This window comes from Helianthus annuus, chromosome 10 (genome assembly GCF_002127325.2).
Source record: "Helianthus annuus cultivar XRQ/B chromosome 10, HanXRQr2.0-SUNRISE, whole genome shotgun sequence".
NCBI lineage: Eukaryota > Viridiplantae > Streptophyta > Magnoliopsida > Asterales > Asteraceae > Helianthus > Helianthus annuus.
In genome coordinates, this window is record NC_035442.2 from 75,757,066 (window position 1) to 75,829,154 (window position 72,089).

The window sequence follows — 72,089 nt, forward strand, 5'->3', positions numbered from 1 at the left end:
TCAGAATTTAAATCTCTATCCAGTAAGAATAGAAGTTTCCAGAGATTTCAATAGATATATACCAGACATAGAGGAACCTATAGAATTCAACGATGTACCTTTCGAAAAACCCACGCCTAAGAAAATAGAAATTGGGGAAAGCTCTAGGCAAATTGAGGGGTTACCATCTCAGGAAGAGTTAGATTTTATATTGATAGATTATAATACTATCAAGTCTGTTAATGAAACACAACTACCAATTAACGTAGAACTAGCTATTCCAAACCCTTCAATCCACTCGCGACCTCTCGAAATAGACGAATGGTTGACTAATGAAATACAGTTACAAAACAATCCCTATAAGCTTTTTCCTCAGTTCAATCTAGAACCTTTACCAAATCCACCAATGAGTAACAAGAATATAGCTAGACTCCGCCACTTTGACCAAGAACTAATGAATGTTGGGAATAGGATCCAAGAGATTGGGAAACAGATCTCCTGGAAATACGATCAGAGGGAACACCGTTACTAGAATATCATCTGACAAAAGGATAGGGGATTTATAAAATTATGGTTGTATAATAGTAATAGTAACATCAGTATGTGTAAAATAAATAATAAAACGATTGTACATAGAAGCATGATATAATAAAAATTTTAGAAATTTTGGTCTGTTTACGTAATTATGTGCAATTAAGGGTAACATTGGATTACTTCCAGTATACTAATTATTTATCTATAAATTAGTTATCCGATGGAAAACGCTAATAATGAACCAGTTAATGAGGTTAATCAATCTGAGCAACAATCAAGGGATCAATATATGACTAGACAGGATATAGAAAATATCGTTGCTCAAGGGATAGCCAACACTATTCCAACAATAATTGCTCAAGGGATAGCCAACGCTATTCCAGCAATCATTGTTGCTGTTAAAAATCCGGTAGAACCACATCAAATCATTCCTAGCAAACGTATTTCTGAAGATAACTTCAGTAATAGCGTAAACGAAGGCAATGATTATGTTAATCATGATGAGGAACCACGACAAGCTCCGCTCCCTAAGAAAAGGAAAGATGCAACGCTTGGTTGCATTTACAAGGAGTTCCTTGCCTGTAAACCTGTAGAGTTCGCAGGCAATGAAGGGGCAACTGCGGCACTGCGTTGGTTAGAGAAAACCGAAGCAGTGATCAGAATAAGTAAATGTGTTGAGGAAGATAAGGTTATGTACGCTTCGCACCTTTTCAAAGAAGAAGCGTTGGAATGGTGGAATACAGTATTACAAGCTAAAGGAAATGATATGGCCTATGCCATGAGTTGGGAAGAATTTAAGCAACTAATAGAAAGAAAATTCTGTCCCGAATATGAGAAAGAACAAATGCCAAATAAGTTTTTAAGTCACCGAATGATGGATGTAGATTGTCGAGGGTATACTTCAAAATTCTTTGAGTATGCCAGAATTGTACCTACTCTGGCTTCGCCGGAACCGGTACTTATCTCTCGCTATATCTGGGGGTTGATTAGTGAGATTCGTGACATTGTCAAAGCTGCGAGACCCCGCACAATTGACGATGCGGTAGAGTTAGCCAACACTCTAACTGACGGGCTGGTACGCACTCGAGAAGAAAATAGAAGGAAGGATTTAGCCTAGAAAATTTCCCAAGAATTCCATATGGGTAATAGTAGCAATTTCAGAAAAGGAGGAACCAGACGATTTTCCACTATCCCATTTTGCAATACCTGCAAGGGAAAGCATTTTGGAAAATGCAAAGGATGCTGCAATTATTGCAAAATTCCAGGACATCGAGAAGAGGATTGCAGGAAAAAGAAGGCAATAACCTGCTATAATTGTGGAGAAACCGGACATTTCAGAACAAACTGTCCGAACTTAGGCAACCCAGCAAACGAAAAGACGAAACCTGCAGAAGGGACTACTAAGAAAAACGCAAGAGCTTTTCAATTAACCACTCAGTAAGTTGAACTAATTCCTGACATCATAGTTGGTACGTTTTAGTTCACAAACGTTTATGCAAGTATTATTTGACTCTGGTGCAAACCAAAGTTTTATAAATACTTCATTCTGCCAAGCCCTTAAATTACCCTTAACCAACCTTAGGCAGACTTTTACGATTGAAACAGCAGATGGGAATTCCGTTAGAATAAATAAGATTTTGCGAGAAGCAAAGATAGAATTAGGATATAAATTTTCTGCAAAACTTGTTACTAATAAATTTAGCCGGATTCGATATTAGAAATAGATTGGTTGATAGCCAACCATGCTTGAATTCTCTATAATAAAAGTCCCATAAAAATCCATACAACCGCAAGAGAATTAGTAATAATAACAGGAAATAAACCACAAAAGTCACTAAAATTTAATTTTAGTAATGAAGTTGTCCAATTATTCAAGGAAACAAGGAATAGCATATATGGTATCGATAATTGTTGATACCAAAGAAAAGAAAATAGAAGACATTCCGATTGTATCGAAACATCCTGATATTTTCCCCAAGACCTACCAGAATTATCACCCAATAGAGAAATAAAATTTAGAATTCATCTAATTCCAGGAACTGTACCGATAGTTAAGACACCATATCGGTTAGCACTTACTGAAATGTTAGGATTAAAGAAACAATTAGAGGATTTATACGATCAAGTTCCTCCCCGTAAGGAGCTCTAGTATTGTTTTATAAAGAAGAAGGACGGATCAATAAAAATGTGTGTCGATTATAGGGAATTAAACAAAGTTACAACTAGGAATCGATACCCATTACCTAGGATTGATGATCTATTTGATCAACTTCAGGAAGCTAGGTATTTTCTAAGATAGATTTGCGCTCCGGGTATCATCAACTGAAGGTACCGGAAGAAGACATATCTAAAACTGCTTTCAGGACTAGGTATGGACATTACGAGTTTTAAAGACCCCCACTGCATTTATGGAAATGATGAATAGAATGTGTAAACTATATTTGGATAAATTCGTAATTGTTTCATCGACGATATACTTATTTATTCAAAATCAGGAGGACTATTGTAAGCATTTGCATGCACTCTTAACCTTAGGAAAGAAAAACTGCATGCCAAATTCTCAAAATGTAAATTTTGGCTTCAAGAAGTGCAATCCTTAGGACACATAGTGAATCATAAAGGTATTCACGTAGATTTCTCCAAAATTGAAGCAATCACCAAGTGGAAGGATCCGCAATCAGTAACCGAAGATTAGGAGTTATCTAGGGTTAGCTGGATATTATAGGTGTTTTGTTAAAGATTTTCTAAGATAGCCGTACCCTTAACTAAGCTAACATATAAAACAGTTAAGTTTAAGTAGGGACATAGACAAGAAAAAGCCTTTAGGATTTTAAAGCAGAAATTTACCAATGCTCTAATATTAGCACTTCCAGAAGGAACGGAAAATTTTGAAGTATACTGTGATGCTTCTAAGTAGGATTAAGATAAGTGCTAATGCAACACAAAAAGGTAATTGCATATGCCTTAAGGTAATTGAAAAAGCATAAGGAAAACTATACGACTCATGACTTAGAATTAGGAACAGTAATTTTTGCCCTTAAGATTTGAAGGCATTATTTGTATGGAAAATAAGTTTACAGCCTATACAGATCATAAAAGCTTAAAGTACATATTTGGACAAAAAGAGTTAAATATGAGGCAAAGGAGGTAGATAGGAATCCTAAGCAATTACGACTGTGATATTCAATATCACGAGAGAAAGGCAAATGTAGTTGCAGATGCCTTAAATCGTAAATATCATGAAAAAACAAAAGCGAAATTCGTACCCTTAGATTAAAATTTACAGTTAGATTTAATAGAACAATTAAAGAATGTTCAAACAACAGCAATCAAGAATGATGCTGAAGGAATGAAAGGACGAACAAAAGAATTGGAACAAGGAAGTGATGGAATTTGGAAATTCCACAAGAAAAGAAGTTGGGTACCAGGAATAAGATTTTAAAGGAAGCTCATAAATCTAGGTATACCCTACACCCTGAGAACAATAAGATATACCAAGATTTAAGAAACAATTCCTGATGGATAGGAATGAAAAAGGATGTAGTTGAATACATATCTAAGTATTTCACCTGTTCATAATTTAAGGCCAAACACCAGAAAACCTTTAGGATTACTAAAAAAAAATTAAAAGATCCCTGTATGGAAATGGGGACGCATAACAAATGGATTTTGTTACCAAGTTACCCAAAACCAGAAAAGCTAGGCAGACAATCTCCGCAAGCCATTAGAATTCCAAGTCGGAGATAAAGTACTTTCTGAAAGTTTCTCCTTGGAAAGGAGTAGTACGATTAGGTAAGAAAGGAAAACTGAGTCCAAGGTACATTGGGCCATTCCGATAATTCAACGTATAGGACCAGTAGCCTATCGTCTACAACTACCAGAAGAGCTAGCTGGAGTACATGATGTATTTCATGTATCCAATCTCAAGAAATGTTTATCCAACGAATCCCTAGTAGTACCTCTTCAAGACGTAGAGGTAAACGAAAAGTTGAAGTTTGTAGAAAAACCACTACAGATCAAAGATAGAAAAGTCAAGTTTCTTAAACACAAGCGACTAGTACTGATCAAAGTCAAATGGAATTCGAAGAGAGGACCAGAATATATCTGAGAACTGGAATAAAAAATGAAGCGAAAATACCTCATTTATTCCGGTAAATCTCGAGGACGAGATTTTTCTTAAGGTGGGGAGGATGTAACAACTCTCCTGAAAATTTATAATTAGGATAATAATTATCTATTAAGGAAACCCTAATTGAGACACCCAAGTAATTCTGCATTAACCCTAAAATTTTCAGAACAATCGGAATCAGGATCCGGGCCCCTAAAACTCAAGGGGGCAAACCCTAGTTGGACGTTTATCTAAATAAAACGTTGCTACAATCTGATTGGTCAAATTCATTGATTCAGCCAAGCTAGTCCCGAGCCTAGGCAGCCTATAATTAGACTGCTTAGCTTACGGACCGTAAGGGAAATAGCATACGGTCCGTAAGCGAGTCCAAAAAATCAGTATAAATAGCCGACCTTGGCACTTGAAATCTGTTGTTAAAACGACGCACAAAGCTTCTGTGTACGTCGAGTTATACTCAAAACAGTCCACAACACACACACACGATCACGAAGTGCTGCCACAATCAGGGTAATAACTCGATCGCTATTATGATTCAACGTCCGATCGATTATAACTATCCAACGATTGTCCGAGTGCTGCTCAAATGAGCTTCTACTTTGATTATTCGTCGTGATTTCGACTTGAATATTTGAGTGCTGTTCGAATTCGGACTATGCTCTGTTATTCGTTGTAAATCCGATTGAATTGTTAAGTATTGCACTTGTTAATCGTTGTGAGGGTTTAATCTCGTGAATTGACGTAACTCCTGTATTAAGTTACTAACCCGTTGTGTGTGCATTATTATCAAATTAGGTTTAATCAAGGCTAATCAGTAGGCTTATACCTTGCTCGATAAATCTGCAATGTGAGTCATTCTCTTTTTATCAACTGTTTTACAATACCTCAAATTATTTTCAAAATGTTATAATTACAGGGATTAAGTCATGGTTATCTTAACCGCTGGCTAGTGGGGTATTGTGCACATTACTAATTTCTCACAGTTAGGCAATAAGCCCTAACAGTGGTTAGGCTAATAAGACCTAACAGTGACAAAACGTCACTAATTGGGTGACTGGACCCAATAGTGGTATGACCATCGTCACACGGGTGGCAAGGCCAGATATTAATTAAGATACTGCCATAGTAATCGCTCTTATGCTGTAATTTATAACTAGGTGTCATTTTATCAAAATGAATGATTCACTCAGTATTTCCCCGCTGACAAAACCTTTTTACAACATGTTTCAGGTGACCTACTGAATTAAGTACACGTGCTACGGAGCACTATCAAGCTTGAAGTGGTGGCTCAAATAAATAACTAAACATGTTTGTAAAATAATGAAATTATGATATTTACGGGGTTTATCCCGAAATGTAAATAAATAATACTCGGGCATTTTTTTTTCAAATTTAAAACGATCTTGTTAAGACTTCCGCTGTAAACATGAATACCACGGGTTTTCTGTCCCGCGGCTCCTGGACCGGGTCAAACCGGGTACGGGGGCTGTGACATACATTTTTCCATTAAGGATCTTGGTGAAGTTGCCTACATTCTAGGAATAAAGATCTATAGGGATAGATCAAGGCGCTTGATAGGTTTAAACCAAAGTGCATACATTGACAAAGTCTTGAATAGGTTCCAAATGGAGAACTCAAAGAAAGGGTTTGTACCTATTCAAAAGGGGACAATATTGAATACATCTCAATGTCCAAGCTCAAAGGATGAGCAAGAGAAAATGAAAGGAATCCCATATGCGTCAGCTATAGGATCCATCATGTATGCAATGATATGCACCAGACCGGACGTGTCATACGCTTTGAGCATGACGAGTAGATACCAGCAAAATCCAGGTAACAGTCATTGGAAGGCTGTTAAGAGTATATTAAAATACCTTAGAAGGACTAAGGATATGTTTTTAATATATGGATCTGGCGAGGAGGAACTCATTGTAAAGGTTTACACGGACGCGAGTTTCCAAACCAATCGAAGTGATTCTCGATCGCAATCGGGGTATGTCTTCATTTTAAATGGAGGAGCAGTCTCTTGGAAGAGCTCAAAACAAGACGTGGTAGCATTGTCCACTACAGAATCAAAATACATCGCCGCTTCATTGGCAGCCTAAGAAGCTGCATGGTTGAAGAAATTCATAGCCGACCTAGGGGTGGTCCCTACCATTCAAGACCCCCTAGAGATCTTTTGTGACAACGAGGGTGCGATTGCTCAAATCAAGGAACCATGTGCACACCAAAAGACTAGACATATCGAGCGGAGATTCAACTACATAAGGGATGAAGTTGAAAAAGGAAAGATATGTATCCATCAAGTTCACAGCAATCAAAACATTGCGGATCCACTCACGAAGCTCCTTGACAGGGCAAAACATGAGGGTCATACGTGTGCCTTAGGACTTCGATATTCTAGTGATTGGATTTGATCTATTTTGTATTTGGATATTGAAACAATTGTTAATTTAACTCTTTTATGCTATTTTGAGTTACGTTTCATATTAGCATGTTTAAATCCATGAATAAGTTAATTATTCTAAATGTCCGTAGTCGATCATAATTGTGGGAACAAATATGAATGTAAGACTATTATGAACTTGGATTGGTGGATATTCATTTAGAATGAATGTAGAGCAAAGTGTTGCTGCCAAAGTTCATAAATATTTGTGGGATACAAATATTGGACTGACTCGCTCTCAAATATTACTGCATGGAATCATTTGTGATTGATCATAAGTAAATTTGAGTAAAGGCGAATATCATAGTATCCTCCGACCTGAGATACATATTGGGTCTTGATATTCACCAAATATTATACCTTGACCTAGTTCTTAGCTGTCTGTAATAAGACAGTACACAAGGCTAAACTCAGGTATGGTACAAGGTGATTGTGAGAGACGTATGTAGTCAAGAAGGGATTTGTTCCTCTTATTCGTTGAGAGTAAGATGTCTAAGGCCTGATAAAGTTAAATCAACAGAGAGTGATCACTCTGTGTCTCTGGATTTAACATGACATCTGTAACGAAAGGATAAATGATAGATTCACCTAAATCATGTTCAAGTAAGGGAGTTGAAGGAGATGATATTATTGAATGGGAAATATAGTCATACGTATTAGGGGTAGTAAACTATAGTTAGGTGGTCTTTACTACATGCGTCAATCTTCTATGTATCTTGTGCAAGTGGGAGATTGTTGGAGTCTGTATGCCCAAGACACATATTAGATTGATGTGGCTAGTACGTTATGATCCAAGTCGAGTCATACCCAAATACAAGCTAGACAAACACTTAAATATTTATTTGTGATATGATCAAACAAATAAATATTAACACTTACAATATTTAGAAATTGGTTTTCTAAATAATTACACTTGAGAAACTAATAAATTATATGGATAATTTATTTTGAGAGAGTATTTTATTTTGTTATTTAATGGGTTAAATAAAATTTTAAAAGGTTGTATAAAGTCTTGTAAATATGTAGCGTTATATTTATAAAAGTTATAAATATAAACCAAGACTTAAATTTTATAAAAGAAATCTGATTTTTTTATAAAAATAAAGAAGTGGGCCGCCCCCCTTTTGTCTTACCAAGATAAGATTTTGGTCCAATCACAATTCATGCTTTTGCATGTGTTAGAGAGGATTTGATTGGGTGGTCTTTCCAAGACCATTTTGGTCCAATGAACTCTCATGCACTTGCATGTGTTAGAGAGGATTTGATTGGGTGAAGAGGAGGTGCACATCTCTCATGGTTATATAAACATTTAGATGACAAAATTAAATGGGAAGATTTGGTGATCTTGCTCTCAAATTTTCGGTCATAAGGGGTGTTTTTCAAGTATTCGGTTTTTGATCTTTAGTGTTATAAATCCTAGCTAGTCTCGTGGTGTTTGTTGGAAGCTTGGGGTATACAAGCTTGAGGTCTTCTACTCTTGAAGGCAACCATTCAAGAAGTATCATCCGTTTCAAGTTCTTTACTCCAAGAAGGTAGTTTTCTAAACATCCTATGGTTGTGTTTGATAGTATGCATTTTCATATATGGATCCGGGTTTTGGGATTTTGCATATAAATGGTTTTATATCTTATAAAAGTAACATGTTTTAAACATTATTTCCGCTGCGTTTTTATTTCATATGGATGAAATTGCTTTGATAAACATGTTAAAATCCCATCAAGAAAGGGGTGTGACACATGATTCTGGCTCCACATTCAAAATTCAACCCCTCTCTTAAATCCAGAGCGCCTCCACATCCAATCTTCATCTCCACGAGCATCTTTGCATCTTCATCTCCAACCTTCTCCTCATCAATTCTACGAACCCTAACTTCTTCCTCACGCTTAACAACAAAATCGATTGTTCATCTGTAACGAAGATCCATTGTTCTTACTTCATAACGGCATATTGAATTTAAGTTTAGAGGTGAAATCTGAAATTGAGGATTTGATATTTTGATCGAAGTGTTTTTGGATAGTAGTATTGTGTGTAGGTTTTAGAAATGGAAAGCATAATGAACATGATACGGAATTTGGATGCGTATCCTAAAATCAATGACGATTTCTCCAGTAGAACCATCTCCGGTGGTGTTATCACTATCGTATCTTCCGTTTTCATGCTTCTGTTGTTCTTCGCTGAGCTCAGTGAGTTCTATTTCTGTTTTTGTTTGATTTGTGACTGATTGTTTTGTTCGTATGATTTGTTTCAATCGAAAAGTTAGGTTTAAGAAGTTTATGATTGTTTTGTTCGTATGTTCGTATGATAACTTAAATAACTTATGTTTCTAGTGTTTTAAACTTACGAATGGATGAACATCAATATTTTAGTCATATAGTTGTTTATTATAATCGAATGCAATGAAAACTGATCAAGTCACACGTATACGCTTCCGCAAAAGTTAGGGTCTGTCAAAATCAAGGGCCACTATTAGGAAGCTGGATGCCAATAAAATCACCACCCTCAACAACTTAATCGAACATACAAGACAAGGCTATAATCACCACGAGAAATAAAAATGGAGATATCGGGTCGCCTTGCCTTATACCCTTATGACACTGAAAATCAAACGTTGTGGCTCCATTAACCAAAACAGAGGTCCTAGCCGATGCCAAGATGCCATATATCCATCTACACCGAAGCTCTGGAAACCCCATTTAAGACAAAATAGAGATCACAAAATTCCAATTCACGTTATCATAAGTCTGTACAAAAACTAAAATAGTTGCAACAAGAAACGCATTTACAAATTACAAATCCCAATAACTTTTTTTTATAAACTAACAAGTATATTAGATACTTGACACTTAATTACTTGACAAATATTGGGGCAAGTACCTGACGTTGTTTTACAAAATTATCTGATGATATGGCCTGAAGGGATATGGTCCCAAATCTCGCACCAGGCTTGGGCACGGGTGACCATCACCCGACTCATTACCCCTACCGACAAGGACTCACCTACGTTCGTGCGGGCACGTGCGAACCCGGATTACTTTCCCACTCAAGGAAAGATGAGAAGGCTCACCTTGTGTATGAAAATGGGTTTTCGCCAACACAAGACATGCGGTAATCGTTGCGGTTACCACACATAGCGATGCGATCCAGAACCGCATCCTTTTGTCGAGACAGGTGAACTGACACTTTGACTTCAGTGACCAAATCAGCAAGTGGTCTGCGTGGGCACTGATAGCAGCGGTCAGCTGACCGCCCAATGCGCAGCTGCCTAGCCCACATGCATGAAAAACTGGTAGACAGACAGACAGACAGCACCAGCAGGACGTGGCATCACCCCCGAATGCGCCCAACTCTCCCGTGACATGCGCTCCTGACACACCTACAAAAGGCTATGCGTTGTCAGTCTGGTCCTATGTTCATCTAACACCCCTTTAGGCCCTTCTCCTTCACTCTTCAGCTATAAATACCCATCCCGAACTAGGTTTGAGGTAACACTAATCTGCTCTCTCACACATACTACTTAAATACTTATTTTTCTCAAAAGCAAATACTTATTCTCATGCCGGAGAGTGGTAACAAGGAGCAACCCCCACCTCATCCTCCTTGTTACGAGTCACGATGTGTTTCCTTGTGCAGGAGACGGATTAGAGGACGACCCTGCCATCAATCGAGGAAAGAAGGGATTAACTGATGTAGTGGTAATACGATAAACGAAGATCAAACACGTTGATTCTGTGAATGCCCGTGTTGTTCTTCCCCAACCCCAAAATTCAACCCAAAGGGCTCGGAATTTGAAGTGAAAAACTGTTTTTTCTCAAAATTCAATTCTGATCTTTCATTTCACTAGGGCAATACATAAATAGAAACGGAAATTCAAAACGGGCCTAAAAAAGACAACGGGCCAAACACAAGCCCAAAAACAAAAGGCCCAAAATACTTGAAAAAACATAAAAATGGAAAAAACTAATAGAAATAAGCGTTTTTTCGGCACGGACGATGACCCAAACCGCCAAAGGCCGTTTGCAGCAAGTTAGAGCTCGTTCTCCCGTTCGTTTTGACTGGTCACACGCCCCAAACGGACCTTCGTAGCCCAAGTTAGAGCCATTTCAGTGAAGCCCCTTTTGTGACGCGATCTTGGGCCTCCAAGTACCGGATGGCCCGCTCTTCTACGCTTGGGCCCGCATCATTAACCCTACTTGACGAAGCTCGACCCGTGGACTAATCCTCGGATTATCCACTGCTTCATCATGGCCATGTTTGGCTTAGCTTTTCAAAAAAACTTATGACTTCTTGGAAAAGTCAGTTAATAAGGTGTTGTTTGTTTTTTCAAAGAAGAGCTTCCTGACCTCTTTTGTCTGCGTGGCGCAGACCACGCGTAGACATTTGGGTCTGTAGTCTGTTTGTTTTCTCGAAGACCTTTCATTAAAAAAGGTCTATGCGTCCTCTTTTTGGTGCAGACTTGGGATGTTCTCTTCTCACCTCTTCTTATGTTTCACTTCATCCTGAACCCAAAAAAACACACAAACCCTAGCACACCTTCTCTTCCACCACCTCTCCTCCACCCCAGCCGCCACCTCCCTCCTCACCACCGGTGCCGCCACTCCTCCTCCCTACTTCCTTTTAGTCGCATCGATCAGCACTGAAAATGAGTACTTCGCTGAATCTAGAAATGCAATTATTCCAAATAGTAAATTTTGTTCATATATCAAAACTTTCAAAATAATAATTTCTTCTCAATTCTTAAATCAATCCAATGAGCCCCACAATTAGCATCAATCCTTGGTTGGATTTAAATTGTATAAACCAGTCGTTGGTTTTTTATTTAAATTTAGTTGGTTAATAGTTATATAAAAATCAAAATATATAAAATGGTTTGGTTTATAACTTATACTCTAAATTAATCAAACTGAACGGACCATAGGACTTTTATCTATTTAGTTTTTTTTTTTTTTTTTTTTTTTTTTTTTTTTTTTACATGAGCTTTTAGTATTTTTAAGTTGGATTAGGTGGATATTTGAGATTTGCTTAAGAATACATGGAATCGGCCTTTTAAGTTTTAATTGTCGAAACATAGTTGCTTCTTTGTTTCTATACACATAAACCGTGAAATTAACCCAAATCATTGGTAACGGTTTGGTTTTGATTTTATGAATGCTGGAAAACTCTTTTAAATTTAATAAATCAGTTTATTTATATTTCTGTTTAATTCAGCACCTTGCAGAAGTTAAAAACAAACAGTCTTCTTCTTGCAGAGGTTTGGTCCACCTCTTCTGCTACAGATATCTGCAGACAGGGGCAGACCTACCCTTTGGCCAGGGTGGGCGACCGCACCCCTTGAAAAAAAAATTTAGTGTATATTTTAGGCAAAAAAAAAATCGACCGCACCCCTTGTATATATGGTTAGACATCTCATCCGCACCCTCAAAAATAATTTATGGGTCCGCCACTGTCCGCAGATGTGGTCCGCAGACTGCAGATGTTTTACCTCTGAAAAAACAAACAACACTTTAATTACAATTCCGGTCAGATAATCATCTAATGCCAAACACATTTTAACTTTGAAAAAACGAATAAGCTAATAAAACTCGTAAAACTCGTTAATACAATACAAGAAGAAATAATAAAAGATAATAGTAATGGAGCAGACGAGACGAGTTTGATGGTGGACCGATTTTTGACTACTGTGATGCATACACGATCTGCCTGCTGCTGCTAAATCACCTCAGTTTTCGCTTTCTTCATCATGGAAGGTACCCAATTTCATCTCTACAACTCTTATATTTCTATTTTTCCTTCGAAATTGATCTACATTTGACTGCTTTTTCTTGACCTAATTTGCCATACGTGACGGTTTTATTGATGAATTGTTTAAGGTTAGGTGTTTGTTTATCAGAAATATGAACACACAGATCCATAATCTCGGGTGAGTAGAGGCAAATTGTTTCATAATTATCTGCAAAACACTAGAAGAAATTTTGACCTAAGTTAGTCTAGGGCATGAAGTTGATGTTGGAACCTGTTACCTGCCCTATTGAATAAGAATACTTGCTGAAATTAGATCTTGATGTTAGGGTGTGTTTGCTGGATACTGTGGTTAGAAATTTCGGGCGGATGAAACAGATGAAGTGAAAGCAATATTGCCTTTCTTTGGTGGAAATAGTCAAATTGCATTAGTTTGTTTCTTAGATGGAGAAAAATCACATCAGATTCTTATAGATGTTTACACATTTTTCATCGGTTAACAATTGAACGCATACCTAAGTTCTTGTAGCTCTTATGGCGGCTAGCGACTGCCATTTTTTTAAGTGTGTTAGGGTAGATAGAGTCGTCCTGGATTTCCCCGGCTCAATTTAGTTTTTCCCCGATTCGGGGGGACGGTGTTCCCATTTTCTGCGACTCCTTTTCCCCGATTGATTGTTTTTCATCTTTGCATTTCTCCCATATTAAAATTCCATGCTTTCAACCCCCATTTTCACCGATTTAGGAATCGGGGGAACGCACTCTGTGTGCCCTTATACCTTTATGGTCATTTTGGAACAATTTCACTCATACAAGCATGGGATACGCGAATCTTTGCTCGCTTATCTATTTTTACTGATGTATCACTATCACTATCAGCTTTTACGTTCGATAATAATACAAATAAAATACCAGAAATATATGCTAGACTAATCAAATTCAGGGTTTTTTTTGTACCTTTCCTAAAAAATGACTTTCCATATCCCATAATAAATGATATGCAAACCAGATCTGTGTATATACGTTTTTACTCACATAACTCATGGTTTATTTACAAGTTTCAGACTAAAAATGATACGTGAGTAAAGATAGAGATATGAGTATAAAGGTATGTGTAATATAACACACTCGGGAAAATTGGTTACTTTCGTGATTTGCTCTAATATTAGTACCTAATTTCGTAGACTTATATTAATAGAAACAAAAGCAATAGGTAGCTAATAATAATAAAAAGAAGACATAAATAAAATTCTACAAACTAGCCGCCTCAATAGTCAGTGCTCGGTTTGGAGAAAGCTCAACCGTGATTTTAAAGGATGTGGAAATATCTTGAAAGATATGGCGCTTAACATATAAAAGTTTAGAACAAGTCTAGATAAGGCTTGGCAGCTACAACTGATATGCATTTTCATTGAATTTCTTAGAAAGTCTGCAAGGACCAACACATACCTGTTTAAGTTACAACTTGCTCCAATTTAGAGACAGTCGTCTATTGTTAATTTAGCCAAAACATGATTTGTAACTCAGTAGTAACTCTTTGATGATGAAAAGTTGCACCCATTTTGTGCTTTATGTTGCTTATTCACCTGTTCCCTCCCTTGTTTGTTATTCAGCTTAACATGCTGCTAAGACTCGGCCCATTAATATGCTTTTAGGACTCAGTCCGGTAATATGTCAAGAATGGCATTAGGACTCGCCACAGGAACAAGGTCAAGTGCTCAACTGTGCCTTTTAGAAGTAATCTTCTATGAGTTGCTAGAAAACTCGAAGCATGGGGTTATACCCCTAGTGATTATTTTTTTTAAAATTTTTTTTTTGTGCTAAGCATCTTGGTTGATTACCTAAGTTACAATTCTATTGGGTTCTTGTGAAACAATACGCTACACTCTCTTCATAATTACAAGTAGGATTTAGAGATTGATGAAACTAAGTAATTAGGAGAGCTGAAGGTTGCCAAGGTTGAGAAAAGAAGTTGTAAACAGTGATATGCACAGGTGGAGTATACCTAAGCTGTGAGATAGGAGGGCATGGATGGGCACCACCCAGGGGTTCACCTTTTAAAGTTAGCTTTTGGTCCCTGAATTTTTTTTTTTTTTTTTTTTTTGTAAACTGATTTTTTTTTAGTTTGGAATATAAGGATTGTTACTGTCAAGGGATGCCATGTATGATTTTAGGCTAATGTTGGAAATATACTGTACTGATTTTAGGGTTACTTGTGAAGAGTTTTCTATCTTAGTTTATTAGATCTCTATTTACTCGTTGTATATTCTTATCCCATCTTTTTCAGTATTACATCTATTGCTTCATTTTGTTTATGGTATGTTGTAAAAAGACCCAAGATCTTATCATACAAAAGAAGTAACAATTATAAACTAAACCCTAGGTTTGCCTTTATAAAGGTGTCTCATTCATCATCACTGGTACTTGCCATTGAAATTGTTTGCATAGTGAAGATATGTTGCATGAATGAAGTTTTGCAAATAGACTTAAAAAGGGATGTTAAATCCAAAAATCTACATGTATCAAGAGGTTGCATATACCTTACCAAGTAATGCAGTTTTGGCGAATGCTGCTTTCCTGTGGGTCGGGTAGATTAGAAGGTAAAGAATTTCTATAATTGTGCTTAGTAAACGTGAGCCTAGAGCTTCTTGTGTGCTTTTATAGGTTATCTCAAGCATGAATGGGTTATTGGTGTTATAATCCTATTTTACTGAAGCACTTTATTTATGTGGATGTCACGGGAAGTCGGGCCTTACCTGTGAAAAAAAATTTAGTTCTTTCAATAGGAGGTATCGTTTTTGATCCATTTACTTATAAATGGGTTCATTTTATCAACAGGTAAAATTGAAAGAATCAGCTTACATCGAAACTTATCAAATTGGTCATATGTCGCGGTTAATTTTTTTTAAGCATAAGACCTCCTAAATCACAAATTTTATAAACAAGTTCAGAATTTCAGACAAAAAGTGATTCGGGTCAACCCAACCCAAAACAAAAACACCTGTTTTGAGTACTAGGGACGAGCATTTGGTACTACTGTACTATGTATATATGGTACCGGTACCCATTTTCCCCGTTTTTTCGGTACCAGTATTTACGGGTAAAACACCGGTACCGATACCGAACCGGTATATTCGGCACGGGTACCGGTACCAATTTTCCCCGTTTTTCGGTACCAGTACCGAAGCTGTCCCCCCCCCCCCCCCATTTTCCACATCTACTCTTAATCATTGTTTTTGTGAGTACTATGAATTTTGATGTCTAGTTCTCTGTAAAGTATACTGACATAAGAAAAGGCATTATGGCTACAGATAGTGTCATTGTTATTGGTTTTTGTAACCACAGTAATGTTGTTATAGTTCTTTTGGATGAGGAAGTTAGTTAGTGAATCGCGTTGATTATATTGCAATCAATGCATTTATAGATTCTTTATCTTTTGCCTTATAGAGGTTAGCTACAAGCAAAAAGTCAAAATGTGAAGATTGACCATGTCTATCATATGCAGGTGGGTCAACGGACCAGGAATCAGTAGTGTCAGGGACGAGAAAGTCAAGTATTTCTTCAGGTGGTAGGGTTCGGGAACAGTTTCTCCATAGATTCACCGACAGTCAGATCTTTATCGCAAATCTCGAAGACTGGTTTCAAACTTTATCAGAAAACTCATTCGACTTTGATGTTCCTTTCGATTTAATCAGTCTCCAAAAGTTCGATTACGCATTAGAAAGCGCTTCGTTTCAGCAACTAATTCGAATGCCCAGTGCTGCTTATGCATCCGCATCAAGCACCATGGAAGCTACTGCGTTTCTTGCATTAGAAGATTTCCTACATGCAAGCGTAAAAGGCTTATGGGATGCGTTTTGGGACCAAGACGAACCCTCGCCTTTAACCGTTGCATGTCTTTACGATGCGAATTTCAAATTCTATCAAGCCGAAAAAGCGATCGCTAACGGAAAACTTGGCGGTCTTTGTGCCACTGCTGTCATGGTCAACAACCCGAGACACCCGCATGGTAAATGGCACGATATTCTTGAAATAACACTTTTAAGGCCCGAGATCGGAAGCCTTACGAAGGAAGGTGAAATTACAGTTCCGTCCCTGTCGATTTTGGGTGAAGCTCTGTTTTACGGCTTACGAATCTTGTTATCGAGAAGTATCCGTAGATCAAGAAACCCTTCGGTTTTAGATTCGGTTTTTGTTATTCTAACCGATTGTCAGTACGGTGGCGTTGTGAAAATCGAAGGAGATTTGACCAAATTCGATTTTGATGTCAATAATGTTTATCAGTGTGCTGCTGAATGGATCATGAATTATTCACGGGTTTCCGTCACCCCTTTCGATAGAATCTGGAATAAGCTCGGGAACGCCAATTGGGGGGATATCGGTGCGTTACAGGTACTTTTTGCGACTTATCATTCAATGATGCAATACGTCGGAATGCCAAAAAATTCAATCGAGGATTTAGCCGCTGATCATAGTTCGCGTCTCCAAGCAAGAAGAATCGAAAGACGATTGGGAGAAATGGATATCGGAACAAACGGAAACGGTTTATTTAAACTCCAACAACGCAGCGTTTCACCAGAAATCGTTGAAGTACAAGAAGAACCCGTCAACATCGAGCCTCGAAAATCGGTTAAACTAGAAGTGGGGTCCGTTTTGTTTGTCGAAGATTCAAATCGGCAGAAAAGTTATCAGATTATTGAAGTTTTGAGCGACGGTGAAATGCCATATTACATTGTTTCGCTAACTGAAGAACTGGGAAAAAGTTTGTTTTTATACGTCGGTTCACACCCGTCTCAGCTTGAACCCGCATGGGAAGATATGAAACTATGGTATCAAGTACAGAGACAAACAAAAGTATTTTCAGTTATGAAACAAAATGGTTTATCCAGCAAGTATTTACCGCAGTTCGTCATGTCGGGTAAGATAATACACCCTGGACCATGTCGAAAACCGGGCCCGAGCGGGAACTGCGACAACCCGTGGTGCGGGACGCCGGTTCTGATCACGAGCCCGGTTGGCAAAACAGTAGCCGACATGATCAGGTTGGGTCAATTCGGGTCAGATGAAGCTATTAGATGTTGTCACGATTGCTTATCGGCTCTATCGACAGCTGGCACTGCTGGCATTAGACATGGCGACATTAGACCCGAAAACATAATCTGTGTAACGTCAAGTACAACGCAACAACCTTACTTTGTGTTAGTCGGGTGGGGTCACGCCATTTTGGAGGAAAGAGACCGGCCCGCTATGAATCTTCATTTTTCATCGACATACGCGCTTCAAGAAGGAAAGTTATGTTCCGCGTCTGATGCAGAAAGTCTCGTTTATTTGCTTTATTTTTCGTCGGGCGGGGAATTGCCCGAGTTAGATTCAGTTGAAGGGGCGTTGGAATGGAGAGATAGTTTTTGGTCAAAACGGGTAATTCAGCAAAAGCTCGGGGACATATCTGCGGTTTTAAAAGCGTTTGCTGATTATGTTGATAGTCTATGTGGAACACCGTATCCAATGGATTACGAAATTTGGCTCAGAAGATTAAAACGACATCTTAATGAAAACGGGAAGGAGATCAGCACATCGAGTTAGCGGACTCGTGCTCACAAAGCAAGTAGAAAATGATAATAATTGAATGGTGAAGTCGACAAAAGATTAAATTTTGTGTGGTATATTTGTTGAGAACATAGGTATATATACTCAAATTTAGCTTTTGTTGTGGTCTAGTGGGTTTGTTTTGTTAATTTATTGTATCAACCAACTGTGATTGAATTTAGGTCAAACGTTTGACTGCAGCAGAGATGGTCAGAATCTGCTATAAAGACTTGTACTTTAAAGTGGTCTGGTTGTGGTACTGGTAATGTTTAATTTGTTATGTAAAGATAGGAAGTCAAGACAGTTTTATGTGTTATCGGTTTGAGTTATGTATAAAAGGATCCTTGAAATTTAATTGTTAAATTCTGAAACCTGTTTTTAGGGCCTGTCATTATGGTTGGTTAAGAAATTATAATGAGTCAACGAAACCTTTTCTATTACAAATTCATTTTAATCCGAACTCGAGGAAGTACAATCATAGAGATTAAGGAAGTACTAAGATTTCTGATGAAGAATTCTTTTGCACTATGTTTCTCTCTAAGACTGGAGGGTATGGGGAGGGTTATCCCCATGAGGATGGGCGTAGACACCACATCACCATCCTCCATGGGATGGCCCTCCTTACATTTTGAAGGGGTGGAGGATGGACCTACCCCACATGATTTTATTTTTATTGTTTAATTTATTTTATTTGTTTAATTTTTATTGTTTAACTTTTTTATTTGTTTAACTTTATAAAACAATTCAAAATTTAAATAAAAATAAGACATAAAAGAAGATAATAAAATCCATTACATAACATAAATAAAAATTATATAACCTAAAAAAAAATTACACTACCTAAAATTTATAAAAAAGACTAGATTTAAAAATTTATAAAAATTACACTACTCGCTATCGTCTTCGTCACCGTCCCCGTCCCCGTCGTTTGCGTTGTTCCATATATGTTCTACCAAATTGGATTGAAGGTTTGCATGCGTGAAATCGTTGGTTAGCGAGAACGAGTTTAAATCCTGTTGTGCCGGATCTACCGCGACAGTATTCCCAATAGATGCATTCTCATCATACTCACAAATCGCCCGACCTTCGTCTTCAATAATCATGTTATGGAGCAAAATGCAAGCATACATACAAAGGCGCAACCTCTTCGGTGTGAACGCACGTGCCGGTTGATCAATGATGGCCCATTTTTTTTTTGTAGAACACCAAAACAACGTTCGATGTCTTTTCTTGCAGCTTCTTGACGCTTGGCGAATTTTTTCTTTTTTTCGTCCTCGGGATATGGAATAGTCTTGACAATTGTAGAGTAAGACGGATAGATTCCGTCAGCAAGATAATATCCGCGTCTATACTCAACCCCAGAAACTGAAAAACTGGTGTCCAGACCGCGTCTATACTCAACCCCAGAAACTGAAAAACTGGTGTCCGAACCGATTCCATTAACGACATCGCTAAAGATCGCCGATTGGTATAGCACGTTGAGGTCATTAAGTGAACCAGGGAGACCAAAGAAAGAATGCCAGATCCACAAATCTTGTGAGGCCACGGCCTCAAGTATTAAGGTTGGATAGCCGTGATCACCTCGCGTATATTGGCCTCGCCACGCATTCGGGCAGTTCTGCCACGCCCAATGCATACAATCAATGCTACAGAGCATTCCCGGAAACCCGTGCCATGCTTCATGAGCTTGGTACAACTGTTGAACATCATACACGTTTGGTTTCCGCAAATATTTTTTGCTATACAGTTTCACCACATTATGGCAAAACCGATACAAACATTCCCGCGTAGTTCTTGGCGACATCTGTAAGTACTCGTCCAAAGCGTCGGCCACTGTCCCGTACGCCAGTTGGCGAATGGCCGCAGTACACTTTTGTAACGTGCTGAACCCTTCATAACCACGAGCATCGGGTCGTTGCGTGAAAAACGGATCTTGCCCCGCCAAATCATCAGCAATGCGTGTGAATAACAGGCGACTCATTCGGAACCTTCGTCTGAAAATCTCGGCATTGTAAAGGGGTGCATCCGAAAAATAATCGTTCACCAATTTCTCGTGCGCTCCTGTCGTAAAAAAATATAAATATGAGGAAATAAGGAATAAGGATAATAAAATTTATTAATGATAAACCTTGGCGGTCTCTGTTAATCCGTAGTCGTCTGGTAACGCTTTCAGACGAGACGTCTTCCTCTTCCTCCTCCATAATAGCACAACGTTTGCGTAAAACATCTCCTCTTCCTCCTCCGAAGACGAGGATCACCAAGAATTAGATTGCATTGTGGGTGAAAAGATATTTTTTTATAAAAGAATGGTATAAAAATGAGAGTGTTTTGGGTTGAAAGTGGGAAGAAAATGGTGAAATAATGGTATAAAATGAGAGTGTTTTATAGAAAAGGGGGTATTTTTTCAGTAACTAGCCGTTATAGCGGCTATAATTTGAAAAGGTGGCACGTCGAGCACCTCGTTGGGGAGCCGGAGTTGACGCGCCGTTCCTATGGGGGGCGGTGTGGGGGTGCGGCGCCGGGCCACGCCGTGCCTAAGCCGGCCCCCATACCCTCCAGTCTAAAATAATAGAGATTACTGTTTGTTTTTTAAGAGGTAAAATGTCTACAGTTGGTCTGCAGACATCTGTAGAAGAAGAGGTGGAGCAAACCTCTACAGTCTGCAAGAAGAAGACTATTTGTTTTTTAACGTATGTAGAGTTCTAAAATGAACTGGTGGTGGTGTATGGACAGTGGTGGTGGGTGGTCGTGGTGGTGCTGGACAGTGGTGGACATGGATGGGGACGGGGACGGTGGGTGGTGGTAGACGGTGGTGGAAGTGGCTGAGCCAAGTCTGCACCAAGAAGAGCTCGCGTAGACGTTTTTTAACGTCTTCGGAAAAACAAACAGTCTCCAGATGACAAAGTCTGTGCATGGTCTGCGCATCACATACAGAAGAGCTTGCGCTGATCTTTTCTAGAAAAACAAACACCATCTAAGGAATTACAATCATCTTCTGGTAGAGATCATCTTTAACTTCTTCTGTGACCATTAAGGAAGAGATAACAATTATAGAATGTTTACAAAGTAGAGTATAATTGCATGAACTATTGTTGATATGAATAATCACTTACGAGATGTATGTGTTTTTAGTATTGGAAAAGGTATAGGTTTTTAGTATTGGAAAAGGTAAGCTAAAGTGCTTGAAGGATGGTTGCTTAAATAGAAATATGAGAGAACACAACAATGAGCTTGGAAGGAGGGGCTTTAAAGAGGATGATGTGGCAGGTGGAAGTAGAATAATGTCCACGCCTTACCATTGACCGTACAATGCTTGTCTCCTTTCATTTCTAAAAAAATGTGTTAGATCGCAGCAAGTAAAAAACTGATTTTTTATTTTATCTCAAAGAGAGGATATTTGACTTGGAAAAATGAGATGGAATATTGCTTGAATTGGTAAGCATTTTTCCTGATAACAAGAAAATAAAACTTATTATCATTTAGCTGAAATTTTATATCAAGCAAAAAGGTACAAGGAAACAATGAAAAAGATTACATGACAAGCTATGTATTTTGAATCCAGTCTACCCAAGTGACATTTATTTCCTTTCTCTATTAATATATCACCAAAAGGAATAACTTAATAATAGAACCAACAAGAAGTTCTTTCAACTATGGGTGTGCACGATTCGGTTATTAGTATTATCCGTAATCGTAACCGAAGTCATCGGTTAATCGGTTTGGTTAATTTGGTTAATTTGTCGGTTTTCGGTTTTCGGTTCGGTTCAGTTAATTTTCGGTTAATAACTAATTCAAACAAGGGCTAATTTTTTTGCTTAGGATTACATGTAATGGAGGTATAAATACATAAAATAGATGTATAAATACATGAAATAGATGTATAAGTAAATGAAATGAAGGTATAAATGCATGAATAGATGTCCAAATAAATGAAATAAAGGTATAAATAAATGAAATGAAGACATAAATAAATGAAATAGAGGTATTATTACATGAAATGAAAGTATAAAACATGAATTACATGAAATAGAGGTATAAAAGCTAGAAATATAAAAAAAATAAATGACTCGGTTCGGTTAATTTCGGTTAACCGATGGTAAAAAAATATCCGTCATCCGACTTTCGATTAATTCGGTTTCGGTTAATTTTGGTTCGGTTTTGTCGGTTTTCGGTTCAATTTCAGTTAACGGTTCAATTGTTGAACACCCCTAAGACTATCCACTATCACAACCTAACCCAACCCAATCTTTTATTAAAATACTAATTTCTCTCTCTTTCACCTACACAACCCAACTCAATCCAATTTTTCACCCACTATCACAACCCAACCTAAACTAGTATTTTACTATATAAAGAAATAGAAGTTAAATAATAAAAAAGTAAAAAAAATTAAATATTATAAAGAAATAGAAGTTAAATAATATAAAAAAGAATAAAGAATTAATATTATGTTGGTTGTTGGTTGCAACCATTGGTTGCCATACCAACCTGGTTGTGCATAAATTTCAATTATTTAATTAAAATAATTTCCTACAATTTTATCTTATTTGCCAAGTGACAACCGTTTGTGCAATTTAGTCACCATAGTGGGTAGTCTAATTTCAACCCACCATTATCAGTGTTGCTAAATGTTGTTACTCAGACATATTAAACCAACATCATCGCCTTTCACAGGCCTTGCTTACATTGGGTTTCACAGGTTCAAAAACAAAAATAGGCTCCGCTGTTTTCATTTACTCATCTAGGGGAACACTTATCTACATGTTAGTCTACCTTCATGATATTATTGTTACCGAAAATAATATAGAAGCCATCAACAAATTCATCATACAACTCGGTTCAAAATTTGCCTTAAAGGGTGGACGGGGTGGTCGCGGCAAGGGGTGTGGCAAGCCTCTTTGTCGCTCGGGGAACACCGCCGCCACCTATGTATGCCACGCGGGGAGGAGATCAATCGGGGTAAGGTTTCCGCTTGCGGGGAGAAGGGTGGCTGCCTTGATTTGACCGTTGGGGACTTGATTCAACCAATCATGTTTTTTTTTTTGTTTTAAATGGTTTGGGGGAAACCACCCTCTATGTTTTTTGGGCAAGAGGACAGAATGAGAGGGGAAATGATATGACACAATATGATTGGGTGGGTGAAAATTTCTCACTATCTTATTAGGCATGCACCCCTTACACCCTAAGGATCTTGCTATCCTAAATTACTTTCTAGCTGGGTCGTCTCCTATTTGGGTTCAATCTCCTTCTCTACTCGCCTAAGATTGAGCTCCTGCCACACAGTAATACCCTTAGCTCGTTAAGAGGGGAATATGGGGGTTTCCTTTTTAACTAGGCTCCAGCGTGAGAATAAGTACTGCCCTAAGGAAGAAATAGTGTGTGTTGTAGGTGAAAAGTGAGGAGAACAGAATGGATAACCTGAATGATGAAGGGTCCTATTTATAGCCGGTGGGTGAAGGAGGGAGGAACGACCTTGCCAGCTGCTATTGGGCGTCAGCTGTCTGACCAAGGGGAATATCCTTTTGGTCTCCTCTACTGTGGTCAGGATAGTGGTACACGTGACACGCCTTCGTCGGTCCATGTAGGAGGACTGGTACTGCAGCTGTCGGTCTGCCCCCAGGTAGTGTTGCAGGTCCACCTGGCGTTCGGATATTGGTGACACGTGTTGTCCTTCTTGTCTGGAGGAGCATCTTTGGTGCCACCTTGACGTCTTCCAGAAGGTTCTAGAAGCTTCTGGATTTACTTGCTGATGTAGGCGCCATGTTGGACAGAAAAAAGTGGCGTGGTACCTGCCATGTGTACATGGAATTGGGACCATACCTCTTCAAGTCCCCCCCCCCCAAGTCCAGTGTGCCTTCTAGTTGAGTTAGTCGCCTAGGAGGGATTCTCTTGACTTATAAGGTGTCACGGCCCTAGCCCCGGTTTGACCCGGTCAAGAGCCGCGGGACAGGAACCCCGTGGTTTTTAATTTAGGCGACAACGGAAGTCTTTAATACAGGATCTTTTATTACTAAAAAAATGTCCGTTTACTTTATTTACATAATTTAGGGATAAAACCCTGTAATTTACAATAAAGTGATTTCACTGGGAAATCTTTATTTTACAAAACATGTTTCTTTATTTATTTATATTGAGCCACTTCCTTAAGCTTGTAGTGTATACAAAACCCCACATACCAGTTGTAATGAAGACTACAAAGACTTAATCCCTGTAATTATAACTTTGAAAACAAACATGATTTTGAAAGCACGTTTAGTAAAAAGAGAATGACTCACATTGCAGATTTATGCGGGCGGAGTTTAGTCTAATGATTAGCCTGTTTAACCTAATTTAAATAACAATGCACACGAAACTAGGTTAGTAACTAATACAGCATTTACGACAATTCACAAGATTAAACCCTCACAACTAATGACAAAGTGCGATACTTAAACATCCATCGAATTAACGACGAATGACAAAGTATAAACCTAATTTGAGCAGCACTTAAACATTCGTTGGATAGTTTCAATCGATCGGACGTTGAACCGTAATAGCGATCGAGTTATTACCCTGTTTATCGCGGCAGCGTTTAGTGATTCGTGTGTGTTTATAGTAATCTATGTATATCTCAGTGCATGAAACGAAATTTTACGTTGAAACAAGCAATCTGATCAAGTCCCAGGCCCCCCCTATTTATACCCGAAATTTAACCCGCCAGCGAGTCGCGGAGGGATCCTCTCCCCCTGTCGCGTATCGCGGGGCGTGTCCCCCTAGCCTAGGGTTGCTTCGTCACTAGTATAGCCCTGGTGAGTTGATAGAACGAGAATTTTCGATTTAGACAGCGAATTCTAAAGATAATCGTCAATTAGGGTTTACCCCATTTGAGTTTTAGGGGCCCTGATCCTGATTCTGAATGTTCTGAAAATTTTAGGGTTTATGCAGGATCACTTGGGTTTCTCAATTAGGGTTTCCTATTGGACAATTAACATAATAAATAATTATTTTAGTGAGAGTTGCTACATCCTCCCCACCTTAATAAAAATCTCGTCCTCGAGATTTACTGAAATAGATGAGGGTATTTTCGCTTCATTTCTGATTCCAGCTCCCAAGTGTATTCTGGTCCTCTCTTTGAATCCCACTTGATTTTGACTAACACTAGTCATTTGTGCTTGAGAAACTTAATCTTTCTATCTTCTATCTGCAATGGTTTCTCCACAAATTTCAGCTTTTCATTTACCTCTGTATCTTGAAGAGGTACTACCAGGGATTCGTCAGATAAACATTTCTTAAGGTTGGATACATGAAACACATCATGTATTCCAGCTAATTCTTCTGGTAGTTGTAAACGATAAGCAATTGGTCCTATTCGTTGAATTACTGGGAAAGGTCCTACGTATCTTGGACTCAGCTTTCCTTTCTTGCCGAACCGTACTACTCCTTTCCAAGGAGAAACTTTCAAAAGTACTTTGTCTCCGACTTGAAACTCTAGCGGCTTGCGGCGATTGTCTGCATAACTTTTCTGACGATCTCAAGCCGTTTTCAGTCTCTCTTTGATTTGCGTGATCTTGTCAGTGGTTTCTTGTACAATTTCAGGGCCTGATAACTGACTTTCTCCTATTTCTGCCCAACAAACTGGAGTTCTACACTTACGTCCATATAGTGCTTCAAATGGGGCAGTTTCAATGCTTGAATGATAACTATTATTATAGGAGAATTCAATTAAGGGTAAATGATTATCCCAGTTGCCACCAAAATCAATTACACATGCTCTGAGCATGTCTTCAAGGGTTTGTATCGTCCTTTCACTTTGTCCGTCTGTTTGTGGATGATATGCAGTACTTAAATTTAGTCGGGTTCCCATTGCTTCCTGGAAACTAGTCCAGAAATGGGAAGTGAAACGACTATCCCTATCCGATACAATGGAGAGTGGGACTCCATGTAAAGATACTACTTCGTCTACATACAACTTGGCTAATCTTTCCATGCTAAAGGTTTCTTTCATGGGTAGAAAATGAGCTGATTTGGTTAATCGATCCACAATTACCCAAATCGCATCATTACCTTTTCAGGTTTTAGGTAACTTAGTAACAAAATCCATTGTTATGAGTTCCCATTTCCATACAGGCATTTCTAACTGTTGTAGTAGTCCCGAAGGTTTCTGGTGTTCTGCCTTAACTTGCGAACAAGTAAGACACTTAGACACGTATCTGGCTATGTCCTTTTTCATACCTATCCACCAGAAATTATTCCTTAAATCTTGGTACATTTTATTGTTACCTAGGTGCATGGTATACCTAGATTTATGGGCTTACTCTAGAATCTTATTTCTTAATTCTCCTTGCTTAGGTACCCAAATTCTTTTTTTTGTGGAATCTCCAAATTCCATCATTTCCTTGCTCTAACTCTTTTATTCGTACTTTCATTCCTTCAACATCGTCTTTGATTGCTGTTTCTTGAACTTTCTTCAATTGTTCCATCAAATCAAATTGCAGATTTAATCTAAGAGCACGGACTTGCTTTTGCTTTTCATGACACTTACGACTTAGAGCATCAGCGACTATGTTTGCTTTTCCTTCGTGATATTGGATATCACAGTCGTAGTCACTCAGGATTTCCATCCATCTTCTTTGTCTCATATTCAACTCTTTCTGCCTAAATATATACCTTAGACTTTTATGATCTGTATAAACAGTAAACTTACTTCCATATAGATAATATCTCCAGATCTTAAGGGCAAAAATTATAGCTCCTAATTCTAAGTCATGAGTTGTATAATTTTCTTCGTGCTTCTTCAATTGCATGGAGGCATATGCAATTACTTTCTTGCGTTGCATTAGCACACATCCTAATCCTATTTTTGAAGCATCACAATATACTTCAAAATCTTCAGTTCCTTCTGGCAAGGCTAAAATTGGAGCATTTGTCAATCTTTGCTTTAAAATCTTAAAAGCTTCTTCTTGTCTAGGTCCCATTCAAACTTAACTGCTTTACAGGTTAGCTTAGTCAAAGGTACAACTATCTTAGAAAAATCCTTAATAAATCGTCTATAGTATCCAGCTAAGCCTAGAAAGTTTCTGATTTCCATAGTTGTTTGTGGAACCTTCCATTTGGTAATTGCTTCTATTTTAGAAGGATATACGTGAATACCTTCATGATTTACCATATGTCCTAAAAATTGCACTTCTTGCAGCCAGAATTCACATTTCGAGAATTGACGTAAAACTTTTCCTTTCTTAACAAAGTTAAGAGTGCATGCAGGTGCTCACAATGTTCTTCCTGACTTTTGGAATAAATAAGTATATCGTCGATGAAGACAATTACGAATTTATCCAAGTATGGTTTACAAATCCGATTCATCATGTCCATGAATGCTGCAAGAGCATTTGTTAGTCCGAAGGGCATGACTGTAAACTCATAATGACCATACCTTGTTCTGAAAGCAGTTTTATGTATGTCTTCTTCTTGTATTTTCAACTGATGGTATCCGGAGCGTAAGTCTATCTTAGAAAAATATCTAGCTCCCTGGAGTTGATCAAAAAGATCGTCAATCCTAGGTAATGGGTATCGATTCTTAACTGTAACCTTATTCAGTTCCCTATAATCGATACACATTCTCATCGATCCATCTTTCTTTTTCACAAACAACACTGGTGCTCCCCAAGGGGATGAACTAGGTTGTATAAATCCTTTGCTTAGTAATTCACCTAACTGCTTTTTCAATTCTAGCATTTCAGTTGGTGCTAGCCGATAAGGTGCTTTGGCTATTGGTGTAGTTCCAGGAATTAGATGAATCCTAAACTCTACTTCCCTATCAGGTGGTAACCTGGGTAATTCTTCTGGAAAGACATCTGGATATTCTGATACTATTGGTATATTCTTAAGTTCCTTACTTTTTGTGTTAATGATTACTGAAATCATATACACTACTTCTTGTTTTCTTGAATAACTGGTCAACTTCATAACTGAAATGAATTTCAGTGGCTTTCGAGGTTTATCTCCTATGATTAAAATTACTTCTCCTGTAGGTGTATGGATTTCTACGGAATTTTTATCACAGAGAATTCTTGCATTCCTAATACCACATCAAACCCGGCTAATTTCACCGGTAACAGGTTTGCAGAAAACTTATGGCCTAAGAGTTCTAGTTTTCCTTCTTGCAAGACCTTATCTATTTTAACAGAATTTCCATCTGTCGTTTCGACTGTAAAAATCAGCCTAAGATTGGTCAATGGTAAATTAAGAGCTTGGCAGAATGAGGTATTAATAAAACTTTGGTTTGCACCAGAGTCAAATAGTACTTTTGCAAACACGTCGTGAACTAAGAACGTACCAGCTATCACATCGGGAATGAGTTCTGCTTCTTGAGTGGTCAGCTGGAATGCTCTGGCATTCTTTTTAGTAGTTCCGTCGGTTGTCTTAGCTTTGTTGTCTGCTGGTTTAACCAGTTTGGGACATTCGGTTCTGAAATGCCCGGTTTCTCCACAATTATAGCAGATTCTGGTCTTTTTCCTACAATCTTCCTCACGATGTCCTATAGCTTTGCAAAAGTTACAGGTTTCATTGCATTTTCCAAAATGTTTCTTTCTGCAATTCCTGCAGAAAGGCGGAGTGGAAGATTGCCCGATTCCCCTCTTCTTGAACTTGTTATCATTACCCATACGAAATCCTTGGGTAATTTTCTGAGCCAAATCATTCTTCCGGTTTTCGTCTTTTTTACGTACCAGTTCGTCAGTTAAGGAGTTAGCTAATTCTACCGCATCGTCTATAGTGCGAGGTCTCGCAGCTTTAACGATATTACGGATTTCACCAATCAATCCCCAAATATAACGGGAAATAAGCACCGGTTATGGCGAAGCCAGGGTTGGTACCATTCTCGCATATTCGAAGAATGTCGAAGTATATCCTCAACAGTCTACACCCACCATACGATGGCTCAGGAATTTATTTGCCATTTGTTCCTTTTCATACTTGGGACAAAATTTTCTTTCCATTAACTGCTTAAATTCTTCCCAATTCATGGCATAAGCCATATTTCTTCCTTTGGCTTGAAGCACCGTATTCCACCATTCTAGCGCCCCTTCTTTAAAAAGATGTGAAGCATACATAACTTTGTCTTCTTCAGTACATTTACTTATCATAAGTACTGCTCCGGTTTTTTATAACCAACGCAGTGTCGCAGTCGCCCCTTCATTGCCTGCAAATTCAGCTGGTTTACAAGCAAGAAATTCTTTGTAAGTGCAACCAGGCATTGCAGCTTTCATTTTCTTAGGGAGTGGGGCCTGCCGTGGATCATTGTTGTGATTATCATGATTACCGCCTCCATTTACGCTATTACTGAAGTTATCTTCTTGAGTACGTTTACTAGGAATGATTTGTTGAGGTTCAGCAGGTTTCTGGGCAGCAGCCAGAATTGCTGGAATAGCATTGGCTATCCCTTGAGCAACGGTATTCTCGATATCTTGTCTAGTCATAAATTGATTTTCCTGATTTTGCTCAGATTGATTTACTTCATTAACTGGTTCATTACCAGCGTTTTCCATCTGGTAATTATTATAGGTATAAATTATTAGTGTCAAATAATCGATAATCAAATATACAAATCAATTACACATAACCACACAAACTTTTACAACACACATATATAGCCAAAATTATTGATTTGTCGATTTCTATTTTATAGATTATATTAGGCATCCGTACACACTATTTTATCTTACAACGTTTCATTTCTGAGCTATTTTACAGAGTTATATTTTTGTTACTACTGTTATTATACAAACATAGCCTCCCATCCCCACTATTCCTTTGTCAACTGGCATTTTAGTAGCGACGTTCCCTCTCGTCGTATTTCCAGGAGATTTGTTCTCCCATTTCCCGGATCCTATTCCCTATACCTATCAGCTCTTCGCCAAAATGGCGGAGTTCGGCTAAGTTTTCGTTACTCATTGGTGGATTTGGTATAGGTTCTGGGTCGAACTGAGGGAAAAAGTCATAAGGGTTATTAAGAAGGTTTTGAAACTGCCAGTCGTTAGTCCACCACTCGTCCATTTCTCCTAAAGGTTGGGTGTGGATTAGAGGGTCTGGAATAGCTGGTTCCAAATTCATTGGAAGTTGGGTTTCAGCAGGATAAGGGTAGAGATTGTTGGTGATAGGTCTAATGACATCACAGCTTGCCAGTAGATGATCTAATTCCACCTGAAATGGAAATTCTTCAGTTTGCTTAGAACTTTCCCTGATTTCTATTTCCGTTGGCCTAGAATTTTCCCCGATTTCTATCCCTGCTGGCCTAAAACTCTCTCCGATCTCGATCCCTTTTCCTTTATCCATAGGATTTTCTATTTTGGGAATTTTCCTAGTTGCTGGTTTCCTCCTGCGCACTTTCCTCCATCCTACATATCTTCTTCTTTTCTTAGGCTTTGCTTTCTCCGGAGGTGGAGCTTGAAATTCCATAGGTTCCTCCAAATCAGCAATGTAACCAGTGAAGTCGTTGGATACTTCTATTGGTACAGGATAGAGATTGAGATTCTGAAGGGCTTCAGATAACTCATTTATGCTGATTAGCATATATGCAAAATGCACAAAAATGCTAAGTTAAAATTTTATAACTAAATTTCACAAATAAACATTTAAGTATTATTTCATACCGTACGATCAATTTAATACAAAGGACAACTGAAATTTGAAACACACTAGGGTTTATAGTAATTTACTTATTTACGGGATAACTTTTCTTTAGAGCTTCTGGCTTGTAGTATAGGTGCTAATGCTGATTCAGGGTCCTGATAGTTTTAATGGTTGGTATTTACTGCTACCGTTGCTAAGATATAAAGATCTGCCCATTTTTCATCTAATTTGTCTTCCCAAGGTGGATTATTGCCTATTTCCTGGGTTTCCGGATTAAACCTCACTTTCTTTGGTTGTGATTTCTTTCCTTTCTCCTGACTTTTCCTAATAATCAAACTTCTTTTATTGGGAGATAGTGGCTTTTCAAACTGTGCTTTACGTACAAATATTCCTTCATTCATATCTGCTGGGTATTTTGAGGAAGTTCCTTTTTCTTTAGGTGAAGTATCTAATTTATGATAGATAGCCGAAAGTTTTTGTTTACCCATACTGTAACTAACAGATAGTCAGTTAATAAAACACATAATCACAGAATGGCAATCAGTAGAATTAAGTATTTTGCTGAATACTTAATTTGCTTAAATTAGTGGCTCTGATACCACCTTTTCCTGTCACGGCCCTAGCCCCGGTTTGACTCGGTCAAGAGCCACGGGACAGGAACCCCGTGGTTTTTAATTTTGGCGACAACGGAAGTCTTTAATACAGGATCTTTTATTACTAAAAAATGCCCGTTTACTTTATTTACATAATTTAGGGATAAAACCTTGTAATTTACAATAAAGTGATTTCACTGGGAAATCTTTATTTTACAAAACATGTTTCTTTATTTATTTATATTGAGCCACTTCCTTAAGCTTGTAGTGCTTCACGGCACTTTTCCTGGATCACAACAGATCACCTGAAACATCTTTGAAAAATGTTTTGTCAACGGGGAAATACTGAGTGAATCATTCATTTTGTCTAAAATGATATTATTGTTATAATTTACAGTATTAAGAACGATTACAATGTTTCTACATGTCAACCATATACCCACGGTATTTGTCACTCGACCACCCATTGGCTATCTCATTGTCCAATGGTGTCTATGACTATGGTCATATCACCACTTGGCTATCTCGTTGTCCAATGGTGATGGATTAACAAGTAATGTATACAAAACCCCACATACCGGCTGTAATGAAGACTACAAAGACTTAATCCCCGTAATTATAACTTTGAAAACAAACATGATTTTGAAAGCAAGTTTGGTAAAAAGAGAATGACTCACATTGCAGATTTATGCGGGCGGAGTTTAGTCTAATGATTAGCCTGTTTAACCTAATTTAAATAACAATGCACACGAAACTAGGTTAGTAACTAATACAGCATTTACGACAATTCACGAGATTAAACCCTCACAACTAATGACAAAGTGCGATACTTAAACATCCATTGAATTAACGACGAATGACAAAGTATAAACCCAATTTGAGCAGCACTTAAACATTCGTTGGATAGTTTCAATCGATCGGACATTGAATCGTAATAGCGATCGAGTTATTACCCTGTTTATCGCGGCAGCGTTTAGTGATTCGTGTGTGTTTATAGTAATCTACGTATATCTCAGTGCATGAAACGAAATTTTACATCGAAACAAGCAATCTGATCAAGTCCCAGGCCCCCCTATTTATACCCGAAATTTGACCCGCCCATGAGTCGCGGAGGGATCCTCTCCCCCTGTCGCGTATCGCGGGGCGTGTCCCCCTAGCCTAGGGTTGCTTCGTCATTAGTATAGCCCTGGTGAGTTGACAAAACGAGAATTTTCGATTTAGACAGCGAATTCTAAAGATAATCGTCAATTAGGGTTTACCCCCTTTGAGTTTTAGGGGCCCTGATCTTGATTCTGAATGTTCTGAAAATTTTAGGGTTTATGGAGGATCACTTGGATTTCTCAATTAGGGTTTCCTATTGGACAATTAACATAATAAGTAATTATTTTAGTGAGAGTTGCTACATAAGGGTAGTGGTCTTTATTGTTTGGCTTTTGTAAGGCGCATGACGATGGCCTTACGAAGTTGAGCCAGTAATGGCGCACGACGCATGGTGGCTACCTTGCAAAGTTGAGCCAAAGGGGTGCACGACGCACGGTGGCAACCTTGCAAAGTTGAGCCAAAGTGGCGCACGACGCATGGTGGCAACTTTGCAAAGGTGAACCAAAATGGTGCATGACGCACGATGGCCACCTTGCAAAGTTGAGCCAAAAGGGTGCTCGGCGGATGATGGCAACCTTGCAAAGTTGAGCCAAAATGGCGCATCGCGCATGGTGGCAACCTTGTGAAGTTGAGCCAAAAGGGTGCACGGCGCATGGTGGCAACCTTGCAAAGTTGAGCCAAAATGACGCATGGCGCATGGTGGCAACCTTGCGAAGTTGAGCCAAAAGGGTGTATGGCGCATGGTGGCAACCTTACCTTTTGGCGGTTTCTTCTGAGGGAAGTTTCTTTTCTTGGGATGAGGACAAGTGACATGACTGATGTGCCATCTGAGGTGGCTGTCTTTTCGGAGGTGAACAATTGCTTTTCCAGAACCGTCAGTTACTTTTTCGCCGGGTGTCAGACGTGTGCCGCCCATGTTCCCGAAAAACAAGGCGACGGTTTATCTCTCTTCTGATGTGTCCTCTCCTCATTAGCTGACCGTCTGTCTTCCTGACGATCCACTACCCATCGCATAAATGCGTTGAGTATAAATAGTTGGCGATTTCTTCTCCATATATCTCCTTTTTTTATCTCCAGGTCTTTTTTCTTTCTTAATCATGTCTACTGGAGCGAATCCTTTGAGGAAAAGGAAATACCGACCCCGGAATCCCCGTGGTCCGGATCGTGCGGAGATTAATTGGAAGGAGGAAGAATTTCAAAATCTTGTTCGTGATATGGGTTTTCGATCAGAGTGGGGTGCCCAGTTTCCAACCCCTAATTCTACCGCTTTGGATGCTCCACCGGGGTATATAGCGTTATATGCTGCTTACTTCCGGGAAGGTAACTTTCGTCTTCCTATGACGAAGTTCACCGGAGAGGTTTTGACAAACTATGGCTTACACATTTCGCAGATAAACGCCCTATGGTTACCCCGGATTACTCACTTTGAATTCATATGTAGGGCCAATCGTATTGAACCAACTTTCGAGATGTTTAACGTGTTTTATTTCGTGAGTTATACTGGTGGTTTCTACTCCTTCAATTCCCGAACCGGTGGAGTTAGTCCTTGCAATACTAACCCACCGAAAAGTCTTCATGACTAGAAGCATAAGTTCTTCTACATTCACCGTGGTGTCATTCCCATTGATATGCATTATCGTGAAGAGAGTGAAGGAGTTCCTCATGTGAATGTGTCCATAGATTTTGCTTAGCAAGAGTGGTACAAAGTGTTGACTCGGAAGGTTACTTCTATCACTTAACTTGAGGAAAGGGTACTGGTGGCAGCCGGGATGAGTATGTTGTGGGCACCCCAGAACCCTAGGGGTGTCCCTGTTTATGGCTACCAAGGGAAAGGTATTGCTGTTGCTAATTTATTGTTATACTCTTTCTTAATTTGTCATGCATTTCCTCATGTTGTATTTTACAATTGGGTATAGTTTGATAAACGTTCTTGATCATAAAGCCAGTGGTGCTATGGTCATTGCATATTTGCCTGAAGGGAGGCCTGTGTGGTTAGATCAGATAAGAGATCGCTTCTTGCACCCTACCAGTGAAAGCCTTGCTACTTATGCTAACACCATTTTAGGTGACGATGGTGGGGATGATCTTGACGATGTACTTAGTCCTACTCGAGAGGAGGTTATCGTCCTTTTGAGTGAGGGTTCTGATAGATCGCGTGAAGCTCTAATCCCTCGTTCCCCGCGTGCAGGTCCATCATAAGGGGTTGTGAACGAGCCTGTAAATGAGCCTACTCGTGACGATGTTGATGTTCCTACTGATACTGCTGAACAACTTGAAACCAGGAAGAAGAAAAAAGTAGATAAGTCTGAGAAGAAGGAGAAGGTCGAGGAACCTGTGACTGGAGTACCTCGTAAGCAACCTTCTAACTTCTCCCTTCTGGACTATGTTGTCGTTTCTGACACGCTCTCTAGTTTAGACGCTGGAGATAAGCGTGCTGAACGTGATCCGGATGATGATGCCACGCTGACGGAGATAGAGAAAAAGAAGAAAGCTTTGGAAGACAAGAAGAAAGAACTTGATGAACAGGCTGCTGCTGCACTTGCGGAGAAAAAATCCAGGTCTCAGAAAGAGACTACTGCTGCACCTTCTGAGTCGAAGGTTGACCTAAGTGTTTTTAGCGTGAAACCTCGTAACCTCCTTGAGAAGATATATAAATCAGCTTCTGGTTCCCGAGGTACAGTTTTTCCATTTGTATGTCTTTTTCTTTGTCTTTCTTTCTTGATTTTGACTATCGTGCTTGCCTTGTAGCAGGTGTTAAATCAGGTAAGGGTGCTCGTAAGGTTGATATTTCGAAGATTACTCCTCCTACCTCTCCACCTTCTAAAACCTTTGATCTATCCCCCCCGCATGATGATCCGGGCAAGAAGAGGAAAGAAGATCATGTGGATGTTGAGCAAGTTGGGGAGGGTGCTGCTGTTGGTGCTGGTGCTGGTGGTGGTAATGGTGCTGGTGATGGTGGTGGTGATCGTGGTGGAGGTGTTGATGTTGAAGTGGAATCAAGTAAGACTACTTCCCACTACACCATTTACACCAGGGTTGTCCGAGGCTCTGGAGAGAGTGGTGCTTCTGGGACTGACCATAGTCCAGAGTATGAACATGTTCAGGGTGGGTCTTGGGATACCCACAATCCTGCGTGCGCTGATCTCCCAAATGCCCCTCGATGGAACTTGACTCAGGGTTCTCGGATGACCGATCTTGGCAACTGCCGTGAATTCTTTTCTTTATCACTCCCCCTACTGAAAGATTGTTTCAGAAAAGACGCAATCAGATGCATCTCTTGGATGATCATATCCATATGGGGTTAATTTTTATGCCACCTCCCAAGAGATTGCACGGGAATGGCAGTTGATGGGGAATGATACGTTGGAATTTGAGGCTGCTAAGAAGGCGTTTGCTAAGGAGAGGGAAAAATTTAACGCTGAGAAGAAAGGTTTGGCATGGAGGGTTGCTGATGCGGAGGACAAACTTGCTAAGGAAAAGCAGTTTAACGCTAACAAGCAGAAGGAGTGGGAAATTGCTTGTGAACGAACCAACCGCGAAATGCAGACCCAGCGTGATACTATTGTTAGGTTGTCAGGAGAGAAAACTAAGATAAGCGATGGGGCTGAGCAAGAACGTGCTGCACACCAAAAGAGAGAAAGTGAATATCTTCAACGGATTGCCAAGTTGCAACAGCTTGTTACCGAAAAATCTGCGGAAGTCCGGGCTTTAGAGATTATAGCGGAGGAAGCTAATGCCAATAGCAAGTGGCTGCTTGCGCGTGTCATTCCGTTGGTATGTTTTCCTTTGCTTCTCTTGTCTGTCTTTCTTTATGTTCTGTTTTGTATGTTCATTCTATTCTTTCCAGATTGTTGATCATATCGTGAGGTCTGAGGAGTTAGCCACGTATATGTATGAACTTGGTGAAGCTGCGTATGATAATGGTCGCAAAGATGGCTATGGCGAAGGAAGATCAGCTGCTGAGGCGAAAGAGGCTCTGAAGGATTTTGACCTGTATAAAACTGACTGTGCTGCTCATTACGCTGAGAAACGGCAGGAGTATGAATTTCTCGACTTCGCCATTGTCAAAGCTGTTGGAAAATTGTCTCGGAAACCTGATGGGGTCGAATTGTTGAAGAAGGCTCTTGGTGATCAAAACCCTGAAGCTAAGGGTGGCGGTACTAGTCATCAAGATTGAAGGTTTCCGGCTTGCATGTCGTGTATAGGCCTAATGGACTTGTAATCATCTGACAATTCCCTTAAACAATTTACCTGTCTTTTATGCTTTGTGAACAATTTACTTTCGGTTGTTTTGTTTGTTGGTATTTTGATACACTTGATATATTTTGCTAACTGTGGGTTTTTGGTCTTATTCGTTGTGAATTTCGTTATCGTTACAATATGTCATGTGTAATTACTTTGATTAGGTATCACGAATGAATGATGGCTGAGACAGGTTAGATTGTGTTACTCATCCTAGCTTTACACTGTATTGTGTTATGCTTGGAAAAACTTTACAACATTTGTTATGTCATTAAGCACGTAGTTTGATTCGTGTATACGAAGTGATCGTTTTACAACCATTGTGTTGACCCGGCTGTGTTCAGCTTTAGGGGTCTTACAATGTTCATTTTACCATGTTTACGATGCTTTCGTGTGTAGATGGGCACGAAGTGACATTTGGCGTGATAGGCTTTAGTTGTGTTTTTGACCCGGCTGTGCACTTAGTTGTGACGAGCCTTGGAGGTCTATAACGTTTCATATGTCTGAGCCATTGATGTTTTCGTGTATGCCCGAAGTAATATATGCAGTTTTAACAAAAATTCGCATGAAATAGGATATCCAACACTTCTTGTATTAAAGTAAACTGTGTTGGGCGCGCGGCCATTCATTACAAAAAAAAAAAAAACTATGGCCGTCTACGTATAACATTTCCTCAGTTGATGGGCATTCCAAGTCCTGGGGACTTCTTTGTTTTCGAGCGTGCGCAGCTTGTACTCTCCTTTCCCGAGGACCTCATCTATGATGTAAGGTCCCTCCCACTTAGGAGCTAGTTTTCCCGGTATTTTGGCGTTGGACGCCTTGTTGTCGCTCAAGACGTAATCTCCGAGGTTGAATGTGCAGATTCTGACCTTACTGTTGTAATATTTTTCCAGCTCGGTTTTGTATTTTGCTCCATTGGTTGCTGCCATCTCTCTTCTTTCTTCGAGAAGGTCCAAATCTAACCTTCTTTCTTCCTCGTTATTGACAGCATTCATTGACAGCATCCTTGGGGATGGTAGGCTTATCTCTACTGGTATCACAGCCTCTGACCCATAGACTAGACTGAACGGTGTTTCGCTGTTGCTTTTCTTTGTCATAGTTCTATGGGCCCACAGTATGCTGGGCAACTCATCAACCCATCCTCTTCGGTGCGTCCCGAGCCTCGCCTTAATACCGTCCATGATACTTTTGTTTACTGCTTTAACCTGGCCATTTCCTTGTGGGTGTGCCACCGAGGAAAAGGTGTGTTCTATGTTCAACTCCTTGAACCAATTTTGGAGATCTTCAGCAGCGAAATTTGTTCCGTTATCTGTTATGATTCTCAGAGGTAGCCCGAAACGACAAATTATTTGTTCCCAGATAAACCTTGGCACCACCGTAGATATGGTTGATGCTAGCACCTTTGCTTCCACCTATTTTGTGAAATAGTCTACTACGACTATGATAAACTTCACTGCTCCTGAGGCTTCTGGAAAAGGACCAACCATATCTATACCCCATTGCTGGAACGGCCATGCCGTTGTTACGGGAACCAGCTCATTTTTTGGGCGCATTGTCTTCGGGGCGAGCCCTTGGCAACCATTGCATTTCCTCAAGACCTTGACTGCATCCAGGTGCATCCCTAACCAGTAGTAGCCGGCGTTCATTACTTTTGCTACCACCATTCTTGGGCCGGCATGAATACCGCAGATGCCCTCATGTACTTCGCGAATCAGATAATTGGCATCTTCTGGGTCTATACATCACAGTAACGATCCAAGGTATGACTTTCTGTACAGAATGCCATCAGACATTTGGTAATGTTCGGACTTGTACTGTACTTTTCTTGCTTACGCTTTGTTTTCTGGTAATATTCCCGACTGTAGATACATGATGATCGGAGTCATCCAAGATGTTGTCCCAGGTTGGATAACGTTTACTTGCCTTAGCGGTACAGATGGATTGCTTAAAACTTCGATGCACACATCTTTGGCTAGATGTTGGAAGCTAGTTGATGCGAGTTTGCTCAGTGCATCAGCTGGCTTGTTCTCGCTCCTATTGATGTGATGCACCTTGTAAGAATGAAAACTTTGTAGCAGAGTTCGTGCTTGCTCTAGGTAAAGTGCCATGACGTCTCCTTTGGCATCGTATTGGCCATTGATCTGCCCTACTATAAGCATGGAGTCTACATGTGCTTCTATGTGTTTGACTCCCATTTTGATGGCTAATCGCAAACCAGTGAGGAACGCTTCATACTTGGCCTCGTTATTTGTGCTCTTGAAGTCTAACCGGATGGCGTATGTGAGCTCATGTTTTTCTGGACTTACCAATCTAAGTCCTGCGCCTGCGCCATCTTCGTTAGATGCGCCATGTCACACCCTGACTTTTGCGGAAGCGTGATTATGGTGTGACTTTCTTAATATCATTGCATTCAATCATAACATCAACTATATGATAAAACCATAGGTTTGTCATCCATTAAATAAGTTTAAAACATAACAACATCGTTTTAAAACGTAGACTACACATTCTAGTTTTACAAATCGTACAAAATGCTTTTGAGTTCATGTCTCATCCAGGAATAAGACACACCGTCCAAACTCAAAGACCATGGATGACATCTTTATTCTTAACGCAGCATAAAAACTTCCAACGCCCGCCAGATCCATTAAAATTTCCTGAAATACATGTAGTTTGAAAAACATCAACAAAAGGTGAGCGAGTTCATGTGTTTGTTTGTGTGTATGTATAAGCCTTTGAAAAATGTTGTAAGTATGTATGTAAGTCCCTGGTATGTAGCAATAAGGAAAAAGAGATCACCAATGGTTTGCAAAGCCATTGATATGTGTGAAGTGATGCAGGAAGACTCAAACCTAGCAGATTTTGGCGTCAGGCACATAGTCACCTCATGGTCCACTCAGCGGACACAGGAGTGGGGCTCGCTACACCCGAATAGATCTATCACTCATGTCCCTAGGTCCTACAATGAGGATTAATGGTCTTAAGTTCCACCTACCCACTCACAAGATCTAAGTAGTAAAAACCCTCCCTACGCTAACCATACCATGTAAATAAAAGTTTTTAACAATTGTCGCATGTATTTCACCCCCGAAGTATAAAACTGAAAACAGTAAAAGAAAAGGGGGACATGAACTCACAGTATTGCGTCTTCAGTATGTGTAACCCAAGTCTCCTCAACCAACACGACTACCTACAACGTACTAACGTCTATTAGAGGAACGGGCCGTGCCTTTGCTTAGAATGAAAGTTTTTGAGTTACGTTTCTTGTGTTCTCAACATTATTCCAAGTTATAATTATTAGTTAAAATAACTATTTTAACTTTAAATTATAGTTAATGTTTGGAATAATCGTTAATCAATATTTCGTATTCCTACTTCTCAAGTATCTTAACTTCATTTTTCCTTCCCAAGGGTGGGGGTATCTTATACATGTATTTTCGTGTTTATATTTGCATATCTTGCCAAGTAATGGCGTCGTATTTCGGTGTATTGTTCCAAACAAAAATATGTTAATATATTCCCAATATATATTTCCAAAACCATATATTTCAAGTCTCACTTAAATATATATAACTTATTTTGTTCAATCACGTATTGTCCCAGAAAATATATACTTTTTTCAAAAATTATATATCTTCTAAATATACTAGGAAAATATATTTTTAACTCCCAAAAATAATATATATTCTCGTTGTCAAAAATATGGTTTACTTGGTAATATTTACGAAATCATATTTTCACTTCTTTCATTTCCAAAATAATATTTACCAAAAATATAGTGTAATGGTATATCCCGAAATATTTCATAAGTCACGTTGTTGTGTTCGGTTTCACAATATTATGTGTGTAGCTTAAATATGTATTCCTTGTGATTTTCTTGGTATTATTTTGGAGTTGTAATTTCCATGGTATTTTGTAAGTTATATTATTTTATCCTAAAAATAATATAACTAGTTCACAATATAAACAAACAATCACACAAGCGTTTTAGTATAAAATATATATTCCTAAATATATATTTATCAAATTTTTTTACGAAAATCAGCCTCCGGCATTTGGGTATTTTTGTAATAAAAATCATGGCGAAGTTTATTTTGAAAACCAAGTTAAAAATATATTTGTAACACTTGTTGGAAAAATATTTTTTGAGTGTTGAAATTTTAGAAAAATTTCGCCAGAGTTTCCTTTGTAAATGGAGGCGTCCATGCTTACTAGCATGTCATTTTCTTTTGTAAAATCATTCAATCAATTATCAACCAACAATATACAATCTCAATTACCAATCTTGTCAAAAACAAGCATAAACCATAAACTTATGAACTTGAAAAATTTATAAAAACATGTAGTAACTTACTAGCATACATAGTAAGTCTTGTTACCTTTAAAAATGTGATTGGTTCTTTAAAAACTTTATTTTTAAAGAGTGTGAACATTTACAACTTCTAGTCATAATTTCTAAAAATATTTCTTTGTGAAATTTTCTTATCCACTAAAAATGTGTTTAGTTTATGTAAGGTCCAAGTTTTAACAGAACTCATACTTTTCACTTGGTTCTTTCGAAAAACCACTCATGGATCTTTAGATCTACAATATTAGAACTTACTTTGATCTTTATTTATCAAGAAAACACTCATTTAATCAAGTTCATAGTTTATGTGTGGATGATTCCATCATCCACAACATTTCTAACTTTCACATCTTGCTAGTTCATGTATTTAAACATGATCTAGCAAGTCCATATGATGAACTATGTCATTTTAGCTAACAAACAACATTCAACAAGCATAACAACACAAATATATCATGATTTCTTCATCATTATAACACTACTTCAACACTTAGTTAGTTTATGTTCCAAGACTTTGATTATGTTCTTTAGAGTTCCTGGGATTTCACCATTCTTTTCACTATTAACCATCAAAAATATGAAGAAGATGAAGATCTAAGATACTTACTACTAGCACAAGGCTAGGGGAGTTCAAGAGCGTAAATGAAGTGGATAAAAGCAAATGGTGATGGTCCTTCAACTTCCGAAAGCTCCAAGCTTACTTATACACCTTCTAAACACCCTTGTATATGTGTGGAATGTATGTAGGATGGAGTGATGATGGTGGTTGTGGGGTTGTTGTTTGCGGCCGAACCAAAGAGAGGAAGAGAGAAGGAAGTGTGTTTTGGTGAGGAAGATGAAATGAGAGTTATAACCTTCAAGTCTTACTTATAATCCAACTTATTACTTTAACCCTTGGTTCTTATGTTCAACATGGAGAAACATAATCTAATAAAGTATTAAAACAAATCAAAAGGCGGGGCCCATGTTCATAACCGGTTATGGGGGGGGGGGGTTATTTAGTTGAGTTTCAATGGTAGTTAACTTAGTTAGTTAGAAGGTTAAGTGTTTAGTTGATGGTTTATGGTGTGTTACTAAATATATAGTGTGTTAGGGTGTTCGGGGACCCTAACTAGCTTAGAAAAATAAAAACAATGTGTTTTGCAATATTTTTGTGTTCCGGGTAAAGTCCGATTGTTCGGTTGGGTGTTGTCCGTTAAAGTACTAAATTAATCTTTAAAGTGTCTTTTATGATACTTTTAGTAACACATTTAATTCCCAACACTTTGGAAAGTATCTGGGACTATTTTGCCAAGTTTTTGCACTTTACTTGCATAGTTACATGCTGAATTTTGTTTATTAAGTGCAGAATTCTGCATTTAAAGTGTGTTTTAGGCACTTCCCGGCACTATAACTATCACCTAGTGACGCAGTTTTATGGTCCTCACCTCCCTACACTCCCTACTAGTGTAGTATTCTATCTCTAGCTCATACTGGCCTAAAAAACATTGTCTGTCTAGGTGCTGGCATTTTCAGCATGTTTTCTGGGTTATTCGTTCAGTGTGCTAACTGTGCTTTGTGCATCAAGTTTGTCACTAAAGTTTGTGTGTAATAAATGGAGTGACAGTATGAATGTGATGCATGTGTATGTATGTATCAGAAATCAGAAAGCAGTTTAATCAACAGTTGTAATTAAGCACAGTCATTAAGCATAAATCAATATTAATTAAATGTACGGATGTATGCAAATTTGAAAGTTGTCACATTCTCCCCCTGTTAAGAAAATTTCGTCCTCGAAATTTGTACTACCTTAACTCCTTATGGATACGTCACACGCGTGTGTATATGAATAATACTGATGTAAATAATCACTAAACCGAATCAAACCTCACTCACATCAGGTGAGTCCAAGAATATACAACAACCCGAATCCTATGGGTAAAAGGTGTTTGCTTTTAGCATTTGATGTCAAAGGTGCAAGACGTATTTGACGTATGGTCTAGTATAATTCAGCTAGCAGGGGTTCCACAAAAGAGGAGTCTTGACTAATAAGATTCTCAAACGATTGATCGCAATATGCAAACGAGTTTTCACAAACCATAGCATCCGCTATATGGATTCAAAATCAATAACTCAAATGTGATAGTAACGTGAAAAAGGATCTGTTAACTTCCGAAGAAATGAATGGTAAGGTTTAGTGTGTTGACATTCTTAAATTTCGAAGGTACACCGAATGAAATATAAGCGAATCTGGTGTATTATTGTCGTGATTCGTAGTTGCATCAGAAATGTTTAAATGACAAGTCAAACGAAAGTATATGCAGTTTTGCGTGAAACGGTTGACCATGATTAGCACAAGCTACAAGTTTGTAATGACACCACGAGGTGTCGTAATGACATAATTCAAGTATAGTGGTGACTGAACAAATTCACCGTGTTGGAAATCAAGTGATTATGTACCGAACAAGCTTGGAGGTTTGATTTACACAATGTCAAAGTGTTTTCAGTCGAATATGGAACATCAATGAGCCACTGTTTTTGGTTGAAGGTGGGAAAACAATAAGTACCGCAGGGTGTTCAATTTAGAACGGAAGAATCATTCGGAGGTACATTGGGATATGAAATGAATCTATGTACCATTGTTTTGACACGCAACTGTGTTGAGATCGTTTTAATCGTGTTGAACGGAACGGATCTAGAGCAAGTCAATAAACAACTAAATCCGTATATATAGGGTGTGTAACTGAAATTAGCGCAAGCTTCAATTCTGTGTAAGTATCACCGCGAGGTATCGAAATAAATCAAACGATTTAGTGGAGTCGTAGATCAACCAAGTCTACCACGACTCGAAACGAAAGAATCTTTGCAAAATATTTGAATATGATGCCTTCAATACATCATATGACGTCTTAAACTGAATATACGAAATGGATAAGTTCAAGCAATTGAACTTGGTTTTAGTGTAACCCGACAATAAACGTATGTATCAATAAAGGAATCCCGACATGGTTGCAAAGATAAACCATGAATGTAACTTGAAATGAAGGAAGTTTCAAGAGGGTGTGTTGGCTTGATAGCAAAAGAGCCAACAGTCACAATAATGTAGGTCATTCGAGTTCACAAATCGGTAATTAGATTTAGCGTCCTAATATTTGAACTTAAATGAAGCGTTTGAAACGAAGTGAAGTCGCACACGTAGCAAATGGTGCATGCGTGACAAATAAGTTTCCAAGAAAAGGAATAATGAGTATCTGCTAAAATGAAGAAATGACCAGATATCGAAGCAAATATGTGTTCGCTCTTTGCGAAGAAAATTAACGTGATGCAACTACCATTAAGGGGAGTACAGATGCAACCGTCTACATGCTAGAAGTAAAAGTAATTCAAGTACTTTCGGAACTGGCATATATGTCAGGTTAATGGTGTCTGCTTGAGTTAACAGATGTGGTTTCTAAGTAACGACCTTTGTGAATTTGGACCGGGTTCCCGATGGTCCTAAGTACATGTTTCCTAGATTCTCAGAGTTTCGTATTCGGTGTAGAATCGTTCTGTGCCTCGTGTAGGAAGCACCTTTCTTGTGTGCGTTTAAGAACAAGTTATTGTCAAACAACTTTCCCCCGGTATACTTTCTTCCTGAATTTACAGCTACTCGATCATCGATCAGTCGGGAAATACTGGTTGGATCCTTGCAGTTAGCCAACTAAGTAGTTTGCCAATCCTTAGCAAGAGTCACTAACTCTTGTTGGCTAGCTCGTCCGGCTCTTGGTAGTTTAATGTTTCATTTGAGAGTCATCGTCCTTTCACTTGACAAGCAGAACTGGGGTTACCCAAAATGGAAATTTTGGTCTGTTATCTTCCTTCTCTATCCACTACTGAAACTACACTGTCAATCCTTGCATTTCTGAAGGTGTAAGTCTCTAGAGTGCATTTACTATAGACGCGGTGCCTGGAATCAAATCGATGTGAAATTCGACTTTTCGTTGAGGAGATATTTCTGGTAAATCTTTGAGGAAGACTTTAGGATATTTCCTTATCACAGGAATATCTTCGTGTGTTGGTTCTCGACTCCCTCGTCCACGACATGAGTCAAGAAAACAATACATTCTTTACGCAACATCCTTCGTGCCTTCAAGCAATTAGTAATTTGCAGAGGCGTATCCCGCTTCATGAGTCAAGATTGTTTCTTCGTTCGCCATCGCGGTGCGGATATCAATCTCCTATTGATCCAATCCGTCCAACTACCTTGTTGAAGTCTCCCAATTCACTGGAAGTAGATCAAGCGTGAACTCACACTCTCCGGGTCCTATCTTGCCATGTCCTATTTACTTCGTTGGCTTCTACTAGCTTCCCATTAGCTAGTTCTATCGAGTGCGGGTTATCTAACTTACTTACTACTAAACCGAGTATTTTCTCAAACCCTAGAGATGCGAAGCGAAAATTTGCAACAGTATCTAGCAGCGCAAATGCATAGCGTTGAGTAATATGGAACGTACCGATATCCATGCTTGAATTCCTGGCGTGCTCCCCTAGCTCTGCTACTAAGCTTTTATCCTTGTGCCTGGTTCTTCTTAGGGCAGTATTTTCTAAAGTGCTTCTTGCTCCCACAGTTAAGACAACCTTCAGCACGTTTTTGTTTGTCACTCGTCCTGCCTTCGTCGTTGTCGTTGTTTCCTCCGTGACTCTCGCTATCATCTTGACCTTTATTTCCACTTTCAATACCTTGTCTACAAGTCTCCTTGGGATGCCCCCTCTTACCACGGTTATCACATTTTCCATACTTACATCGCCCGACATGATGACGTAGACAATTGTCGCACTTAGGTAGGATACCCATGTAGTCTTTTCCCTTTTTGGCCTTCTTCTTGTTACTCACCCGAGTAACCTTCTTGAAATTTGCGAGCTTTCTCTTGTTATCTCCAGATGACTCTACATGAGTCTCCTCTTTCTCTTCCACACTGGAAAATTTTCCTTGTCTAATTGCTTCTTCAGTGAGTGCCACGCTTATGCTGATAGCCTCGGTGATCGTTGAAGGTTTAGATGTTGTTACCAGGCTTAGAATCTGAGGTGCCAATCCCCCGATGAAACGTTCGATCTTCCTAGATTCTGGTTCCACCAAACGCGATGCAACTTGTGATAATTCGCCAAATCTCTGCACATATTCAGCTATCTTTGGACCTTCCATTTTCAGGTTCCACAATTCAGTTTCCAACTTCTGGACTTCCGCCCTAGAGCAATATCTCTTGCGCATTAGTTCCTTCAGTTCGTCCCACGTCAAAGCATACGCAGTAGTCTCGCCCATTTCCTGAACCTGAAAGTTCCACCATGACAGTGCCCCATTTATTAATAGTCCAACTATGTACGTGACCTGATGTTCTGGGGCACATTTGCTCAACCTTAAGACATAATCTGTCTTCTCAACCCAGCGCACGAAGGCTAAGGCACCCCCAGTGCCGTCGAATCCTCGAGGTTTGTGGTTCAAGAACTGCTCATAGGTGCAGCCGCTGGGTGGGTTATTTCCTGAAGTACCTCCGCCGTGTTCGGAGCAAAGGGCCTCGAGTTGTGCGATGGCTCGTGAGATGCGCTCTTGTAGTCTGACTCTGCTGTTGTTGGCAGAGGGTTGTTGGTATTGACGTTCCCTGGTATCGACATCTTATGAGAAGAAGTTTGGTTAGGTCAGGTCTTATTCGTTCGGGGAGTGCATACAGTTGTTTAGAGATCATATGCACATACACATAATAGGTTACCAACCAATCAAGCAATAGTATAATCATAGTATAACCAAGCAACTTGGTAATTATATTTATAGCAAGTACGCACGTAGCATTATAATTATAGCACACACATATAGGTCAATAACGCGCTTAACGAAGATATAGCGACTGGGCTTTTGTTGGTCATTGGTCACAAAGTATCGTCGCATGCTTAATGATGATTGGCTTCTCATTATTTCCTGGCCACAATTGTGTTGTCTTCTGAAATGTATCACATCAACAGGGACACAGGGTCACCCTACCCTTGTCTATTAAATATGTTAGTGTATCAAAATTACGTAGTCAGATGTGGTCTTCAAAAGTCTCCACAATCTCGGCTTATCATTAATGTCCTTCCTAGATGTATTGCAATCCGCATAATCCAGAAACCAACTATACTGGTGACTGAGGTGGAGAAGGAAAGAAAAGTAAACTGTTAACATGCTTGAATTCCTCCTCAAGCTTGCATATTTGTCGAAGTAATTAACTGATCTGCTGCTTAACAGTAAAGATACGAGCCTTAATATCAAAGAGGGTGTAATAGCAGCAGGTGAGTGTGCCAAAGAAGATAGTGATGAATGTGGGGGGGGTCAAAGTATACTGGCATAGACAGGGTGGAGGACATGGTGTAGCACAAGCTCCAAAACTCTGCGAACTATATCCTCAAACTGTAACTAACGTTACAGGTGTACTTGTCCCGTGTGTAGTTTCCACAAAGTGAGGGATGGTAAGGGTCTAAAATCAGTATAATGTGTCATAGGAACCATTGAAACGTTCGTCCAGTGATGTAGAGGCGAATGTATCAGCCGGTGCGGTCGGTGAGGTCGTAGAAAATGCTGTTGTAGCAAAAGGAGCCGTTACGCGGGTGCTGACCTGGAGTACCTTCCCGGGGTGTGGGTATGTCTTGAAAGAAAGCGATAAGAATGTTGGCGCATTGGACGTTGGTCTTCATATGAGCAACATCAGCGGGTGCAGGTGAAGCAAGAATGTTTCAACGAAAGGAGAATCAATAGGTGTAGGTACTGGGTCGGGTATAAGGGATGCATTGTCTGGTAAGTCAAAAGAAACAGGGTCATGATCAAGTAAGGGTGCAGGTTCAGCAGGTACAACATCAGGCTGACCCCAAAAGAAACAGGGCTGTCTCAGAAGCAGGTTCTGGGTCGTGTGACGGTGTGGTGCCTCGAGTGGCGTCATCGTCTACGTCAGTAGTAGAAAGCTGTACTCTGGCTGTCTGTAAGGCTGCGGATGTCACAGGCTCAAAGAAGTCTGAAATCGAATGTATGCTAGAATCAGAGGATAGCTTGTTAACAAGGGTCTCAAAAAGTGAACTTAGTAACAATCGTGCTCGTCAAACTTTCCATCATCATAGGTGTTATCATAAGGGTCATCAATAATATGCAAATGTCATCATCAATTATTCGTTGAGTAGCCAACCTTCGGAAGGAATGTCCACAAGAGGCGCATTGTCGAGGTTTGGAGTCAAGAGGTGCTCTCCACCGAAGTGTCCAAATGGTAAGGCGGTCGTGGACCGAATCAAGATTGACAGTAAGATTCTCGTTAAGGAAACCATCAACAAGGGTAATTCTTCACCAAAGTCTGGCAGCGCGGACGGTTAGAAGTCGTCCTCGTCCTTGGTCAGCATGTCAGGGTCGCTCTCAGTGTCTGTCGTAAATATCTCCGGCGCAGGTACAGTCTCATCATCTGTGGTGGTGGTCGTAGGGTCATCATTATCTGACAATTCTTTCCCTGAGGAAGGTGACGTGTGTGTCGATACATAGTAGTCATAGCACGTATATCCATAATAATCATTAGCAATCAGCGCATACAAATAAGAGTACTTTATCACGTAGTCATGTATTCACATTATCTTTCTTAGTCTCTCAGACAAATCTCCCAGTCTCTCAGACCAAACCACCCAGTCTCTCAGACTAACACATCCCGTCTCTCAGACTAAACCTCCCCAGTCTCTGAGACTGAACTCCCTGGCCTCTAAGACCAACTCCCAGTCTCTAAGACTAATTCCCTGGTCTCTAAGACCAACTCCCAGTCTCTAAGACTAATTATCCCCAACCTCTAAGGCTAATCCTCCCTCAGCCTCTAAGCCTGAACCTCCCTCAGTCTCTAAGACTGAACCTCCCTCAGTCTCTAAGACTGAATTATAAATATGAATTTTGAAATGTGTATTTGTGCCTTTTGTTTGTAAAAATGTTTGTTCCCTGGATCTGGACGTTTTGTGTATGCAATGAAAAACAAGTTGTGAAAACATTTTCGTGAGAGCCCTAATGATCGTAGTCTAGACTCAAGAAAGAATCCTAGTTCGCTACGATCGAAGCTCTGATACCAAGCTGTCACACCCTGACTTTTGCGGAAGCGTGATTATGGTGTGACTTTCTTAATATCATTGCATTCAATCATAACATCAACTATATGATAAAACCATAGGTTTGTCATCCATTAAATAAGTTTAAAACATGACAACATCGTTTTAAAATGTAGACTACAAATTCTAGTTTTACAAATCGTACAAAATGCTTTTGAGTTCATTAAAGTCTCGACAAAAGATATTGAATAATACCAAGGTTTGGAAGACATGTCTCGTCCAGGAATAAGACACACCGTCCAAACTCAAAGACCATGGATGACATCTTTATTCTTAACGCAGCATAAAAACTTCCAACGCCCACCAGATCCATTAAAATTTCCTGAAATACATGTAGTTTGAAAAACATCAACAAAAGTTGTGCGAGTTCATGTGTTTGTTTGTGTGTATGTATAAGCCTTTGAAAAATGTTGTAAGTATGTATGTAAGTCCCTGGTATGTAGCAATAAGGAAAAAGTGATCACCAATGGTTTGCAAAGACATTGATATGTGTGAAGTGATGCAGGAAGACTCAAACCTAGCAGATTTTGGCGTCAGGCACATAGTCACCTCATGGTCCACTCAGCGGACTCAGGAGTGGGGCTCGCTACACCCGAATAGATCTATCACTCATGTCCCTCGGTCCTACAATGAGGATTAATGGCCTTAAGTTCCACCTACCCAGTCACATGATCTAAGTAGTAAAACCCTCCCTATGCTAACCATACCATGTAAGTAAAAGTTTGTAACAATTGTCGCATGTATTTCACCCCAGAAGTATAAAATTGAAAATAGTAAGAGAAAAGGGGGACATGAACTCACAGTATTGCGTCTTCAGTATGTGTAACCCAAGTCTCCTCAGCCAACACGACTACCTACAGCGTACTAACGTCTATTAGACGAACGGGCCGTGCCTTTGCTTAGAATGAAGGTTTTTGAGTTACGTTTCTTGTGTTCTCAACATTATTCCAAGTTATAATTTATAGTTAAAATAATCATTTTAACTTTAAATTATAGTTAATGTTTGGAATAATCGTTAATCAATATTTCGTATTCCTACTTCTCAAGTATCTTAACTTCATTTTTCCTTCCCAAGGGTGGGGGTATCTTATACATCTATTTTCGTGTTTATATTTGTATATCTTGCCAAGTAATGGCGTCGTATTTCGGTGTATTGTTCTAAACAAAAATATGTTAATATATTCCAAATATATATTTCCAAAACCATATATTTCAAGTCTCACTTAAATATATATAACTTATTTTGTTCAATCACGTATTGTCCCAGAAAATATATATACTTTTTTCAAAAATTATATATCTTCTAAATATACTAGGAAAATATATTTTTAACTCCCAAAAATAATATATATTCTCGTTGTCAAAAATATGGTTTACTTGGTAATATTTACAAAATCATATTTTCACTTCCTTCATTTCCAAAATAATATTTACCAAAAATATAGTGTAATGGTATATCCCGAAATATTTCATAAGTCACGTTGTTGTGTTCGGTTTCACAATATTATGTGTGTAGCTTAAATATGTATTCCTTGTGATTTTCTAGGTATTATTTTGGAGTTGTAATTTCCATGGTATTTTGTAAGTTATATTATTTTATCCTAAAAGTAATATAACTAGTTCACAAAATAAACAAACAATCACACAAGCGTTTTAGTATAAAATATATATTCCTAAATATATATTTATCAAATTTTTTTACGAAAATCAGCCTCCGGCATTTGGGTATTTTTGTAATAAAAATCATGGCGAAGTTTATTTTGAAAAACAAGTTAAAAATATATTTGTAACACTTGTTGGAAAACCATGTGTTGAAATTTTAGAAAAATTTCGCCAGAGTTTCCTTTGTAAATGGAGGCGTCCATGCTTACTAGCATATCATTTTCTTTTGTAAAATCATTAAATCAATTATCAACCAACAATATACAATCTCAATTACCAATCTTGTCAAAAACAAGCATAAACCATAAACTTATGAACTTGAAAAATTTATAAAAACATGTAGTAACTTACTAGCATACTTAGTAAATCTTGTTACCTTTAAAAATGTGATTTGTTCTTTAAAAACTTTATTTTTAAAGAGTGTGAACATTTACAACTTCTAGTCATAATTTCTAAAAATATTTCTTTGTGAAATTTTCTTTTACACAAGTGTTTCTACACTTATTATCCACTAAAAATGTGTTTAGTTTATGTAAGATCCAAGTTTTAACAGAACTCATACTTTTCACTTGGTTCTTTCGAAAAACCACTCGTGGATCTTTAGATCTACAATATTAGAACTTACTTTGATCTTTATTTATCAAGAAAACACTCATTTAATCAAGTTCATAGTTTATGTGTGGATGATTCCATCATCCACAACATTTCTAACTTTCACATCTTGCTAGTTCATGTCTTTAAACATGATCTAGCAAGTCCATATGATGAACTATGTCATTTTAACTAACAAACAACATTCAACAAGCATAACAACACAAATATATCATGATTTCTTCATCATTATAACACTACTTCAACACTTAGTTAGTTTATGTTCCAAGACTTTGATTATGTTCTTTAGAGTTCCTGGGATTTCACCATTCTTTTCACTATTAACCATCAAAAATATGAAGAAGATGAAGATCTAAGATACTTACTACTAGCACAAGGCTAGGGGAGTTCAAGAGCGTAAATGAAGTGGATAAAAGCAAATGGTGATGGTCCTTCAACTTCCGAAAGCTCCAAGCTTACATATACACCTTCCAACACCCTTGTATATGTGTGGAATGTATGTAGGATGGAGTGATGAAGGTGGTTGTGGGGTTGTTGTTTGCGGCCGAACCAAAGAGAGGAAGAGAGAAGGAAGTGTGTTTTGGTGAGGAAGATGAAATGAGAGTTATAACCTTCAAGTCTTACTTATAATCCAACTTATTACTTTAACCCTTGGTTCTTATGTTTAACATGGAGAAACATAATCTAATAAAGTATTAAAACAAATCAAAAGGTGGGGCCCATGTTCATAACCGGTTATGGGGGGGGGGTTGGTTTAGTTGAGTTTCAATGGTAGTTAACTTAGTTAGTTAGAAGGTTAAGTGTTTAGTTGATGGTTTATGGTGTGTTACTAAATATATAGTGTGTTAGGGTGTTCGGGGTAAAGTCCGGTTGTTCGGTTGGGTGTTGTCCGTTAAAGTGCTAAATTAATCTTTAATGTTTCTTTTATGTTACTTTTAGTGACCCATTTAATTCCCAACACTTTGGAAAGTATCTAGGACTATTTTGCCAAGTTTTTGCACTTCACTGGCATAGTTAAATGCTGAATTTTGTTTATTAAGTGCAGAATTCTGCATTTAAAGTGTGTTTTAGGCACTTCCCGCCACTATAACTATCACCTAGTGATGCAGTTTTATGGTCCTCACCTCCCTACACTCCCTACTAGTGTAGTATTCTATCTCTGGCTCATACTGGCCTCAAAAACATTGTCTGTCTAGGTGCTGGCATTGTCAGCATGTTTTCTGGGTTATTCGTTCAGTGTGCTAACTGTGCTTTGTGCATCAAGTTTGTCACTAAATTTGTGTGTAATAAATGGAGTGACAGTATGAATGTGATGCATGTGTATGTATGTATCAGAAAGCAGTTTAATCAACAGTTGTAATTAAGCACAGTCATTAAGCATAAATCAATATTAATTAAATGTACGGATGCATGCAAATTTGACAGTTGTCACACGCCATCTGTATATAGCAGCCATGGTTCTTCTGAATGTTGCTTTTCGGCCTTCTCTATCGCCTTACATTCTCTATCTTTATCATCGGGCACCTCTGTCAGGAAGTTAGCCAACACCTGACCTTTGATTGCTGGCCTTGGTCTAAAAACCACGTTATGGCCTCCCAGGTCTATAGCCCACTTTTCTAATCTTCCAGATATCTCAGGTCTTGCGAGGATGTTACTGATGTTGTAATTCGTCAGGACGTGAATGACATGATTAGCAAAGTACCTGCGCAATCGTCTGGACGCGTGGATCAATGCGAGGACCAACTTTTCCATTATGGCGTATCTTGTTTTCGGATCATTCAAGGTGCGAGACACGTAATACACTCGCGTTTGTATGCCTTGTCGGTCCACCAGTAGAACTGCTACTACCACTTTTTCTGATGCTGAAAGGTACATTACCAGGGTTCACCTTTCATTGGTGCTGTCAGCGTTGGCAATCATATGAGACAATCTTTCATTTCTCGGAATGCATGCTCGGCTTCCGGAGTCCACTGGAACTGATTCTTCTTTACACAGTTGCGAAGGGTTTTGATGAATGGAAAAGATTTTGCTGCATGATTGGTGAGGAAGCGATTGAGTGCTGCTAATCGTCCGGCCAACTTCTGCATTTCTTTGATCGTCGATGGTGAAGGCATCCGCTCTATCGCTTGCACCTTTTCAGGGTTGACCTTAAACCCATCCTTTGTAACTATGAAACCCAGGAACTTCCCTTCTTCCATCCCGAAGGAACACTTCGCTGGGTTTAGCTTGATGTTCACCCCGCGCAACGTATCGTACGTTTTTTGAATGTTTACCAGCATCATACTTTCTTCTTTGCTCATGATGACCAGGTCATCCATGTATACTTCGATGTATTTGCCGATAGTGTCGCTGAATGTTTTGTTCATCAGTCTCTGGTAAGTCGCGCCTGCATTCTTTAAACCTAAGGACATTTTTGTATAACAATACAACCCTGTTGGTGTGCGAAATGCAGTTTTGTCTTCATCTTGGATGGCCATCTGCACATGATGGTATCCTTTGTAACAATCGATGAAACACTTCCATCTGAAAGACGCCAGTGAATCGATTTTCTCGTCAATCTCTGGTAGTGTAACATTTGTGCTCGAAATCATTATGAACAGTTCAATTATCAATAAAACAACGTTATTTAATCCCAGTGTTTGTTTGGTTGTGTTTTACATTTTTCATATTTTGACTTTTGTTTAATTTCAAACTCTACATCGCTTTCTGGAGAATTATACGCAAACTGGTGCGTAAACGTACTCAGTTTAATGCGACAAATACTCCGGAACATCAACATATACTCAACATACCTTAAATAACCTTTACATAACTTAGAAATAAGTTTTGAAGGCTTTGGTATGGCAAAAACAAGTTAATTTGCTTACAGGGACTAAACTTGACAAACTGTGAAAGTATGCCAATTTGAACTGTAACAAACATTCTGGAACATGTCCATAAGTTAAACATACCATAAATATCCTTTACATAGCTTAGAAATGGGCTTTGAGGGGTTTGGTATCCTAAAACAAACTTTTGGATCATTCAGGGGCTAAAAGTGTCAAAAAGTGCACAAGTTTGCACTTTTGCGCATAACTTACATTCTGAATACATCCGAACATCCAAAAATTTATGTAAGCATCCTTATATTAAGCCTTAGCGTTTGGCAAAAAATCCATTCGTCGCGCAATTTGGATCATTTTTCGCGCTTATGCGCATTCCGTCGTAATTAACCGAACATCGCGATCGTACGGCCAAACGAACCAACATCCGGCATATTTTTTAGCATGTTTCATGTCCACAATGTTTAGGCATCATTTTAGGGCCTTAAACTTGGCTTTACAGGCCTTAGAAGTGTCGGAAATGGCTTAAATACGCAAGAGGGACTAAAATTGTAATTGCTGAAAGTTTGTGCTGATCAGACAAGGCCAGGCGGCCCGCCTGGGTTTTGTGTGTATCCTGACGCGGGCCGCGTCAGACATGCAGACCAGGTTCAATGTTTTGATCCACTTGCATTGGCCTTTCGATCACCCAAGGGGCAACGACACGTGTCAAATTCCTATGGTGGGGGCAAAATAAGGCACCACAACTTTGCGACAAGTGTACGGCTTGGATCGTGGCACGATATTCAAGAAATGATCCTAACGGTCTTGCTTTTCCTATAAATACCCCCCCTTTTGGTTAAAAACCCACAAAATCTAATCTAAAGCTCTAAGTTGAGGCCTTTGCTTCATACCTGAGCTCCTGGATCGAGATTAGCTTTCGGGGACCCTTCGTAAGTGTTCTTTCGTTCTTTTATTCGCTTTTCGTGTACGAAAGTCAAAGTTTTGTTTGACTTTCTACGTTGACCAGCCTATGGTCAACACGAAGTTCGTTGGAACTTCATAACGTGAGCGTGATCACGATGGTTATAGTCCGTAGTGACTATACCTACTGATTTCCATGTTATCAAGGCTCAGTGACGAGTCGTAGTTTCAGTTGCGTATTTTGTAACCAAACTACTCGTGGGTATCAAAACCATTTGTTTTGATACCAAACCTATTTTCTAAACTTAGTTAAGCATGTTTTAACATGCTTAGCTCGTCACTTTTAGTTTAGTGCTTATATAGGGTCGTAAGGTAAGCGATCTAAACCATCGCTTATACTTTCGAACCCGACCCATTTGGTTGATCATTAGGATCCGACCAAACACATTAGGTGACCATAGCTATAACCTTTCGAGGTTATACCTTATGGCCACGATGTTAGGCATTCCAAACGCGTTCTACGCGAACGACGCGTTAAGGTAGCATAAGCTACCTAAACGGGTCGTAATGGGTCGCAAGCACTTAGGTTAGGTTTCATTTTAGTATGTAGGCTTTGTTAAACCATATTACACGAGTCTCCATACTCGTTTGGTTTACGAACCCGCATACTATCCGATCCTTCCGATTTTGGTCCGTATATTAATATAGCTACCTATTAGGTGCCGTTTGATATCCGTGATCTTTAGCTTTATTTGGGTGTTATACAAGATCTTCAAAGCAATCTCAGGTGAGTACATTAAACCCCTCTTTTACTGTTTTCCAAACTGTTTTGGGGTGAAACACATGTGCCTACTTGTTACTTTCATGCTTGCCATGTTTTCACATCATATACCTGCTATGTTCGTTAGTACATTATAGTACATGGTTTTACATTACATTTCTTGCTATGTATGCCCATTGTGTGCGTACTTAGTACATTGCTTCACATTACATTTCATGCTATTTATGCCCATTGTGTGCGTACTTAGTACATTGTTTTACATTACATTTCATGCTATGTATGCCCATTGTGTGCGTACTTAGTACATTGTTTTACATTACATTTCATGCTATTTATGCCCATTGTGTGCATACTTAGTACAATTGTTTACATCACATGCCTTCATTTTGGTATGACACTTGGTTTGTTTAACATGGAACAATACATTCATTAACATTAGCTACGCCATTCGTTAGTAGGTAGTGGTACCATAGGATTTGACAACTCCCGTTCTTGAAATCCTGGGTTTGTTTGGATTGGAAGGAATGACCGAATTCGATATACATAACTTAGATAAACCTTTAATTTGTTTAAGGGTTTATCGCCACAGTCTCAAGGCTTGGATGTATGCATTTTCACAATACCGCATAAATGTTTGTATCAGTATAGCATGCATTGTTCCACAAAACATAACGTTGATTTAAACCATGTTTTACTTCAATACCTTGTTTTGTGCATTTTACATATGGTTTAGTTGATACATCTCACTTAACATACAAGATATAGTTTGGGTACTCATTACATGATCTACATTAAACATAAACATTTTGACATTGATATACATACTTGGTGGTTTACATTGAACATAGACATTTCGATATGGTTTACACAATAACACTTGACAATTGGTTTATACATGAACAATTTACATGGTGGTTGGTTTGGGTAAATGGTTTGAGTAACGTGGCATATGTAATATGGTACAAACATGGTAGATACGCCGCTGGTACTTCCTATATATAAATGCTTGTATAATATTACATATCTTAGCGTTATCTAAATCATTTCAGTTTAGACATATTACATTTTTCACAAGACATTATTTTTACAAACAACTTATCTCATACAAACTCATTTTACTAGGTTATTCATTTAACCTTACACTTCACTTATACATATCATCCGATCTTATCGTTTTTCATGCGATTTACAAAACAAAACAAATTACAAGGTTCATGACTGACTGTTATTAAACATTTTCTTTAAACTCAAGTCATGAATCCCATTTTCACAAAACCTATGTATCTCACAGGCATTTTTATGCTGAAGTACCTACTTTCACATGTGTTTTCAGGAGCTATCGCTTAGGATGATGATTGTGACACTAGGGCGGACCTGTGCCTTAGAGACATAAAACGAAGATAGACTTAGCTTGAATATGTTATAAACACTTTATTTCCTGTTTTGAAACAATGTAACACTCGTGTTTAATAAATAAAATGTAACTTTGTATGCCATAGTTGTGAAACAATTAATTCTGTCCCAACACTCCCCGGCGTTTCCGCCGCGGTTGCATGTTATACGCGGCCGGGGTGTGACAGAAGAGTTGGTATCAGAGCCAATGGTTATAGGGAATTAGGTTATTAGTAATGCTTTGACCTAGACTATAACTTTCTAGGACCCTAACACAAGTTACCTTGTGTTTAGATTTTAAAACATGCACTTCACCTATCCTTAGGTGATAACTACAACGAGAACATCGATTCCGAATCCGCTTTGAAAATTAATCATCTGTTCTAGGATGATTGATTACTAGGTTTTGAACCCTCTGTTATAAGGTTTTGAACCCCTTTGAATTTTCAAAAGTCTCGTCAAGGTTTTCGGGTTTTTACAATGTGAACACGTGCGAACTGGAAGAGTGAATGCCTGTACCCTGAGTTTTCTGTCTAAGGCTAGAGTGTTCGTACAAATCCACATAATCGGACCAGTCACTCTTACCTGGGAACTCTTGGGGTGAGTGTTCACTTATAGGCGAACATGTCTTCGCGATACATTATTTTTGACCCATTTACTTTGACTAGACATTTCGTGTCGCTTGTTTGCTTTGCGATGCGTAACCACCATCTTTGCTTTTGTTGATTCTGTTTCATCTTATTCTCTTCATCCAATCATCTCACTCGTTTCCTTTCATGTTTTCCTCTTTTAGAATGCCTCCTCGACGCGACAATCAGGTAGCAAATGCCGAACTGGCAGAAATTATTGCACAGCAGATGGCTGCTGCACTCCCAAATCTCTTTGCTCAATGGAACCAAGCCAACAACAACAACAATGCTCCATGCAATTTCAAGAATTTTAACTCGGCTAAACCACTCAAGTTTAGTGGCTCCGAAGGAGCAACTGGGCTTCTTCAATGGTTCGAGAGCATTGAGAATACTTTTCGCCAGGTTCAGTGTCCGGATAATCGCAAGGTCGAGTTTTCTTCGAGCGTGTTTCAGAAGAGGGCTCTTACATGGTGGAATGGGGTAATGAGAGACCGTGGTGCAGAAGTTGCTCTAGCTCAGACATGGGCTGAACTTAGAGCTCTTATGATGAGGGAGTTTTGTCCTCGTCATGAACAACGAGCGTTGGAGAAGGAGTTTGATGACTTAATAACAAGATAGTGGCGAGCACAGGGCATATACTGATAGGTTTGAGGAGTTGAGTCTGCTTTGCCCGACTATGGTTGCCCCACTCGACAAGGCCATCGAAAGGTACATCGACGGCCTACCTGACTCAGTGCAAGACATCATTACTAGTAGTAACCCTACCACACTCCTTCAGGCGATCGAGTTATCAGCGACATTGACTGAGTCACAGATTCGGAAGAATAAATTACACAGGAAGGGTGACAAGGGCAAGAAACAGTCGTCTGACAAGGAAGATAGCAAGAAAGGTCAAAACAAGAAGGGAAAGGATTCTGGTTCCTCAAGGGGGTCAAGGAAGCGTAAGGCTTCCCAAAATTTTGCTGTCACTGCCCAAGCTAACCAGGCAGCTCCCAACCAACCTGCACAGCCTCCAGCCAAGAAGCCCTATTCAGGGAATGCACCTTTGTGCAATAGATGCAACAGCCACCATCAACCGCAACATCAGTGTCGTTTCTGTACTAACTGTGGGAAGTCAGGTCATCTTGCTGATGTTTGTCGGTTTGCTCAAAATCGCGCAGTTCAGAACCCGGCTCAACAAGTTGCTCAGCCTCCTGCTCAGCAACAGGGTCAAGCTGCACGACCAAACTACCTACCAGGTGCTTGTTATAACTGTGGGGATCTGACCCACTACAGAAATCGGTGCCCAAGGCTAGCCAACCAGAATCAGAATGCCAATCAGAATCAGGCTCAGGCTCGAGGTCGAGTCTTCAACATGAATGCACAAGAGGCACAAGCAGATGATAATGTGGTGAACGGTACATTCTTTATTAAGAATCAGCCAGCATCTGTTCTTTTTGATTCGGGTGCCGATAAGAGTTTTGTGTCGTTATCTTTTGAACCATTGCTTCGAGTGTCTAGAACGAAACTAGGTAAACCATTGACAGTAGAAGTGGCAAGCGGTGAACCCATTGTTCTTGATTCTGTTCTCCGCAACTGCCAGTTAAACCTTAACAACCATCTTTTTCCTATTGACCTCACGCCTATGCAACTTGGAAGCTTCGACGTTATTGTGGGTATGGATTGGTTAGCCAAGTATATCGCAGAGATAGTTTGTTTTGAGAAGATCATACGCATGCCGCTTTCGTCAGGTGAGATCCTACAGGTTCGTGGTGAGAAACCTGCTGGTGGTCTCAAACTCATGTCTTGTTTTAAAGCTCAGAAGTATCTGCGAAAGAACTATGTGGCATTTTTGGCACATGTGGTAGCAGATAAGGGCAAAGGTAAGTCTATTCAAGATATTCCTGTCATTCGGGATTATTCAGAAGTTTTCCCTGAAGAGTTACCTGGTCTACCCCCAGCACGCCAAGTCGAGTTCCGTATTGATCTCGTACCTGGTGCAAATCCCATTGCCAGAGCTCCATATCGTCTCGCACCGTCCGAGATGCAGGAGTTGTCTAAACAACTGCAGGAACTTTCTGACAAAGGTTTCATCCGTCCTAGCTTTTCACCTTAGGGTGCTCCCGTTCTCTTTGTAAAGAAGAAGGATGGATCTTTTAGGATGTGTATCGATTATCGTGAGCTTAACAAGCTCACCATCAAGAATCGATATCCCCTACCTCGCATTGATGATCTCTTTGATCAATTGCAAGGCGCTTCTTATTTTTCAAAGATTGATCTGCGATCTGGATATCATCAACTCCGTGTGCATGAAGAAGACATTCCCAAGACAGCGTTCCGTACTCGTTACGGGCATTATGAGTTCACAGTCATGCCATTCGGTTTGACTAATGCTCCTGCTGTTTTCATGGACTTGATGAATAGGGTCTGCAAGCCTTATTTGGATATGTTCATCATCGTTTTCATTGATGACATCTTTATTCTAAGACGCGAGTTGATCATGAGCAACATCTTCGTCTTACTTTGGAACTCCTAAAGAAAGAGCAACTTTTCGCCAAATTCTCCAAGTGTGAATTCTGGCTTAAAGAAGTTCAATTCTTAGGACATATTGTCAACGAACAAGGTATTCATGTAGATCCCTCCAAGATCAGTGTGATTAAGGATTGGGATACACCTACTACTTCTACTGAAGTTCATTCTTTTCTTGGTCTAGCCGGTTATTACCGCCGCTTCATTGAGAACTTCTCAAAGATTGCAGTTCCTTTAACTGCTCTAACTCAGAAGAACAAGCCATTTGAGTGGGGAGTCAAACAAGAGGAAGCGTTTCTAACTTTGAAACAAAAGCTTTGTGACGCGCCTGTCCTAACATTACCTGAGGGCAATGATGATTTCGTCGTTTATTGCGACGTATCTAAATTAGGTCTTGGCTGCGTCCTGATGCAAAGAAACAAAGTCATAGCATACGCATCAAGGCAGTTGAAGATACATGAGAGAACTACACCACTCATGATCTTGAGTTGGGTGCAGTTGTCTTCGCTCTTAAGATCTGGAGACACTATTTGTACGGTACAAAATGTGTGGTTTTCACGGACCACAAAAGTTTTCAGCATATCTTCAATCAGAAAGAGCTCAAGATGAGGCAACGACGTTGGGTTGAACTTCTAAATGACTATGACTGCGAAATTCGCTACCATCCTGGTAAGGCGAATGTCGTGGCCGATGCTTTGAGTCGCAAGGAACGTACTAAGCTTCATTGTGTTCGTGTCCAATCTGTTATTCAAGCTCAATCCGATATCCAAGCACTTATTTCTCAGGCTCAACAAGCTTGCGTTTCACAAGGTTTGATGGATAAGGAATTTCCTTATCACATAACACCTGCTCTAGAATTAAAGGACAATGGATCGTATTACTTCATGGACCGTTTGTGGATCCCAAGCCAAGATAATCTTCATACCTTGCTTATGGATGAAGCCCATAAGTCTCGTTATTCTATTCATCCTGGCTCAGATAAGATGTATAAGGATCTTCGTATTCAGTATTGGTGGCCTGGTATGAAAAAAGACATTGCCTTATATGTATCAAAATGCCTTACTTGTCTTAAGGTTAAGGCTGAACATCAGCGTCCTTCCGGTTTATTGGAGCAACCAGAGATCCCAGTTTGGAAATGGGAAAACATTACTATGGATCTCATTACTAAACTCCCGCGCACAAAGAAAGGTCACGATGCCATCTGGGTAGTTGTTGATCGTCTTACTAAATCAGCGCATTTCTTGCCAATCCGTGAGGATTTTTCGGCTGACAAACTTGCTCAAATCTACGTGGATGAAATTGTAGGTCGACATGGTGTTCCTTTGAACATCATTTCCGACAGAGATGCTCGTTTCACTTCTCATTTTTGGAGAACCATGCAATCTGCTATGGGGTCCCAACTTAATCTAAGCACAGCTTATCATCCACAAACAGATGGCCAATCTGAAAGAACAATCCAGACACTGGAGGATATGCTTAGAGCTTGTGTGATCGATTTTGGTGGTAGTTGGGATTCACATCTTCCGTTGATTGAGTTCTCCTACAACAACAGTTATCACTCCAGCATCAACATGGCTCCTTTCGAGGCTCTCTATGGTCGAAAATGTCGTTCACCAGTCTGCTGGAATGAGATTGGCGAGGCTCAACTTACTGGACCTGCCCTCATTTTAGAGACAACTGATAAGGTTAAGAAAGTTCGTGATAACCTTCAGACAGCTAGAAGCCGTCAAAAGAGTTACGCGGACCTAAAACGCAAGCCCTTGGATTTCCAAGTCGGTGATCGTGTATTACATAAGGTCTCACCTTGGAAAGGTGTGATCAGATTTGGAAAGAAAGGAAAACTTGCACCTAGATACGTTGGACCATTCAAGATCGTCGAAAGAATCGGTAAGGTAGCCTACAGACTTGAGTTACCTCCTGAACTTAGAAATGTTCATCCAACCTTTCATGTGTCCAATCTCAAGAGGTGTTTAGCTGATGAGAACCTCCACATACCGCTTGACGAAATTCGTGTTGATAAAACACTGAAATTTGTTGAGAAACCGGTGGAAATCATGGAACGTGAAGTCAAGTGGCTTAAACGCAAGCGCATTCCTTTGGTCAAGGTTCGCTGGGAATCTAAACGTGGACCCGAGTTTACATGGGAACGCGAAGATCACATGAAGGCAAAGTATCCACATCTTTTTCCACGAGTTTCCTCTAAATAAATTTCGGGACGAAATTTCCACAAGTAGGGGAGACTGTAACATTTGTGCTCGAAATCATTATGAACAGTTCAATTATCAATAAAACAACGTTATTTGATCCCAATGTTTGTTTGGTTGTGTTTTACATTTTTCATATTTTGACTTTTGTTTAATTTCAAACTCTACATCGCTTTCTGGAGAATGTGACAAATACTCCGGAACATCAACATATACTCAACATACCTTAAATAACCTTTACATAACTTAGAAATAAGTTTTGAAGGCTTTGGTATGGTAAAAACAAGTTAATTCGCTTACAGGGACTAAACTTGACAAACTGCGAAAGTATGCCAATTTGAACTGTAACAAACATTCTGGAACATGTCCATAAGTTAAACATACCATAAATATCCTTTACATAGCTTAGAAATAGGCTTTGAGGGGTTTGGTATGCTAAAACAAACTTTTGGATCATTCAGGGGCTAAAAGTGTCAAAAAGTGCACAAGTTTGCACTTTTGCGCATAACTTACATTCTGAATACATCCGGACATCCAAAAATTTATGTAAGTATCCTTATATTATGCCTTAGCGTTTGGCATGAGAAAAATCCATTTCGCGCAATTTGGATCATTTTTCGCGCTTATGCGCATTCCGTCATAATTAACCGAACATCGCGATCGTACGGCCAAACGAACCAACATCCGGCATATTTTTTAGCATGTTTCATGTCCACAATGTTTAGGCATCATTTTAGGGCCTTAAAGTTGGCTTTACGGGCCTTAGAAGTGTCGGAAATGGCTTAAATACGCAACAGGGACTAAAACTGTAATTGCTGAAAGTTTGTGCGGATCAGACAAGGCCAGGCGGCCCGCCTGGGTTTTGTGTGTATCCTGACGCGGGCCGCGTCAGACATGCAGACCAGGTTCAATGTTTTGATCCACTTGCATTGGCCTTTCGATCACCTAAGGGGCAACGACACGTGTCAAATTCCTATGGTGGGGGCAAAATAAGGCACCATAACTTTGCGACAAGTGTACGGCTTGGATCGTGGCACGATATTCAAGAAACGATCCTAAGGGTCTTGCTTTTCCTATAAATAACCCCCCCCCCCATTTTGGTTAAAAAACCACAAAATCTGATCTAAACCTCTAAGTTGAGGCCTTTGCTTCATACCTGAGCTCCTGGATCGAGATTAGCTTTCGGGGACCCTTCGTAAGTGTTCTTTCGTTCTTTTATTCGCTTTTCGTGTACGAAAGTCAAAGTTTTGTTTGACTTTCTACGTTGACCAGCCTATGGTCAACACGAAGTTCGTTGGAACTTCATAACGTGAGCGTGATCACAATGGTTATAGTCCGTAGTGACTATACCTACTGATTTCCACGTTATCAAGGCTCAGTGACGAGTCGTAGTTTCGGCCAAAATGCGCATTCTTGCGTATTTTGTAACCAAACTACTCGTGGGTATCAAAACCGTTTGTTTTGATACCAAACCTGTTTTCTAAACTTAGTTAACATGCTTAGCTCGTCACTTTTAGTTTAGTGCTTATATAGGGTCGTAAGGTAAGCGATCTAAACCATCGCTTATACTTTCGAACCCGACCCATTTGGTCAATCATTAGGATCCGACCAAACACATTAGGTGACCATAGCTATAACCTTCCGAGGTTATACCTTATGGCCACGATGTTAGGCGTTCCAAACGCGTTCTACGCGAACGACGCGTTAAGGTAGCATAAGCTACCTAAACGGGTCGTAATGGGTCGTAAGCACTTAGGTTAGGTTTCATTTTAGTATGTAGGCTTTGTTAAACCATATTACACGAGTCTCCATACTCATTTGGTTTACGGACCCGCATACTATCCGATCCTTCCGATTTTGGTCCGGGATATTAATATACCTATTAGGTGCCGTTTGATATCCGTGATCTCTAGCTTTATTTGGGTGTTATACAAGAACTTCAAAGCAATCTCAGGTGAGTACATTGAACCCCTCTTTTACTGTTTTCCAAACTGTTTTGGGGTGAAACACATGTGCCTACTTGTTACTTTCATGCTTGCCATGTTTTCACATCATATACCTGCTATGTTCGTTAGTACATTATAGTACATGGTTTTACATTACATTTCATGCTATGTATGCCCATTGTGTGCGTACTTAGTACATTGCTTCACATTACATTTCGTGCTATTTATGCCCATTGTGTGCGTACTTAGTACATTGTTTTACATTACATTGCATGCTATGTATGCCCATTGTGTGCGTACTAAGTACATTATTTTACATTACATTTTATGCTATTTATGCCCATTGTGTGCATACTTAGTACAATTGTTTACATCACATGCCTTCATTTTGGTATGACATTTGGTTTGTTTAACATGGAACAATACATTCATTAACGTTAGCTACGCCATTCGTTAGTAGGTAGTGGTACCATAGGAATTGACAACTCCCGTTCCTGAAATCCTGGGTTTGTTTGGATTGGAAGGAATGACCGAATTCGATATACATAACTTAGATAAACCTTTAATTTGTTTAAGGGTTTATCGCCACACTCTCAAGGCTTGGATGTATGCATTTTCACAATACCGCATAAATGTTTGTATCAGTATAGCATGCATTGTTTCACAAAACATAACGTTGATTTAAACCATGTTTTACTTCAATACCTTGTTTTGTGCATTTTACATATGGTTTAGTTGATACATCTCACTTACCATACAAGATATATTTTGGGTACTCATTACATGATCTACATTAAACATAAACATTTTGACATTGATATACATACTTGGTGGTTTACATTGAACATAGACATTTCGATATGGTTTACACAATAACACTTGACAATTGGTTTATACATGAACAATTTACATGGTGGTTGGTTTGGGTAAATGGTTTGAGTAACGTGGCGTATGTAATATGGTACAAACATGGTGGATACGCCGCTGGTACTTCCTATATATAAATGCTTGTATAATATTACATATCTTAGCGTTATCTAAATCATTTCAGTTTAGACATATTACGTTTTTCACAAGACATTATTTTTACAAACAACTTATCTCATACAAACTCATTTTACTAGGTTATTCATTTAACCTTACACTTCATTTATATACTAGGTTATTCATTTAACCTTACACTTCATTTATACATATCATCCGATCTTATCGTTTTTCATGCGATTTACAAAACATGTAGGATCGATTTGCAACCTAAATGAGTCGTTCAGAGGCGTTTTCGTCAATTACAGGTGCGGAAAACAAGTAATCAACGTAGAAATAGCTTGCAATTCACTTTAAACTCTTTCTGTATTGATTTGACAGCAATTACAATCAGTTCTCGATCCGGCAACACTTCGGTACGAGATTCAACATTTTTTCACTGAAATCGCTCAAAGGCTATTTATAGGCTATTGGATTCGCTTATTGGACAGGCCCAAAAAGCGATCCAGACATTTGTCACTCGAGCGGTCCTACACTTTGTCATTCGAGCGATCCATGTTAACTGTCGTTCGAGCGGACCACTTATATGTCCGTTCGAGCGGTCCTAACTTAAATGGACTCTATGAGCGAACCAACTATCTCAATTCTATACATTTTCACATTTTCTCGTATTTCGTGCCCAGATCTAACATCCTAAGACTATGACTCGATCTAAGACGAAATCAACAGATGTAGTGCACCAACAGACTCCCCCTCAGATGTTGATGGAGTCGACTATCGAGTCACAACAATGCTGTGTCTTCATATCTTCAGTCTTGATCAGTCTCAGGGCTTTTCTTTCTCTCTATCTTCAGACCCCCCCCCTCTCGATTTACTGGTATTCCTTTGTTCTTCAGTAACATCTTCAGGATCGTTGTCTGGCTTTCCGTCTAACAGCTTCTCATCTTATCCTGCATAAGCTCTACCTCAAAGTAAATTTCTTTCACATATATATTTCAAACATATAACCCTGCACCAATTCAGATTCTCCTTCAAAACAAACACAGATTTTGATGAACCACTTGAAAGGTTAGATTATGAAAACATTTAATTTCACACAAACACTCCCCCTCAAATATTGCTCATCATGTTTAGCACTCGGAATTTTGAAAATCAGCTATTCAACATCAGTTGTCGAAAAATCTTTTTGACTTTTCAAAAATTTATGCTAAAACACACCAAAAATCTTATTGGATTTTTCTGAAAGAAAATAAAATACAAAAATAAAGAAACTTGAAATGCAATAACAGAAAATATTTACAGACAATATTTTTGTGAGCTCATGCAAGAGGATCATATCAGTTTTTGAGACATATCATCAACACCATTAAGCTTTAAACATTTTAAGTTCTAAACAATTTACCTAGATTGTCAGTATATTGGTCCACTTTAAATTTTCACACAAATTTCAATTAATTCGAGATACGATATTAGTGTTTTAGAGACTTGAACTTAATTGTGTATCATTCCACTTGAATATACTCCCGTATCCAGATCTCAATGTTCAGATTTACAGGTAAATATACTACAACTGATATCTGTATATAATTTAGGGGATATGCGAGGACTGAGGGATCTCAGGTCGATACTTCCGTATGCGCAGAGAGATATCAGCTTCGACTTTTCGGTGTGTCCCCTTTAGGAGATCTTTTAGCTACAACAACTGATTATCAATTTTATTGTCTAATCAGCTGAGGGCTTTATGCTATGTTTCAAGCACTATGCAGCAAGTATTATCTAGGGACTAGGTCAGAACTTCCATTCAGCAGAAGTCCCGGGATAATACCCCAGATATCACAGAGTATAAGAACCTAGTATATCAGAAAGAGTAAACTGCCATTTTGGTCCCTGAGGTTTGGTTACTTTTGCCACTTTAGTCCAAAACTCAAACATTTTGCATCTGGGTCCCTGTGGTTTCAGTTTTATTGCCATTTTGGTCCAAAAATGAAATCAGGTCATACTTGTCTTATAAAATCCTGCAATTTTGTCATTTTCCTCAGGGGCAAATCAGGTCATATTTGTCTTATAAAATATGGTATTTATTTATAAAAAAGAAATGATCATTTTGCCCATGTGGAAAATGACAAAATAACAGGATTTTATAAGACAAATATGACCTGATTTCATTTTTGGACCAAAATGGCAATAAAACTGAAACCACAGGGACCCAGATGCAAAAAGTTTGAGTTTTGGACTAAAGTGGCAAAATTGACCAAACCACAGGGACCAAAATGGCAGTTTACTCTATCAGAAAAAGAAACCTTTCAAACGAGATTTCAGGGGTTACCTATATATCCAAGAATAGTTACCCACAAATCAAGCAAGTTTGGTTTACGTTTATATCTCGTTTCAATTTACTAAATGTGCGAAAATCTACTGACACATCCGCAGTAAGATCGTTTATCACATTTTGACTTTCCAATTCTTTAGCGTGTCGTGATAGTCCACTGATGTACTATCATTTCCTCTTTTTCGCAACAAAACTCATTTTTGATTTTATCATGTTTTTGGCTTTTTCAAATTTTCTAATGTTTTTGGATTTTCTGAAATTTTCTTACTCCCCCTAAAATGCAAACACATTAACAAAAATATGAAAACAAACTGTACAGAAACATGACAACCGATATCAAATCAGCTCAAATCGCCATTCACTAGGCATAAACAATCAGAACTCCCCTTATCAACAAACTATTTTCCCATTTAGATTTCAAAACACTTAAGTTTGTTTTAATCAAAATGGTTTTTCCGGAAAATAAGTTTGATTGATTTTACCACTTGTAGGTTTATCAAACAAATGTTCGGGGATGTGGTTCATCATCTTGTCTTCCAACCAGACAACAAACATAAACAAACCTCTTTACCGTTTGTATGATTGACGTTACCGAATAGAATTCAAGAAAGATGCCGATTCATGCTCCAGCTTACCAACCTGGGAGCTCCGGCAAGTCCTGAGACTTATTGTTCATAATATGTACCATCCCAGTCACAAACCAGGGATGGTTCAACTTTTTCTTTCGTTGTTTTCTTTTCATAAAATTCCTTAACCCCTTTAACTTTTCGATCAATCATCTTGCCAAAGATGTGTTTTACCTTGGGGTTAAAGACCTTCTCAGCATCAAATTCCTGTTCATCATGATAAAATTGGTTAGAAATTTCAACTTTACCAATTTTCTTTTTATAATTCTCAGCCCGAAGTAATGGAAACTCCTCATCATTAACAATCAGAACTGATTTTTCAACTTTTACATCAGCTTCACATTTTGAAACAACTTGTGGCTCAACTGATTTTGTGGAATCAGTTTCATCGCCCGAAGATAGCTCCTCTGATTTTGATCCATCAGAATCATCGCTAGAGCTTTCACCAACCTTCTTAACAACCCATTTCTGATTGTCAGATTTGGCTTTCTTCTTGTAAAACTTGTTCGAACTCTCACCAATTTCAAAAATAGAATCTTTAAATAGTTTTGTTCTATCAAGTGGTGATTCGAACGCAAACACTTTCTCTTTGATTTTACAAAATACTCCCTGTTTTGATTGTATCGCATTCGAACAATCTTTTGCAATGTGTCCAACAGTGTTACATCGGTAACAGGTTCTTGTATCTCGCTTCTGTTCGTCTTGCTTCTTCGCAAGAAACTAACTATTTGATTCCCTCCAGAAATTTGTCTTTTCTTCTTCATCAGTTGATGTGCCTGAAACAAATGACATTTTGGATTTAAAATCACGAACATATTTTTCATTTTTCTGTTTTTCTGTAGGAGTAAAACCTAATTCTTTCTTTTTGAAATTACCGTTATGGTTTGATCTCTTTTGGAAATCTAAACCAGAACCGTAATTCTTTTTCTTGTTTAATCTCTGTTGAACTCTTGAGGTGTAAGGTTTAGGTTTATCAATAAGACATAAGCCTTTTATTTCAGAAATATTGATTTCTGAGAGTATGGAAACCTTTTTAATCAGTTCAGTTTTAACACCTCTTATTGGAAATTCTTCATCAGAATATAATTTGTCAGAATCATTCAAAGTGTAGGCAACTTTAAACAATCCATCATCCAAATTAGATTTTAACAATAGAAAATTTCTATCATAAACTAATTTGTCCTGTTTTTCTGTTTGACACTGTGTGTTTGACCCAGACTTTGATTCTTCAACATCATCACTCTCTAACACATGATCCACGACTTTCTTCATCAATTGAGACTGTTGATCAGTGTCAGATGATGTAAATACAACATCAATACTTTCTGGAAGATTTACTGACGACTCTGACTCCCACTGTAAATTTGTGGCCTTTTTGACTCTTTCATCGTTTGGATATCTAGGCAAATATCTATTTTCCAGCGGGGGTGGACACTTGTTATAACTGATACCTTGCTTCTTACCAGATGTTGTCTTTACAATGTCTTTTTTCTTGTCATTCTTCTTCTTGTCAGCAATCTTTTCCTCAACACTAACTTCAGCTGCTTTCTCTTCAGTTACCTCATCGTCTTCCCATACCTTCATGCTCTCAACCGTCGGATAAATCCTGTCAATAACATAGGAAGTACATGAGTAATTTTTTAATAAACGATTAACTCTCTCCGTTTCAATTCTTTGCAGCTCAAGCTTTTGTTCTAAAGCAGCACACTTCTCAATGTAGTTGTTTACAACTTTCTGCTTCGTCATAAATGCTCCCTGAAGTGTTTTCATTGCTGTAGCTTGTTCTTCACTCGTTTGATTGTATTGATTCATTGTTTTATTTAGCACATCATAAGACTCCTTCAAACTATTCAAGTTGTAAATCAAAGTGTTGTTCTGCTTCTTTACAACTTCACAGTTTTCACACTTCACAGGAATCTCTTTCGCATCAACACCTTCATCAACCTTGAACTTAGGCACTTCTTTCACATTTTGCCTTTTCACCACCGGCACTTCTTCATCATCACTACTCACCGGCGTCTTGATCTTCTTCTTTTTCTTCTTGACTTTTTCGTCTTCGCTATCACTCTCAGCAAGCAGCTTCATATCTTCTCTGTATTTTCTAGCCCAATATTCCGTATCATCATCACTATCATCTACAACCTTTGCTGTAAAAGCAGTGTAAGCTGTAGTTTGATCAGGAATATAATCATCCCAAGTAAAATTTGCCCAGCTAAAACCCTCTGGTAATCTCTCATCATCTTGATCAATTATCAAAGCACTACCATCCTTTCTTTTTCCACAATCATAACTGCTTACACAAGCTCTCTTTCCAGAATCTTCAATCACATCTCTTCCATGTGCAGTTTGAGCTTGATGTTTTTGTTGTTGAGATGATTGTTGACCAACTTGGTGATAGATGGCTTTCCGATAGTAATCATTATTGTTGTTGAACGGATTTTGAGCCCCACTTGCTTCTCGGTTAGTGCACTCCCTCTTGAAGTGTCCTTTTTCCCTGCACCGAAAACAAGTGACTTTAGATTTGTCAAAACCTAAATTAGAAACATTCGCATCACGAAGATCATCTCTCCCCGTGATTTGTTTGAATTTCTCAGCTCTCCGTAAAACACTAGCCAGACACCATTTTATGTCCATCAGCTCCATTTCTTCAGCATCTATCTGGTCGTAATCTTCTTTGGTTAACATTGGATTCCCGATACGACCTGCAACAAAACAAGTATAAGATTCCAAAACCATTCCTAATAAAGACATTTGGTTTTTGGCAACTTCCTCAGAATAATCTTGATCATTTTCAAGATTTAATACAATGTTGCACTGTAATTTTCTCCCGTTTTTAATTGCAGAAATGTTTGGATCATATGATGAAAATGAAGTAAAACTGGTTTTGCTGTTGGACCCCGATGATGGACTTCCAGATGAATTCTTGGCACTGTAGGCAGTTTCAACCTTTGGAGATAGATTTGAAGATTTCTTCTCATTTACCCTTGCCTTATAATACAGCCCGATGTCCTGTTCACCATCAAAATCTTTCATCCTGATCACTTTTCTCTGTTCCATCTCTTGAGCCTCTATCTTTTCAATGAACTTACTGAGCGTCAGGTTACTAAAACCTTTCTTGTTTCTGAGCATCATCAAATATGTGCCCCAAGTCTCATACGACAAAGCATCAGCAAGTTTTTCTATCAGTTCATCAGTACTCTTTTCAATACTCAACCTTTTCATGTTAGCAAGCAGATTTCTCGTACTCTCATTTTTCAGCCCTCGGAATAAATCAAACTCTTTCTTCAG

At 38.9% G+C, this 72,089-nt stretch overlaps 2 protein-coding genes across 2 annotated transcripts; one reads left to right on the forward strand and one right to left on the reverse strand.

The window, feature by feature from the left end:
• Positions 1–12,673: 12,673 nt before the first annotated feature.
• On the forward strand, positions 12,674–18,790 carry LOC110884887. Its single transcript, XM_022132596.2, has 2 exons — positions 12,674–12,829; positions 16,324–18,790. The coding sequence occupies exons 1-2, from the start codon at positions 12,823–12,825 to the stop codon at positions 18,399–18,401; spliced, it is 2,085 nt and encodes a 694-aa protein (XP_021988288.1). The 5' UTR covers positions 12,674–12,822; the 3' UTR covers positions 18,402–18,790.
• Positions 18,791–19,291: 501 nt separating this feature from the next.
• On the reverse strand, positions 19,292–20,605 carry LOC110881505. The gene is made up of 3 exons (XM_035978212.1): positions 20,533–20,605; positions 19,779–20,465; positions 19,292–19,494 (listed from the first exon to the last, which is right to left on the reverse strand). The coding sequence occupies exons 1-3, from the start codon at positions 20,603–20,605 to the stop codon at positions 19,292–19,294; spliced, it is 963 nt and encodes a 320-aa protein (XP_035834105.1).
• Between the last annotated feature and the right edge of the window lie 51,484 nt (positions 20,606–72,089).

What these genes read in the sequence shown, in the direction of transcription:
- LOC110881505 (XM_035978212.1), bottom strand. Translation starts at nt 20,605, where the DNA reads ATGGAGGAGGAAGAGGAAGACGTCTCGTCTGAAAGCGTTACCAGACGA. An exon ending in GATTAACAGAGACCGCCAAG is followed by an intron (nt 20,466 to 20,532) that starts GTTTATCATTAA and finishes TTTTTACGACAG; the next exon opens with GAGCGCACGAGAAATTGGTG. An exon ending in TAGACGCGGTCTGGACACCA is followed by an intron (nt 19,495 to 19,778) that starts GTTTTTCAGTTT and finishes TGATTATTGAAG; the next exon opens with ACGAAGGTCGGGCGATTTGT.